This window comes from Muscardinus avellanarius (assembly GCF_963383645.1).
Source record: "Muscardinus avellanarius genome assembly, chromosome: 16".
NCBI classification, from domain to species: Eukaryota; Metazoa; Chordata; class Mammalia; order Rodentia; family Gliridae; genus Muscardinus; species Muscardinus avellanarius.
Genome location: NC_137802.1, coordinates 46,809,936 through 46,880,928, shown reverse-complemented (window position 1 = coordinate 46,880,928; position 70,993 = coordinate 46,809,936). Strand labels below are relative to the sequence as shown.

At 48.4% G+C, this 70,993-nt stretch overlaps 2 protein-coding genes across 3 annotated transcripts; both read right to left on the bottom strand.

Annotated features, from left to right (window-relative positions):
• Positions 1 to 49,624: 49,624 nt before the first annotated feature.
• On the bottom strand, positions 49,625 to 51,044 carry HOXB1 (homeobox B1; the record flags this gene model as incomplete). Its single annotated transcript, XM_080712219.1, has 2 exons — positions 50,360 to 51,044; positions 49,625 to 49,953 (listed from the first exon to the last, which is right to left on the bottom strand). Exons 1-2 carry the CDS (start codon positions 50,949 to 50,951, stop codon positions 49,625 to 49,627), a joined length of 921 nt encoding a protein of 306 aa, XP_080568345.1. The 5' UTR covers positions 50,952 to 51,044.
• Positions 51,045 to 68,551: 17,507 nt separating this feature from the next.
• HOXB2 (homeobox B2) lies at positions 68,552 to 70,240 on the bottom strand (the record flags this gene model as incomplete). 2 transcript variants are annotated; one of them, XM_080712834.1, is made up of 2 exons in its annotated part: positions 68,552 to 69,219; positions 69,847 to 70,240. In XM_080712834.1, the coding sequence occupies 2 exons, from the start codon at positions 70,238 to 70,240 to the stop codon at positions 68,552 to 68,554; spliced, it is 1,062 nt and encodes a 353-aa protein (XP_080568960.1). The 2 variants fall into 2 exon arrangements, with proteins under 2 accessions (XP_080568960.1, XP_080568961.1); XM_080712835.1 differs by having other exon boundaries at positions 68,552 to 69,204.
• Between the last annotated feature and the right edge of the window lie 753 nt (positions 70,241 to 70,993).

Here is a 70,993-nt window from a genome sequence, read left to right as displayed (position 1 = left end):
GGCACTACTTACCAGCTCCCTCTCCACAGAATAGAAGATAGTAAAGGCTATTAAAGAAGAAGATATTCAGAGTTGGCTGAGCAGTTAGCGGTTTACCAATATATCTCAGAGGGAAAGGGGAAATGGCGCATGATTTAAAATGTGTGTGTTGAGCCGGGCGTGGTGGCGCACACTTGTAATCCCAGTACTTGGGAGGCTGAGACAGGAGGATCGCAGGTTTGCGGCCAGCCTCAGCTACTTAGCTGAGGAAGAACCTGTTTTAAAATAAAGAATAAAAACTAGGGCTAGGGGTGTAGCTTGGAGGTAGAATGCCCCTGGGTTCCATCATGGGCTTGCAGCCAACCTCACCAACTTAGAGAGGCCCTCTGCAACTTAGTGAGACCCCGTTTCAAAATAAAAAAATAAAATGGGGCTGAGGATCTAGCTTGGAGATAGAATGCCCCAATGTCCAGTACCGAAAATAAATAAATAAATAAAATATGTGTGTGGCAAGGCATGGTGGTACACACCTTTCATCCAAATACTTGGGAGGCAAAACAGGAGAATCACAGGTTTGAGGACAGTCTCAGCAAGTAGTAAGACTCTCATTAACCTAGTGTGACCTGTTTTCAAAAAAAAAATGGCTGGGGGGTACTCAGAGATAGAATGCCCTTGGGTTCAATCACCAGTACCACACACACACAAAAAAAAGTGTGTGTGTGTGTGTGTGTGTGTGTGTGTGTGTGTGTGTGTAGCCAGACATGGTGGTATATGCCTATAATCCTATAATCCTAGTACCTTCCAGGAGGACTGACCCAGGAGAATTGTAGGTTCAAAGCTAGCCTCAGAGCCGGACGTGGTGGCACATGCTTGTAATCCCCGCGCCTGGGAGGCAGAGACAGGAGGATCACGCTGGTTCGAAGCCAGCCCCGCTGGCTTAAGAGACCCTGTTTCCAAAAATAAAAAAGTATAAAATAGGTCTGGGAGTGTAGCCCGGAGGTAGAAGGGCTTCCAGGAACCCCAGTACACACACACACACACACACACACACACACACACACACACACACACAAGCTAGCCTTAGCAACTTACTCTGTTCAAAACAATAAGAATAAAAACTGCGCCGGGCGTGGTGGCGCACGCTTGTAATCCCCGCGCTTGGGAGGCAGAGACAGGAGGATCGCGCAGGTTCGAAGCCAGCCATGCGCGCTGGCTTAGGAGACCCTGTTTCCAAATAAAAATGTAAAAATAGGTCTGGGAGTGTAACCTGGAGGTAGAAGGGCTTCCAGGAACCCCAGTACCACCAAAAAAAATAAATAAATAAAAATAAAATAAAAACTGCTAGAGGTGTAGCTCAGAGGTAGAATGCCCTTGAGTTCAATTCCTACTACCACTAAATAAATAATTAATTAATTAATTAATTAAAAAAATTAGGTCCAGGGTGTAGCTAAGAGGTGGACTGCTCCTGGGTTCAATCCCAGCACCAAAAAAAAAAAAAAAAAAAGTATGTATGTGTTGTTGTAATACTACTTTCCAATACTTTTTTATGTTATGAAAAGTTTAAACCGGGCATGGTTGCACATGCTTGTAATCCTAGTCCTTGGCAGGCTGAGACAGGAGGTCACCGGTTCACGGTCAGCCTCAGCAACTTAGTAAAACCGTGTTTCCAAATAACAAATACAATAGGTCTGGGAGAGTAACCCAGAGGTAGAAGGCCCCTGGGTTCTATCCCTAGTCACACACACACACACACACACACACACACACACACACACACACACACACACTAAACCGGCTCCCTTACTCAATCATGAATATGCCTTACAGGTGATGAGTCAGGCTGTATTATAAATAAGATGCTAAAGCATAGATTATTAAAGGCTTAGCCCCAGGCAGCAGGAGAGCCTATATCCAGGTGGCTTGACTCAAGTCTGTCTTTTAATCTTTCACCCGACCTGTGATCTCAGTTACTCCTGTCTCCCACCCCCACCCCACTGGCCCAGGTACCTGCGTGGAGGTCCAGAAGTCTTCAGCCTTTCCTTCTGAACCGAAATGGCACCAGGACTGAGGCTGGGGCACGAGAAGGGGAAACAACGCCAGCAACAAGTGTGGATGAGGGTTCATCCGCCCGCATCCCGAGTACGGCAAACGCTCTTTAAAGCCCCAGCCTTTCCAGGGTGGTGACAGTGGAGAGAGATAACCAGGTGGTAAGCCTGGTGAAAACTCTGCAGGATGGCAGGGCGTGGTGGCGCACGCTTGTCATCCCCGCGCTTGGGGGGGGGGGGCAGAGACAGGAGGATGGCACAGGTTCGAAGCCAGCCGCGCTGGCGTAAGAGACCCTGTTTCCAAAAATAAAAAATAGGTCTGGGAGTGTAGCCTGGAGGTAGAAGGGCTTCCAGGAACCCCAGTGCCACCCAAAAAATAAATAAATAGAAAATTCTGCAGGATGAAACTTGATTTCAGGTTGAAGAGCTGACTCTGGACCACAGAGGAATAACCCACACCAGGTACGAGGGCACACACCTATAATCCCAGTACTTGGGAGACTGAAACAGGAGGATCGTGCATGTTCAAAGCCAGTCTGGCTGACTTAAGAGACCCTGTTTCCAAATAAAAATATAAGCCGGGCGTGGTGGCGCACAATTGTAATCCCCGTGCTTGGGAGGATCGCATGGTTCAAAGCCAGCCTCAGCTACTTAGTGAGGCTCTCAGCAACTTGGTGAGACCCTGTTTCCAAATAAAATATAAAAAGGTCTGGGAGTATAGCCTGGAGGTAGAAAGCCTCTGGGTTCCATCTCTAGTACCACCAAAAAAATAAAAATAAAATAAAATAAAATAAAAATAAAAATATAAAATAGGTCTGGGAGTATAGCCCGGAGGTAGAAGGCCCCTGGGTTCCATCCCCAATACCACCAAAATAAATAAATTAATTAATTAAAATTAAAATAGGGCTGAGAGTGTAGCTTAAAGGTAGAATGGCCTGGGTTCAATCCCCAGAATAACAACAAAAACAACAACAAAAAGGAAGAACCCAGACATCAGAAAGAACTACACACAGATCTGATTTCCTCACATTTTTCCTCTTTGGGCAAAAACATTGTCAGGACATTTCTTACGTGCGTGGGACCTGGAGTCCTGCATTCACAGCCCGTGAGCATCCTGAGGCCAGTAACACTGCAGAGTTTGCTAGAGAGGCATTAGAAACAAAAATGGGGCTGGAGGTGTCACCTGCATGCCCCAGGCACTGAGTTCAACCCCCAGGTAGTCCCCCAAAGAAGAAAAGATAAAAGAAACCTGCGAACAGTGGACTGAGTGGGGACCGATATGAAAGGGGAGCACATGAGGTCCAGCTGTTTGAGCAATCCCAGAATTAGTGAATCTCAGCATCCTAGAAGGCCTAGCAAACCAGACCAGTTAGTGATCAAATGGAAGGTAGAGCTTGGAGCAGTGGCACACACCTTTAACCCCAGTACGTGAAGGATCGCAGGTTCAAGACCAGCCTCAGCATCTTAGCGAGCCTCTCAGCAACCTAGAGAGACTCTGTTTCAGAATAAAAAATAAAAAGGATTGAGTGTCGCTCGAGGGTAGAATGACCCTGAGTTCAATTCCCAGTGCCACTGAAAAAGATGAAAAAAGAAAGGAAAGGAAAAAAAATGTAGCGCGCTAGGCAAAGATCAGAGGACCTGTCTGTGGGTCTCGTCTTTGATGTGGTCTTTAGACAAGGCAGTTCCCATGACTTCTCCATCTGGAAATTAGAGGGTTGGGCCAAAACTCAAAGTCCCTTCCACAATGCCATTCTAGAATTCTTGACTTCCCCAATCAAAACCATGTCCTGCACAGCTTTTTCTAATTCTTTCCTCCCTCTGTGCATCTGAGCCAGCCTGGGCCTCCCCACGGGGAGTGACTTATATCCTGATACATTGGACGTGTTTCCTGGTGGGGGCAAGTCCCTGGCATCTCCCATCAGACATGCGAGCCTCTGCCACAGTGCTCTGCTGCCTAGCCAGGCTCCCGGAGGTGCCCAGGCAGGAATGTTGGCACTGCGGGGTGCCTCCCCTGTGTTCTGGAAGCTGTCGCTGCCCCGCTCTGCCCCTGTCCTGTCCCAGGCCCCAGGGCAGCCTGGCCAGGAGGAGAGGATGCCAGGAGGCTTCCTCAGCTGCACACGACCCCACTGGACGGGAGGCCGCTCCACGCCAAGGACCTGACGTCTTTGATGAGCCAGCTGCGGGGAGGCGTTGAAACCCTGCCCTCCAAGTGGCGTGGATTCCCTCAGGCCCAAAGCAGCGGCTTCTCAAAGTCTCCAGAACCTCATGAATAAAGAGTAGGGAAAAGACGAGATTTCCCAAGAACAAAAGCCGAGTGGAGGAAGTTATCTGAGAGAGGTTGAGATCTTTCATCTCATGAAATTATGTCACTTACGTGTCACCGCAGACTCTTTGCCGGCTCCCTTCCTGTTCCGCGGATTCGCAGCCACACGCTGCTTCTCCCTCACATGGAAACAGGCAGCTCCTGTGGGACCATCTGCTCGGGCTTTCCTTCCGAGGGAAAAACCACCAGCAGCTGCCCACAAGCTCGGCTGCCAGATTCCAGCCTCCAGGCTCCAGCCTCCAGCCCACACCAGGCACCTGGATAACTCACTGCGTCTGAGCCGGTGCACGCATCTCTGCACACAGTGGGGCTGCTAGCCTCCTCGCAGACTCCCAGGAAAAAGATGAGGCTGCATGGTGAGCTCACGGCTGCGCCACACATGGAGAGGTGTACAGAGACCTCGACTCACAGGCCAAGCTGGGGCCAGCCCTGTTTCCTACCAAGCAGCTGGGAGGCGGCCTCTCCCACACCTCCATCCTACCTATCCCTTCAACAAGCCCCCTGCTCCCCAAACCCAAAGACATTCCCAAGCCAGGCCTGGTAGCACACAGTCCTGTAATCCAAGTACTTGGGAGGCTGAGACAAGAGGATTGCTGGTTTGAGGCGAGCTTTGGCCACTTAGCGAGGCTCTCGGCAACTTAGTGAGACCCTGTTTTGAAATAAAGAAATGAAATAGGGCTAGAGGTGTAGCTCAGAAGTAGAAGGACCCTGGGTTCAAGCCCCAGTATAAATAAATAAATAAATAAATAAATAAATAAATGCCTCATTCTCTTTAATCTGGGTCTATGTGGGAATGCAAATGTCTTGGGAGACAGTGTGCCTTCGGTGGGCAAATATATCAGAATCTTCTACTAAAAGAAAAGGTGTGTGAGAGCCAGGGGACCCGAGCCAGCAATGGTTCTGTGGGGCCACAGGCTCCCAACCATCTGCAGGCTCGGTGCTGGAGGGAGAGCCTCAGAGACCACGAGGAAACCAACAGGCAGAGGAGGACGGTGTCTTCCCCGCGGCCCACAGCAAGTGAGCAGCGGAAACAAAGTCGGGTCCTGGCTCTTGGCCCTGGCCAGCCACAGACAAGCAAGCCCAAGGCCTGAAAGCCCAACCTGGCCGGTGGCTGGCCTCCTGCCTCAGGACATTTGCTTTTACCCAAAGTGAACCTCAGCTTTGGGCAGCAGGAATAGACAGAGGGGAATGGGAAAGAACAGCCGGGGGTGGGGGGAACCTCCCCAACCACTTAGGGAGGAGAAGGGTCACATCAGTCCTTCCCTCTTAGCTTAGACTTGTTTTTTGTAATGGGACCTTAGAATCAAACCTGGGAGATCTATGTATAACCTGGGAGATTATATACATATATATATATATGAATGATTGAACCCAGGGGCATTCTACTTCTGAGCTACACTCCCAGCACTATTTTGTTTTTTGTCTTGAAACTTTCTCCTAACTTTCTAAGGCTGCAATCCTCCTGCCACAGCCTCCCAAGCTCTGGGCTTACAAGCACCGTGCAGGACACCTGGCTCATCTTCAGTGTGTGTGTGTGTGTGTGTATGTGTGTGTGTGTGTGTGTGTGTGTGTGTGTGTGTGTGTGTTACTGGGGATGGACCCCAGGGGCATTCTCCCTCCAAACCCCAGCACTATTTTTTATTCTTTATTCTGAACCAGGGTCTCAATGAGTTGCAAAGGGCCTCGCTAAGTAGCTGAGGCTGCCTTCAAACCTGCACAGCCTCCCAAGTGCCGGGATTTCACGCGTGCGCCACCACGTCCGGCTCATCTTTATCATTTTTAAATGTACAGTTCAGTTGTGTTAAATGCACTCACTTTATTGTGTAACCAGTCTCCAGACTCTTTTCATCTTGGAAAATTGAAACTGTGTGCATGCAAACATGTAAGGACAAATCCCAGTATCATGAGTAGTTATAATGCACGAATAAAAAACAACCTCAAAAAGAAAAAAATCAAGACAAACTAAACCTCGCTGGGCGTGGTGGTCCCAGCTACTCAGCTACTTGGGAGCATCACAAGTTTGAGGCCAGCCTGGGCCATTTAGGGAGACCTTATCTCAAAAATAAAATATAAAAAACAGTGTATAGTAACTGAGCAAGACACTGTTTCAAAATAAAAAATAAGCCGGGCATGGTGGCGCACGCTTGTAATCCCCGCGCTTGGGAGGCGGAGACAGGAGGATCGCGCAGGTTCGAAGCCAGCCGCGCACGCTGGCTTAGGAGACCCTGTTTCCAAAATGAAAATGTAAAAATAGGTCTGGGAGTGTAGCCCCGAGGTAGAAGGGCTTCCAGGAACCCCAGTACCACCCAAAAATAATAATAATAATAATAAATAAAAATAAAAATAAAAAATAAATAGAGTTGGGGAAGAGCGGGCATGGTGGCGTACATTTGTAATCCCAGAACTTGGGAGGCTGAGACAGGAGGATTACAAGTTCAAGGACAGCCTCAGAAAGGAGTGAGACTCTTATCAACCTAGTGAGACACTGTTTCAAAATAAAAATTAAAAATAATAAGGCCGAAGGTGTAGCTTGGAGGTAGAATGCCTCTGAGTTCAGTACCCAGTAAATATATTTATTTAACTATAAATAAATATATAGTTGAGGGTATAGCTCAGAGATAATACCTCCTGGGTTCAATCCCCAGGATGGATGTGGGCTGGAAATGTAACTCAGCAGTAGAGCATTTGCCTAATTTTTTTTCAGTACTGGAGATTTAAATATGGGTATTCTACTTCTGAGCAACACGACACCTCCAACCCTATTTTTTGTTCTTAATTTTTTTGTGTGTGTCTGTGTGTGTGTGGTACTGGGGGTGGAACCCAGAGGCTTTCTACCTCCGGGCTATACTCCCAGACCTATTTTCTATTTTATTTGGAAACAGGGTCTCACTAAGTTGCTGAGAGCCTTGCTAAGTACCTGAGGCTGGCTTCAAACCTGTGCGATCTTCTTGTCTCAGCCTCCCAAGTACTGGGATTACAAGCGTGCGTCACCACGCCCAGCCCCTATGGACTCTTAAAAGTGAGGTTGTGTTTCATTTCTGTGTCCCAAGCATTTAGCAGACACAGAAGTAGGTGTGAAACACATGCCTGCTAAGAAACAAAGGAATAATGAATGAACGCATCCTTGTGACCCTGGAGAACCCAGAACAATTCCTGCACATTGTAGAGGCTGGGCAAGTGCTAAGTCCATGAATACGTGCTGTGGAGCCTGCACGAGGCCATCTCTTCTGTACCACACCTTCATGAGAAACGGAATTTGCTCATGTCTCTTGAAGTTCCTGCCAGAACAATTGAGAATCGAGTACATACTTGATTCAGTCGGCATAGTGCCACTCACGCCGATGCTGGTGAGGACTCCCTCTTTCTGGCCTTCGCCTGTGGCCAGCAGATTCCATTCTGTGAGCGTCCCAAAGGATCACAGGTTTGCAGCCAGCAGACCAGAGCACATTCAGGCTGCACGGGGCTTCCTAGGCTCTCTCCTCCGGCCCTGATCACAGAACACCTGCTGTGAGCTGCACGGCCCACTCCGAGCTGCTGTCCTGGTAGCTGATGAAATTCAGAGGACCTCAGTCACCAGGACCACGTCCAATGGCAGGTGTCAGGTCTCACCTCCCAGCATCATCTCCAGGTTGTGGCGCCTTGCTGACCCTGGGACCCTCTCCTGCTCTTCCAGGAGAAGCCAGGCTGTCTTTATTCCCCTCACTAATTTGGCTTCTATTCTTCTAAGCCCTGTACATAATATACCCAGTGTGGTAACCACTCAATTCTCAAAAACTTCTTTACGTTGCTTTTTGTTTCCTAGGATATCTTCCACATTCATAAGTATGTTGGTCCAAACTTGGTGACTGGAGCCGGGCATGGTGGAGCACGCTGATAATCCCAGTACCTGGGAAGCTGAGACAGGAGGATGGAAGGTTTGAGGACAGCCTCAGTAAGTAGTAAGACTCTCAGGAAAGACTGAGACACTCATCAACCTAGCAAGACCCTGTTTCCAAATAAAAATAAAATAGGGCAGGGGGTGTAGCTCAGAGGTAGAACGCCCCTGGGCTCAACATCCAGTGCCTAAAACAAAACAAAAATCTTTGTGACCTGAATCAGTCTGAAGCGAAGGAAGACCTCCCTCCCTCCCAGGAGCATGTGGATTGAGAACTCATTTGGATGTCCTTTGCATCTTCCATGGAATCTGAAGTTAAGTAGGAGCTCAATAAAAGCATGCTGAAAGATAAATAACTGTTTAACAAACTATATTCCTACGTGATATTCTCTCTCTCTCTCTCTCTCTCTCTCTCTCTCTCCTCTCTCTCTCCTCTCTTGCAGGTTTGGGGATGGGACCCAGGAGCATTTGACCTCTGAGCTACACCCCCTGCCTTATATTTTTATTCCTCATTTTGAAACAGGGTCTCACTCAGTTGCAGAGTGCCTCACTAAGTAGCTGAGGCTGTCTGCGAACCGCGATCCTCCGGTCTCAGCCCCCTGAATGCTGGGATTACAATCGTGCACCACCACGCCTTTATACTATAAATTCTTTGCATGGGATTGTGTCTCTCCAAACCAGGGATGGTGGCACAAACCTCTTATCCCAGTACATGGGAGCCTGAGACAGGAGGATCACAGGTTTGAGGACACTTCAGCAACTTAGTGAGACTCCCAAAAACTTAGTAAAACCCTGTCTTAAGATAAAATTAGCCGGGCGTGGTGGTGCACGCTTGTAATCCCAGCATTTGGGAGACTGAGACAGGAGGATCGCGGTTTATGGACAACCCTTAGCTACTTAGTGAGGCCCCCTGCAGCTCAGTGAGACCCTGTTTCAAAATAAAGAATAAAAATAGGGCTGGGGGTGTAGCTCTGAGGTAGAATGTTCCTGGGTTCCATCCGCAGTACTGAAAAAAAAGAAAAGATAAAAATTAAATAGGACCGGGAGTGGTGGCGCACCCTTGGAATCCCAGTACTTGGGAGGCTGAGACAGGAGGATCACAGGTTTCAGCCAGCCTCAGCTACTTAGTGAGGCCCTCTGCAACCTAGTGACACCCTGTTTCAAAATAAAGAATACAAAATAGGGCTGGGGATGTAATTCGGAGGTAAAATGCCCCTGGGTTTCATCCCTAGTACTACAAAAAAGAAAAATATTAAATAGGGTTAGGGTAGCTTATAGGTAGATGCCCCTGGGTTCAACTGCCAATAACACACACACACACACACACACACACACACACACACACACACACACTAACAAATTATATATCTTCTATCAGAAAAGATACCTCCTAGCCGGGCGTGGTGGCACACGCTTGTAATCTCCGCGCTTGGGAGGCAGAGACAGGAGGATCGCTCAGGTTCGAAGCCAGCCGCACGCGCTGGCTTAGGAGACCCTGTTTCCAAATTTAAAAAATGCAAAAATAGGTCTGGGAGTGTAGCCCGGAGGTAGAAGGGCTTCCAGGAACCCCAGTACCACCAAAAAAAAAAAAAAAGAAGAAGATACCTCCTAACCCAGAGGCCATTTTTTCCTATCATATGGGAGTTTTCTGAGGACAAGTCTACGCCCTCTCCATGGTCCGTGATCCCACAAAGCTTCATCAAGGGCCCAGCCTGCTGCTGATGTGGAGGGTCCCTCTCAACTCCAGTGCGTGGCATTCTGGGCCGGAGGGGTCTATGCTCTGGGGCTGACCGAGCAGCTCGGATGTTTGCACTTCCAATCCTGGGCTTTTCTCAGAATGGAAAGTCCATGTGCCAGAATTCCTGTCTGGGATAAAATGTCGATGTCAGAGCACTGGAGTGCAGAACAGAATGAGGAGGAAGTGGAGCGGAGTGTGGAGCGCGGCCCATCAGAAGGGGCTGGAAACGGCAATTATTCTCCACTCCAGGACCGGCCAGTACTCTGGACCCGATGTCAAATCCTTAAAGGTCCACTCTAGTCGACTCCTACCTGTGTGCAAAAATAGGAGTCCAAAGAGACCGGGTAGGTTTTCTGATGCTACCCAGCACATCAGAGAAAAACTGGAATTCCCTGGAGTGGAGCATCTGAAAGACAAGAGGACATTGCCCAGCCTGTCCACGGCCTTTTCTACTTCTTCCCCAGTCCTCCTCTCCGACGACAGGCTCAGACTAGAGCAGAGAGAGAGAAGTACCTATGGGTGACCTTTGCTTGGGGTGCAGTGGGGGACAGAACTGCTCGCAACTGCAGGCATTTCCCAAGATGCTCTGGGGTTGCTGGCTTCCAGCCCACTATCTCACTTTCTTCTTGCTGCCCGGAGATAAGCTATCGACTTCTGCACAGGATCAACCGAGGAAGTTGGGAGGGAGGGAGGCCCAGCGGCTGGCAGGAAGGGCCTGGAAGCAAAAAGGAGAAGCTGCAAAGCATCCTGGGAACAAAACTGCTGAGTGGGCTCAGAGAGAGCAGGGAAGAAAGGGCGAATAGAGGCAGGGAGGGAATTGGAGAGGGGAAAACAGGAAAGACAGAGGGAACCACAGGAGCAGCAAAACAACCGTGGGAGAGAGTTTTTCCTCCCCTTTTCATTAAAAAATGAACTGTAGGTATACCCCATTTGTTTTTTTTTTTTTTCTGGGCCTGGGAATTAACCCCAAGGCCTTACGCATACTAAGCACAGGCTCTATCCCTGAGCCACACTCCTCCACCCAGGTACACGCACTGTGTTTTTCTTCTGTCTTGGCCTCCAAAGAGTTAAAGCAAAACAACTTTTCTTTTCTTTTCTTTTTTTTTTTTTTTTCTCGGTAGTAGGGATGGAACCCTGGGGCATTCTGCCTCTGAGCTACACCCCCAGCCCTAGTTTTTATTCTTTATTTGGAAGCAGGGTCTCACTGAGTTGCAGAAGGCCTCACTAAGTAGTAGCTGAAGCTGTCCAAGAACCACAATCCTCTTGTCTCAGCCTCCCAAATGCTGTGATTACAAGTGTGCACCACCATGCCCAACTTCAAACCAAATTTTTTTTTATTACTGAGGATTGAACTCAGGGGCTTTCTACCCCAGGCCTTTTTTTTTTTTTTTTTTACTGTTTTGCTTAGAAACAGGGTCTCACTAAGTTGCCAAGAGTCTCACTACATTGTTGAAGCTGTCCTTGAACCTGTGATTCACCTGTCTCAGCCTCCCAAGTACTGGAATTACAGGCATGAGCCACCATATGGGGCCTCAAATATTCTTAAAACTTTTTTGCGACCCCATCATCAAAGAATCAACTCTTCATGAGTGAGTGATTTGCTGTGTGATTTCAGGAAAGTCACTCAGTGGTACTGAGGCTTGATGCCTCCCTCTTATTTAAAAGAAAAAAAATACAGAGACTACTCCAGCCGGCTCTAAAGAGAGGCCTCATTGTCTAACTCACTAGGAGTGCTAAAGAGCTGTTCTTTCATCTGGAACTACCTGGGGAGAGATTTTCTTACCCTGAGCTTTTACATCCTCATTCATTTGAATTGGTGCTCTGGGAACCAGGCAGGGAACAGGTATTTTTATCTTACTTTAATGGATAAGCAGTAGTGTAACTAGTAAAAAAAAATAAAATAAAATAAAAATGGACCTTTCCTTTGCAAGGCTCAGCCTTTCTCCTCTGAGTGAAATTTGGAGAGCAGGCTGAGCACATTCAATTTTGGGGTGGGGGTCCTGCTCTTTGGACAGGAGAGGGACCCACAGACTGGCCAGGAAGCTTCTGGTATCATTAAAAAAACCTTGAGTCAATAGCGCTTGCCTGAGGCCAAGCCCTGGTTTTGATGCTGGGGGAATTACACTCCCTAACCCACTGGTGGACCAAATCAGGGTCTTAATCCTGATTAAGAATGGAGGAGGGCGTGGTAGCAAACGCTTGTAATCCCAGCATTCTGGAGGCTGAGAACAGAGGATCAGGGTTCATGGACAGTCTCAGCTACTTAGTAAGGCCCTTCGCCTCACTCGGTAAGATCCTGTTTCAAAAAATAAAAAGGCTAGCCGGGCCGGCGTGGTGGTGCACGCTTGTAGTCCCTGCTCTTGGGAGGTGGAGACAGGAGGACCACGCTGGTTTGGAGCCAGCCTCACTGGCTTAGAGACCCTGTTTCCACATAAAAAAAGTTAAAAAAAAAAAGAAAATAGGTCTGGGAGTGTAGCCCGTGGGAGTGTATTCCGGAGGTAGAAGGGCTTCCAGGAACCCCAGTACCACCAAAAAATAAAAAAATAAAAAGGCTAAAAAATAGGGCTAGGGGTGTAGCTCAGAGGTAGAGTGCCCCTGGGTCCCATCCCCAGTCCCATCGCAAAAAAAAAAAAAAAGAAAAAAGAACCAGGTTGGGAGTGTGGCTCAGTGGTAGAGCACTTCCTTATGTTGTTGGAGGCCCTGGGTTCCCTTTCCAGAACTACAAAAGAAAAAAAAATTTTTTTCCAGCCTGGGTTCTCTCCATGAACAAGGAGACAGGCTTTCTCTCCTGGTCTGTTTTCCCTGTTCATCCCCAGTTTCTCTTTCCCAAAAGTCTCCTCCATATTCCCAGTCGACTTGTAGGTGGCAACAATTATTTACATCCCTTTTCACAGCCACATTCTCCAAGGAGTGGCTCAGATTACACCTGCCCTTGAGGAACCCTGCCTTCACTTTGTTATTAGATCCCCAAATTTGTCTACAAGAACAAGACTCTGCGCATGCAGAAAGACAGCAGTAAATTAGGAGTGAGTTATATCTCTCGTGCAATGTATATGACAGCGTGTAAGTCAATACCACGTGGGGGAAATCAAGAACTGCTGCCCCAGTGAGGCACTGCTTTCAGCTCTGAAATTCTCATTTTTAGGGAATGGTGTTTGCAGAGTTGAAGGGACCATGATTCCACCAGGCGTAAGGCTGATGATCTTGATTGTTAGAGCAACTGGGTCCTTTTGCTGGACCAAGCACAGCCCTGGCCCTAAGCTCGACCACTCCAGAACAGACTAAGCTGGAGAGGGAGTCCTAATGAAACAGCACATTCTCCAGACGCATCTGGGGCACTACTGTCCCTTGAGGCATCTGCCTCTCTGCTCTGAAGACCAGGAGAGAAGAATCTCCAAGGGCAGAAGGCCTCCCGTATGCCAAAGGGGAAGGAAGGTCAGAGTTCAAGCCCAAGAACAGGACTTGCACAGAGAAAGGATCATAAGGGAAGAGAGGTCTCTCTCTCTCTCTCTCTCTCTCTCTCTCTCTCTCTCTCTCTCTCTCTCTCTCCTTCTTGGGAGAACACAAAATCACCAATGAACAAAAGGAATGACCTTCATTCTCTACCCTAAATGATACCCGAGATTCCAGTTGCCTTTCCTGACCTGGTCAACCACAGGGAAAGAGTTCCTCCCCGCCCCCCCTTTTCTTTCTCTCTTTCTTTCTTTTTCTTGCGGTACTGGGGATGGAACCCAGGGGCATTCTACCTCAGAGCTACACCCCCAGCCCTATTTACATTCTTCATTTTGAAACAGGGTCTCATTGAGTTGTAGAAGGCCTCACTAAATGGCTGAGACTGGCTGTGAACCCGGATCCTCCTGTCTCAGCCTCCCAAATACTGGGATTACAAGTGTGTGCCGCCACAAGTGGATTTCTTTCTTTCTTTCTTCCTTTTTTTTTTTTTTTTTTTTTTTTGGTGTGTGTGTGTGTAGTATTGAAGATTGAACCCAGGGGCATTCTACCTCTGAGCTACACCCCCAGCCCTAATTTTATTTATTTTATTATTTTATTTTGAAATGGGGTCTTTCTAAGTCCCTGAGACCGAAGGCAAACCTGCAATCCTCCTGTCTCAGCCTCCCAAGTACTGGGATTACAAGTACGTGCCACCACACCGGGCTAGAATTCCCTCTTTCTTGCAGAAGAACCTGGGCCAGGATGGACCAGTGCCCACAACCTGAGCAAGCACCCAGGAAAGGGCAAGAGAGGGAACATCCAGGCCTCGGGTCCCCTCCAGCCCTGCTGCAGCTGGATGGCTCGCAGGTGCAGTGTGCGAGATGGAGAGGGCACCTTGGTCTGCTCTGGACTGAAATGAAGTTCAGGGGTGTTGCTGAGTGCAGCCAGGAGAGCAGAGGAGGGCGGGGGCCCGAGGCGGCCGCTAGGGTGCAGCGGAGGGCTGGAGCCGCGCCGCGAGGAGGCAGCGCCTGCGAGGAGGTTCGGGTGTTGTTTCCACTGTAACTATAATTAGGCGGATTCCGTGTTTATTTAGGCTGAGAGCCGTAAGATAAATGACAGCTTCGAAGATGCTTTTCAGCACTTCATAAATCAGCCACCGGCCCGGGCGGGTCGCTTCGCCCCGTCTCGCCGTCCCGCGCCCTCCGGCCCCCCACGCACCTCGGAAGCGGGCAGAGCCCGGCACGGCCGAGCTTGGGCCACCGAGGCCCCGGCCACCGGGAGATGGAGAGCGGCCTCCCCAGCTCGCCGGCCCCCGCTGAGCGCGCGCAGCTGTCAGGGCGCCTCCTCCCGCGGTGGCCCCGGCCCAGTGGGGCTCGGCTGACCGGCAGGGTCTTCCCCCTCCGGGAGAGACCGGTCTCTAATCGGCCCTAACTCAAGCTCCGCTCCCTGGGCCTCGCTGACACCGCTGGAGATTTACGGGAGGCGTTTGGGAAATATTTATAGTCCAGAGACCTTTCTTCCCCAGTCCTGGGCCGGCCCTGCTTCTTCTGGGACTGGGGGCGGACGGGTCCTGGTGCTTTCCCATGGGACACAAGCGCGATTTGAGAAAGGCGGGTGGGCAGGGGGCCATCTTCCAGGGGGAGCTGGGAAGACTCTGGACGTTTAGAAGGGCAAAGACCTGGAGGGCAGCCGACCCTTCCCAGCCAGGCCGGCCAGAGGGATGTGGGAGCGGAGCAGGGGCCTGTCCTGCTTACCCTCGAAGTGTGCAAACAGACGAAGGCAGAGGCCACAACTCAGCTGAGCACTGAGCGTGGCTCCGGTCGAGCACGTGCCTTCTGCCTTCGCAGAGATTTCCGGTTGGCTAGTGATTTGGGTCTCTTTAGACATCAGAGTCAGTGACATGGGGTCTTCTCCTCCTCTCCCTTGCTCCTCCTCTTCCTCCTCCTCGACTCTTCCTCCTTCTTTTGGTACAGGGTATTGAACCCAGGGATGGTCTACCTCGCAGTTCACCTTCAGCCCTATTGTTATTTTATTTTATTTTATTGAAATGGGATCTCACTGGGTGGCTGAGGACCTTGCTATGCTGGGGAGGCTGGCTTTAAACCTTCCACCCTAACCTGGCATGGTGGCGCACGCTTGTAATCACAGCGCTTGGGAGGCTGAGACAGGAAGGTCTATAGGTTGGAAGCCAGCCTCAGCTACTTAGTGAGGCTCCCAGCAACTTAGTGAGACCCTGTTTCCAAATAAAATAGAAATAGGTCTGGGAGTATAGCCCAGAGATAGAAACGCCCCTGGGTTTCACCCTCAGTACCACAAAAATAAATAAATAAACCTTTCATCCTCCTGTCTCAGCCTCCCAAATACCTACAAGGTGGGCACCACCAAGCCAAGCTAGTGCCATGGTTTCTAAGCATTTAACTCGAATTCTGAGACTTCGGCTCTAATCCCAGCTCTTCCACTAGCTGAGAATATATTCTTTCTCAGCTTTCGGGATTCCGTGTCTCATTTTAAAAAGAAGGGACAAACTTCCTTCTACCATAGTTTTGCTTCTGACAGCGTATGATTTTGTTCCAGAAGGCAGACAAACTTCTGGAGGCATGGTTAGATTTGTGGCATTGACTGTGGGGATTGTTTCATAGGTATGTATTTACCTCTGGACATTAAATATCTAAAGCTTTTTGTATGTCAAACATATTTTAGTAAAGAGGTGTGTGTGTGTGTGTGTGTGTGTGTGTGTGTGTGTGTGTGTGTTAGTTTAGTTACTGGGGATTGAAGCCAGGGGCATTCTACCTCTGAGCTACATCTCTAGCCCTATCTAATTTTTATTTATTTATTTTTATTATTATTTTTTTGTACTGAAGGTGGAGCCCAGGGGCTTTCTACCTCCGGGCTACACTCCCAGACCTATTTTTTATACTTTTTTAAATTTGGAAACAGGGTCTCCTAAACCAGCGCGGCTGGCTTCAAACCTGCGCAATCCTCCTGTCTCTGCCTCCCAAGAGCGGGGATTACAAGCGTGCACCACCACGCCCGGCTAAAGTGTTTTTTTTTAATGCACCTAAAAATATAAAGACTGGGAAGTAGAGTAGTAAGTTTGAAACCTGATTTAGAAAATGTAGCTTTGCAACAGTTTCTAAGTGATGCGCCACCACTGATAAATGAACTCTGGCACAGAGAAAGATGACAAGCGATCAGCTGTCCTCAGCCCTGACAAATGTCTTTGTGATGCTATTAGCAGCCCAGCTACCACACAGAGGCTGGAGCTAAGTCAAGGCTGAAGAGGCCGAGTCTCCAAACCCAGGATCATTTGGGAAGCGTACCCCACGCTACGCAGAAGAACTTACATCTCTGTTTCCCTTTCTGAGACCCATATCTCTTGGACGAATTCATCTTTATCTTCTCATCCCTCCTGCTCATTCCATTTAGTCAACATATACTGAATATTTTCCATGCGTCAAACACCCTGGCCAGATGCTGAGGATAAAACAAATACTTAGCCGGGCGTGGTGGCGCATGCTTGTAATCCCCGCGCTTGGGAGGCGGAGACAGGAGGATCGCGCAGGTTTGAAGCCAGCCGCGCTGGTTTAGGAGACCCTGTTTCCAAATAAAAAAAAGTATAAAAAATAGGTCTGGGAGTGTAGCCCGGAGGTAGAAGGGTTTCCAGGAACCCCAGTACCACCAAAAACAAACAAACAAACAAACAAAAAATACTTAATGGAAGAGTAGGAGAGGAAGAAGGCTGAGGTTGATGAATGGAGGAGCCACATTTGAATGTAAAAATATAAATGTAGCATGGTCAACCTGGATCTCATTGTTGGGAGGGGGAGAAGATAAGTGGGGGGCACCAAGTGCTGTATGAATGTATGCAATTTTCAATATGATCCACGTAAAATTAAAGAAAAGCAAATACTAGTATATCTCCTCCTCTCCAGATGTGGATTGTCTGTCTGTGTGTGTGTGTGCGTGTGTGTGCGTTTGCACACACAGTATTAGGGATTGAACCCAATGGCATTCTGCCTCTGAGCTACACCCCCCAGCCCTATTTTACTTTTACTTTTGAAACAGGGTCTGACTAAGTTGCAGAAGACCTCACTAAGTTGGTGAAGTTGGCCTTGAAACTGCAATCCTTCTGTCTCAGCCTCCCCAAGTACTGGGATCACAGGTGTGCACGACCACGTACGTGTATTGCCTTTTAAAGAGAGATGCATAAAAATATATCAAATGAATTCAAGAAAGTACTGAAAGTCGGGTGAAAGTTTTTATAGGATTCGCTGGGATGGCAAGGAGGGAATGGTGGGTCCTGGGCCGTGCTTACACGGTACTCTGCACCAATTGTGTTCCATGAAGGTGGGATTAGTGAGCGAACCAGCAAACAGTTTGAAGTAAGAGATCAGAGGAGGCAATCAGACAGAAAAGAAACCCACCTACTGCCCCCCAAATGTTATAAGATAAACCAACTTAATTAAAGGAAATAGAGCCGGGCGTGGTGGCGCAGGCTTGTAATCCCAGCATTTGGGAGGCTGAGATTGGAGGATGGAGGTTCTCGGACAGCCTCAGCTACTTAGTGAAGCCCTCTACAACTTAGTAAGACCATATTTCAAAAAAAAAAAAAAAAAGAATAAAAGATAGGGCAGGAGCCGGGCGTGGTGGTGCACGAGTGTAATCCCAGCACTTGGGAGGCTGAGACAGGAGGATCACACAGGTTCGAAGCCAGCCTCAGCTACTTAGTAAGACTCTCAGCAACTTAGTGAGACCCTGTTTCCAAATAAAATATAAAATAGGTCTTGAAGGATAGCCCAGAGGGAGAAAAGCCCCTGGGTTCCACCACCAAAAAAATAGAGAGCAGGGGGTGTAGCTCGGAGGTCGAATGCCCCTGGGTTCCATCCCCAGACCCATACACAAAATAAAGAAAGAAAGAAAATAGAATCAGGGTTATACATTCCATGTCAACAACCCCTTGACATTGGGAACATGTATCCTAAGGCTGGTACGGCCTTTGCTTCTGGTCTAGCTCAGAAAATCTCAAGGCTGCAGAGTCCCTGGCCAGAACAAGTTGAGCAGGATAGGGTCAAAGAGAGGGCTTTCTTCTACCCGCACCAGAGAAACTGAATCCCCGCCTCCCCGGGCTGTGATGTGGAAGGAAAATAGTCAGTGTGGTGGCATCTAAAAAAGTTGGACAAGGATGAACCAAGCCTCTCCACTCTTTGTATGATCAAAGGCCACGTCGCGTCTTACTGCATGTGGGGCTCTCTCTGTAGCTTGGGATCTGACGCACACGAAGAAGACAGAGTTGTACCATTCTGTCTGATGGCTCACAGATTTCACCAGAAACAAAGAGGGCTGGATGAGAACGTGGGGGTCAAGCTGCACAACCAGCCCTACCCCCAAAGAAAAAAATCCCCAAAGCCGCGGCTGCTCAGAGATGGTAAGGATTGACGGCCTCCTTGTAATAGATAGTGTATTCCTTTCATTTATATTTTGGTGTGAGACGCTAAAATGCAAGAAGGCATGGAATAGCTGTCAGATTTACTAATGGGCTCCATCTTCGTGGCCCAGATCTTCAGAAAACTTCTTGCAGCATAATAATTCAACCCTCTTCAGAGCTTTGCTTCATTTCTGCTCTCTTGGGGAAGTCAGCAAAGAAACTTAGGCATTTCCTGTTCAGCCTCATGTCCCCTCAGAGGCACTGAAATCTCTCGCCTGGTTAACTTCAGGTTTTCCCCACTGTCAACAATCTCAGCGAAAGCCCCAAACTCTGTCCAACATTGGCAGGCAGACCCTAGTTCCTATCACCCCGTAACCTCCTCCTGCTGACCCCTGGCTTCAAATTTGGCTCCATCAATGCTCTAGGCTTTTCCCACACTCTGTGATTCCAGCCAAAGAAAATGCAGCAGAGCCTGTTTTCCAGCATAAGCAAGTAAATCCCACGCTCACCCACCTTGGGCTCCTGCAGCTCCTGGCTTGAGTCCGACTCGGGGAAACAGATAGACACAGAAGGTAAGTTTTGGTTTGAAAATCTGCCCTTCAGGTTAAGAAGATAGTGTTGCCGTTCTCGTGTGGGGGACCTGTAATTTGAAGGCTTCTCTAGGACTGGAGAGAGAAGTCACAAAGACCCACTGCACCTCTTTACCAGAGAGCCTTGGTAATCGACAGCTAAGAGCTTGTGCTAATGCTAGCTAATTCTATTTGGCTCGACAGACATTTGTTGAGTGCCTACTAAAGGCCAGGCGCTGTGACAGGCGCTGGCATTTATTGCTAACAGCCTGCGCTTCTGAACTAGTTGGCCAGGGTTAGAGGTGCTGTTAGGTAGCTGGAAATGGGGAGAGGACTGAAGGATCTCATCACCGCAGCTCTCTCTGCAGAGAGCTTATAATGGCCTCCTGCAAGAAACACAATCAGAAGCACCAAAGGATACTGTCTCGAGATAACTCATCTGCATCAAGTTGGCTGCTTGACTCTCCTGAATTGTTATAAAGTGACAGCGCTTGGGATCTAGAGTCAAAAGACCGGGGTTCAAATTCTGCCTCCTGCCCCTAGTTATGGGCAAGTTACCAGACCTTTGAGTCTTCGCTTCCATTGACAGGAAATGGGGAATAGGTAGAAAAGAGAATCAGGTGAGCTAATACGGTAGGAACCCGTGCTTCTCAAATACGAGTATGTGTGAGCATCACCTGGGGATGTCGCTAAACCGCATGCTCTGAATCAGTGCCTCTGGTTGGGCCAGAGAGTCCGCCCCTCTAACAGGCTCCCCGGAGATGCCGCTGGGAATGGCCCGTGGATCAGGCTTCGAGTAGGAGGTTCCGGACTGTTTACCAGTCAAATGGGAAGGATGATGATACTGTAAACTCATTCGGAATTCAAGAGGGCCCTACCAAGTGATTAGAGCTGTGTTAAGGAGGCTTTAGGAGAAATGTATGGCATGGCCTTTGTCACTGCAGTGAAACCAGTAGCAAAATTATCCAAACACAGAAGCTAAAGTAAAAAAAATAAATAAATACAAATTTGGAGTTTTTCTCTCTCCTTCAATTAAAAACATTTATCCCAGATGTAAAACACAGAGATAAAAGTCAGAAAGGACTTGCTATCATAGCCTGCTCGTGATAACTCTGTGTGCACAACGCTCCACAGAATCCTGACACTGTCCACCAGATAGCAGGAGAGTGGGGATGCCGGAGCCTCCCCTGGCCTGAGCGGAGCGGAGCCTGAGCTGAGCTGAGCTGAGCTGAGCCTGAGCTGAGCCTGAGCCTGAGCTGAGCCTGAGCTGAGCCTGAGCCTGAGCCTGAGCTGAGCCTGAGCTGAGCCTGAGCCTGAGCCTGAGCCTGAGCTGAGCCTGAGCTGAGCCTGAGCCTGAGCTGAGCCTGAGCTGAGCCTGAGCCTGAGCCTGAGCTGAGCCTGAGCCTGAGCTGAGCCTGAGCCTGAGCCTGAGCTGAGCCTGAGCCTGAGCCTGAGCCCGAGTGAGCTGAGCCTGAGTGAGCTGAGCCTGAGTGAGCTGAGCCTGAGCTGAGCCTGAGTGAGCTGAGCTGAGTCTGAGCTGAGCCTGAGCTGAGCTGAGCTGAGCCTGAGCTGAGCCTGAGCTGAGCTGAGCTGAGCTGAGCCTGAGCCTGAGCCGGCGCGAGCTGAGCCTGCTGTTGGAAGGGGCCCGTGAGGTCATTTCTATCTGCTTCTGGGCACTGACGTTAGCAGATGGGAAACATCTCCCCCTGTCAAATGCCTTCAGAACATGTTTTCATTTCCTTAATAAAAGTGCCTTTGGGAGGCTGAGGCAGAAGAATCACAGGGTGGCGGCCAGCCTCGGGCACTGAGGAAGGTACTCGGCAGCTTACTGATAACTCTGTTTCAAAATAAAGAATAAAATAGGGTTGGGGGTATGGCTCAGGGTAGAATACCCCCGGGTTCAATCCCCAGAATCACAAAAAAATATATAAATAACTAAATAGACTTGCTTGCTCACCCCCTTAGGAACACTACTTAACATTTATATAACTCTTGCACTTCCCTAGTAGCGTGCAAAGATATGAATTTGCATCTGCCTGTCCTAGTTGACAAAGACATGACCCATCCTTAGCACCCACCTGGCCAGGCCGTCAAAGGCCAAAACAAAGCATAAAATGAAGATATTTTAGGTAAGTTATTGAGACAGATGGGAAGGGAAAATATTATAAACTTTCCTGGGTGAGACAAAGGGCTCCCAGATTTTAGTTTTATCTTTATTATCGGCCTGCTGATCAGGAATGGGGTTCCCTACACCCCTATACAAAATCTACCTCCTCGTAATATGTATACCTCTGATGTGGGTAAAATGAATATATGATTCAAAGTTGATAAGGAGGAAGAGGGGTAAAAAGGTGAGAAAGCACAACACGTTGTTTTGTGAGCATTCCCAATGGTGTTTACCTGTATTTTTCTGATACTTTCTGGCTTCTTGCCTCTTCTCTCAATCTAAAGGGTCGGGATCAGCTGGAGTTAAGAGGAACTGAACAAGGAAGTTCTGAGTGTGGCGTGGTGGCACACGCTTGTAATCTCAGCATTTGGGAGGCTGCAAGAGGAGGATGGAAGGTTTGAGGACAGCCTCCGCTTCTTAGTGAGGCCCTTTGCAACTCAGTGAGATCCTGTTTCAAAATAAAGAACAAAAATAGGGCTGGGGGTGTAGCTCAGAAGTAGAATGCCCCTGGGTTCCACCTCCAGTACCGCCAAAAAGAAAAAAAAATAAGAGAAGCAGCTGGTTTGGGGCCCCCCTCTGTCTGCTTCAGGACCCCATGATGCAGAACGGAGTCTTTCCTGGAGAAGGGCGGGCGGGGAGGAGTAAGTGGCGACAGTTTATCTGAAGCTGGCGCTGGGTTCATTAAGAGGCCCGCTGCAGTTTATCTGCTTCTTGTCCACAGAGTCAGCTGCTCCAAACGCTGACTCAGGGCCTGTCACCATGGCTTCAGGTTGGAAGAGTGTGAAACCCAGTGTCCCCTCCCTTCCCCACCCCCACCTCCCCTGGTCTCCAACTGTCTGTCCTCAAGGGGTCAGATGGGAGCTGCAGTTGCAGGGGAGAAGCTTGAAGCCCTCTGTCAATGTCTTCTGCCCCTGAGCTGGTCCGGTCCTGCAGGTTAATCTGACTGCTCCAATAAAATAAAGGAGCCCGGAGCCCAGTGGAGCACAGTAGAGGGAGAAGAGAACACGAAGTTACCTTTATCAAAGCCACCTTGCCTTGAGTGTAGGTGACACTTATTGTAAGTGGTCCCATTTGTCCTTGTCCATGTCCCATCCTCACGATGGGGAATGGGATGGATTTCTGTATTCCAGAAGGGAACGCACAGGGATGCTAACTAAACCTCTCTCCTAATATCCCAGGGCAAGTCAATGGAAAAGACATCCTGAGGCCTGGACCAGCTTCAAAAGTGAAGATGTTGGGCGGGGTGGTCATACAGCCCTTGCCTAGTATACAAGAGGCTGAGGCTCTGGGTTCAATTCCCAGCAGTGCCCAAAAGTATAAATGCCAGAGCCCTGGGCAGGATGGGCTGGTGGCCAGGATGTGCCACCCTGCACCACCACACTCTCTTGCCTGGTTTACCAAGATAACAGCACCACAGGTGCATCTGAAAGGGTTTAAAGACCCAGCCTGTGAAAAGGGAGACGGAGGGAGGTCTTTTCATTGGCCAGCTCCAGTGTTTCTCCTGGGCTGCAAATTGTCATAATGACTCAAAATACCTATCCCAGAAGAAAATAGACACCTTCATTCTCTGATGCCATCGTATTATTCAAGGGTGTGTGTGTGTGTGTGTGTGTGTGTGTGTGTATGTGTGTGTATGTGTGTGTGTTTACTGGGGATTGATTGAACCCACTGAGCCCCAAACTCAACAATTTGAAGCAGCCTCCAAAAACTGAGATTATTAACTTCCTGCACTATCCAAACAGTAGCACTGTTTTATCTGCTGTTAGAACTGGCTTCCAAAGCATTATTGGCTTTTCCTAGGAAGGTGGGAGGTAGTAAATGAAAAGAGTAAAGAGGAAGTGGTTGTTTCAATGGAAATTTGCCTCTTCAAAATCCCCAAAAGTAGCTGGATGTGGTGGTGCATACCTGTAATCCCAGTATTGGGGAGGCTGAGTCAGGAAGATTGCAAGTTTGAGGCCAGCCTCAGCAACTGAGCAAGACCCTCAGAAAATTATGGAGATGGGAGGCTGGGACAGGAGGATCGCGGGTTCTTAGCCAGCTCCGGTGCACTGTGAGGCCCTCTGCAACTGAAGCTGGTCATGGTGCTGCACGCTGTAATCCCAGCATTTGGGAGGCGGAGACAGGAGCCTTGCTGTTCATGGCCAGCTTCAGCTACTTACTGAGACCCTTTGCAATTCAGTGAGACCCTGTTTTAAAATAAAGAATAAAATATATGACTGGGGGTGTAGCTTGGAGGTAGAATGCCCTTGGGTTCCATCCTCAGTACTGCAAAAATTAAAAAGAAAAATACATTTAAAAAAACCAGGGTTCTTAGTATAGCTCAGAGGTAGAATGTCTCTAATTTCTTTTCTTTTTCTTTTTTTTTTTTTTTTGGTGGTGGTACGGGGGTTCCTGGAAACCCTTCTACCTCTGGGCTACACTCCCAGACCCATTTTATTTGGAAACAGGGTCTCTTAAGCCAGCCAGCTGGCTTCGAACCAGCGCGATCCTCCTGTCTCCGCCTCCCAAGCGCGGGGATTACAAGCGTGCGCCACCACGCCCGGCAAATGTCTCTAATTTCAATCCCCAGTAGCAGAGGAAGAAGAGAAGGAAGAAGGAGGAGGAGGACGAGGACGAGGACGAAGACGAGGAGGAGCCAGGACCCTGCAGCATCCGATGCTGAGGGTTTGTACAAGGGGAAACTTAGCACTAACCTGACCCTTGGTCTCCTGCGCACCACATCACACATCAATGTCCCTGTATTGCACCCTCAGACTTTCTGCCAGTGGTGGGGTGTGTCTGTGCTACAGCATGGCTGTTAAGGGCTTGGGGCCCTAGAGCCAAGCTATCCTCTGTTTAAATCTCAGCTCTTCTCCTTACTAGCTGTTTGCTTAATCTCCCTAAGCCTCTATTTCCTCAAATGTTAAATGGATGTAATAAGAGTATTTACTTCCCAGGATTAAATGAGATCAAGTGCTTAAGCTCAGGGCTCGGGTACATGGTAAGCACCCCATAAACGTTCGTTATCACTTCTCTTTATCTTTAGGGGCCTTTAAGGAGAGCGCTTCCTCACTCTTTACGCTCCCCTCCATCCTTCTGGCAGGCTATGTCTGTCCCACGGGCCTTTTCTCTTTCTGTCTGTCTGTCTGTCTTTCTGCCCCCCCCCAATAAAACAAGGTTTGTCCTCGATGCCCTCTATCTAGAAGCCTTTTCTCTCTTACAGATGGTTATTCAACCAGCTAGTTCCATAATTTGTAAGTAGAGAAAGAGCAAAAGGCCCTGCCCACCCAATAGCTGAGCTGCAACCCCACGGCCTCCACCGTCAGCAGGCCCTGCCCCACCCAGGTGGCTGCCCCAGCTCCAAGAGAAGGATGTCAGGCCTGTGAGTGGCTCCCCAGCTCCTCAGAAAGCCGCTTATCAGGGAATGAAACACTGGCCCAAGCTTGCCATGACAGCAGGAGCTGCCTGAGAAGAGAGGCTGAGATAAATGAAGTATCCTTCATCCCCATCAGCGTGGGCCAGACAGAAACCAGGTGCGAGGCAGCAAGCCTTCATCTTCTGTAAACAATCTTCCGCTGTCCACTGCAGCAGCTCGAGGCTGAGCTGGGGATTAGAGGAACCGCTCCTGCAGGCCCGGGGCCTCTCAGCTGGATGGAGAGTTAAAGGGCGCAGAAGATGGCTTGCTGCTGGGAAAGATGCTTGAGGAAACACAGCCATTTGTCAACAGGGGGTTTGCTTGACCTGGCAGGAGAGAATCCGATATCTAAACAGTTCCCCACGTCCCTGAAGCGCTCTGAAAGTTCTCCAGCTAAATATTTGATTCCACATTAGATAACAGCCCCAAGGCTCTTCCTGCTAGTTTGAGAAGGCTGCCCCTGGAGAGATCTAGCCAGAACTGGACTTGGCTGAAGTCAAACGGGACTGGCAGGGGGGCAAAGACCACGTCTACCAAAGGCTGGCCCTCTGGAACTACACAGGAGAAATGGAACCCGTCTTTTCCAAAGGCAATTCTCCCCTCTCCACGCACTCTACCTGCCTCCCCTCCCCTTTCTTTTACAGAAGTTTCTCGCCCAGGAACTGGGGAAAAAAAAAAAAAAAAAACATGACCCTCGTGCTCAGATGTTGGATGTGATGAATGCCAGTCTCATCAACCTGAGATTACAAAACAAAGTTAAGTGCTTGGATCCCCTCGGGGAGGCGGGGACAGGCAGGCCCGGCCGAGTGGGAGAGCTCTTCTGTTTACTAATTCTATTTTTCCAGTCATAGGGGTGAGGGTGTCTCCGATTCCATGTTTGGAGTTTCTTGTAAGATGGGAAGATGGGAAAGAAGGAAGACAGTAGAAATGATTAAAAATGGGGCTGCTGGGCCAGAGAGATCTGAGTCCAAGTCTTAGCGCTGATCAAATCTAAGGGGGTGACAGTAGGCAAGTTATGTGACCCTCTAAGTGTCCGTGTTCTTATCTGCAGAACGGGGATAGTGGTACCCAGACACAGAATGGCTGTGAGGATTAAAGGATAAAAGATGTAAAGAAAGCACTTATCAGAGGGTCCAATACAGTAAACACTCCGTGAATGGCAGCTAGCGTCAGCAATGAGACTTCAACTGTTAAAATAAAACTTGGCAAGTTTTATAATAAAATAAACTTGGAGACAGGCTAAGTCTCAAAGGTATGGGATTTCAGCACAAAATATAGGTTTTTATTTTTTTATCTTTTTTTTGTGTGTGGGTCTGGGGATTGAACACAGAGGCATTTGACCTCCGAGCTATACCCCCTGCCCTATTTTATTCTTTTTTTTTGAAACAGGGTTTGCCAGGCATGGTGGCGCACGTTTGTAATCCCCGCGCTTGGGAGGCTGAGACAGGAGGATCGCCAGGTTTGAAGCCAGTCTCAGCTGGCTTAATAGACTCTGTTTCCAAATAAAATATAAATAGGTCTGGGAGTGTAGCCCGGAGGTAGAAGGCCCCTGGGTTCCATCCCCAGTACCACCAAAAGAAAGAAAGCAAGAAAGCAAGGAAGCAAGGAAGGAGGAAAGAAAGAGTTTCACTAAGTTGGGGAGGGCCTCACTAAGTAGCCGAGGCTGTCTGTGAACCACGATCCTTTGGTCTCAGCCTCCCAAATGCCGGTATTACAAGCGTGCGCCACCACACCTGGCTGGTTTTTATTTTTTATTTTTTGGCAGTACTGGGGATGGAACCCAGGTGTATTCTACTTCCTAGCTATACTTCCAACCCTGTTTTTTATTCTTTATTTTATTTTATTTATTTATTTATTTATTTATTTTTTGGTGGTACTGGGGTTCCTGGAAGCCCTGCTACCTCTGGGCTACACTCCCAGACCTATTTTTACATTTTTATTTGGAAACAGGGTCTCTTAAGCCAGTGCGCGCAGCTGGCTTCGAACCTGCGCGATCCTCCTGTCTCCACCTCCCAAGCGCGGGGATTACAAGCGTGCGCCACCACGCCTGGCTAGATTTTTTTTTTTTAAGCTTTTTTATTATAGCCAGGCATGCCTGTAATTCTAGTAATTGGGAAGCTGAGACAGGAGGCTCACAGGTTTGAGGAAAGCCTCGGCAACCTAGCAAGGCCCTGTTTCAAAATAAAAAAATAAAAAGGATGTTCCTGAGTTAAATCCCCAAAACAAAAATATATAAACAGCTCTTCTATATGCCAAATACTCAACTTCAACAATTATCAATTTAAGGAAAATTTTATATAATTTATACCCCCTACATAGATACAGTATATATTTTAAGGTATAAATTTGGTCTAAGTATAGGTATTTTCTTATAGGAGAGAGACTATGAGATTTAGAGTCTGAAAATGTGTTCTAACCTTAACTAACTATATAACCCTTGGCAGGTCTCCTAATTCCTTTTCCCTTACCCCAGAGATCGAATCCAGGAGTATGCTGCCTCTGTGCAATAATCCTAGCCCTTTTTATTTTGAAACAAGATCTTGTTAAACAGCTGAGACTGACCTTGAACCTGCAATCCTCCTGTCTCAACCTCCTAAGTACAGGAATTATAGGAACGCAACACCAGGCCCGGCTTCTCACTTATTTTTTTCCCCCCTTGGAGATACTAGAGATCAAACGCAGGATCTTGAAGATGCTGAGCAAACACGCTACCACTAAGCTACATCCCCAACCCCACTTGCTTAATTCTTTCTCCCTTTCTTCCCTCCTACCTTCCTTCCTTCTTCTTCTTTTTTTTTTTTATTATGATACTAAGGACTGAACTGGAGGCATTCTACCTCTGATCTACACCCCCAGCCCTGTTTTACTTCTTACTTTGAAACAAGGTCTAAGTTGCTGACAGCCTGACTAAGTTGCTGAGGCTGGCTGCGAACCTGTGACCCTCCTGTCTCGGGCTCACAGGTACTGGGATTTGGAAGAACTAGATCAGCATCTCTTGTTGGGCCCCATCTCCCAAAGTGTACGGCACCAAGTATCTGCTCAATAAGCACTTACTGAGGTTGGTAAGTACCAGGACATACAAACAAAACAAAACTGCTTTCCAATCTTAGGCTGCACCACTAAGCCAAGTGGGTCACTTTGCAAATGTGATCACTAAGGTAGCTGGTCCAGAGAGAATGAATTAGGGAGTGAGTGAGTCACAGCCTTTCAATGCCCGCATCCGATTGGACCAAGAGAATCACATCTCACCCCACATGTCCTCGTTCCGTGTGAGGGCCTGGAGAACATCAAATCATGTCACACATTTCTAGGCCTACAGGGGATGGGGTGTGTGGCTCAGTGGTGAAGCATTTGCCTAGCACATGCGAGGTCCTGGGTTTGATCTCCAGCCCCCCAAAACACCACTAATAAACAAAAGTCCATATATATATATATATATATATATATATATATATATATATATCCATTACAGTTCAGAATGAGAATTACAGAGCCAGTAGGCAAGACCTCAAAATTGCATTTTTGAAAAAGCAGCTATTGTGAGCACGACACAAATCACTCTTTCAAAAACTATTTGGAGGCCCAGGGCAGTGGTTCACGCCACTTGTACTTGGAAGGCTGAGGCAGGAGGACTGCAAGTTTGAGGCCAGCCTTAGCAAATTAGTGAGACCCTGTTTCAAATTTTTTTTTTTTTAAGGCTGGAGGTGTAAATCCTGAATACCGATTAAAAAAAAAGAAAGTGCTTGGTGTTAGGTCTTAGATGCAAAATCGAAAGCTGCAGGAGACCCTCAGGGAGATGCCTGCCCCAAAGGTTGGCCCCGCTGCTATTTCAGCTGCAGCAGGAGAGATGCTATTTCTTTTTCATTTTTCTTCCTTTAGAGAGAAGAAAATTTCAGGTTTTCATCTTTGCCCCAACCTCTGCCTCCTGGTGGCCTGTGAAAACAACATTTTCCTACCCAGCCAGGCAAAACCTCCATATCCAGCGTCCCTTGCCCTTCTCCTGGCACCACATTGAGGTCCCCACTGTAGCTGGGTTTCTCCAGCCAGTGACTTTTCTCCCCACTGGTCCCTGGCCATTTCGCATCCCTGCCTGTCAGGGTGAGAGCAGAAATGAAAGGACCGAGCCCGTGTCAGCTGTGTGGGGGCCCGGGTCAGGTGATCCGATTTTTTAATGAACATGGAGGCCAGAGACTTGAAAGGAAGGTCAAGGTTCACAGAAGGGCTAGCACAATATGCGGCGGGATTATTAAATCCTGAATGTGCAGACATCAGTGTTACTCATCCCCCGTCCTCCGGGGCTCAGTGCCGCACCGAGCAGCCTGCCTCCCGCCTCCTGGAAGCCTTGGGCTCCGTGCCATTGGAGGGGCAGGAAGGACATTTGACATTTAGGTCTTGTGCTAAGGATTTGGCTCCCACGCTGACTCTCCAGGTTCCTGACTTGCTTTTCCTTTCCCTCTGGAAAGAATCTAAGGCCAATTTTTCCGAGTGGTTCCAGGAGAAGGAGTCGTCTGCAGGTGGGAAGTCTCGCTCAGTGATTCCTTGGGCCTCTCTAACGCACCTGTGCCCTGTGCTTCCTCCTTTTTGTTCTTAGCGTTGAGTTTTGGGTCCAGTTGGAATTGGGACTTTCTTAACAATATAATCTTAAGAATCAGTGGAAGAACATCTTCCCTGGTGGAAACCAGTCTTCCTTTCTTTTTTGTTTTTTTGTTTGGTTTGGTTTGGTTTGGTACTAGGGATTGAACACAAGTTCTACCTCTGAACTACACCCTCAGCTCTATTTTCTTTTTTTTCTTTCTTTCTTTCTTTCTTTCTTTCTTTCTTTCTTTCTTTTCTTTTCTTTTCTTTTCTTTTCTTTTCTTTTGGTGGTACTGGGGTTCCTGGAAACACTTCTACCTTTGAGCTACACTCCCAGACCTATTTTATATTTTAATTTGGAAACAGGGTCTCTTAAGCCAGTGCGGCTGGCTTTGAACCAGTGCAATCCTCCTGTCTCTGCCTCCCAAGCCCGGGGATTACAAGCGTGTGCCACCACGCACTGCCTTTTTTTTTTTTTTTTTTTTTTTTTCGGGTCTGGCGATGGAACCCAGGGGCATTTGACCTCCAAGATAAACCCCCTGCCCTATTTTTTATTCTTTATTTTGAAACAGGGTCTCACTAAGTTGTGGAGGGCCTAAGTAGCTGAGGCTGTCCACGAACTTTGATTCTCCGGGCTCAGCCTCCCAAATGCCGAGATTACAAGCATGCACCACCACACCTGGCTTTCTTTTTCTTTCTTTCTTTTTTTTTTTTTCTGGTCTGGGGATGGAACCCAGGGGCATTCAACCTCCGAGCTTACCCCCTGCTCTATTTTTTATTCTTTATTTTGAAACCGGGTCTCACTGAGTTGCAGAGGGCCTCACTAAGTAGCTGAGGCTGTCTGTGAACCGTCTATTTTGTTTTAAAACAGGGTCTCCATAAGTTCTGAAGGCCCCTCTAAGTGGCTGAGGCTGGCCTCAAACCTGCGATCCTTTTGTCTCAGCCTCCCAAATTACTGGGGTTACTGACTCGGCCTTTATTTTTTGTACTTCATAGTTGTTTCGTTTATTTGCTTCTAGGAGGAAAGACTATCTACTTCTCTACAAATAATGATTGACCATCTTTGATGGGTTTCTTGTTTGTGAATTTTTTTTGCGTAGTTAAACCCAATGTGCAAACATGGGTTCAGGGTTCACATGACAAGGTTCAGGGAACACACACAAAAAAAGGAATCTCGGGCTCAGTGAGAGGTCTCAGGGTGTTCTGGTCCTAGTTACCACCTGTATGGGTCAGCTTTCCATTGGTATAACAAAATACCTGAGATAATTAACTTACAAAGAGAAAAGGTTTATTGTAGTTCAGAGCTCTAGAAGTTTCAGTCCAAGATGAGGCAGCATTGATATCATGATGGGAGTATAAGACAGAACAAACTTCCCATCTCACAGCCAGGAAGCAAAGAAGAAAATGTTCATGATAAAAATGTTGGAACTGGGCCTTCGTGGTGTACACTTGTAATTCCACTTCTTGAGAGACCAAGACTGCAGGATTGCAGGTTGGAGGCCAGCTTCAGCGACTTAGCGAGACTCTGTTCCAGAATAAAAAATGAAAAGGGCAGGGGGTGTAGAAGGCCCCTGGGTTTAATCTCCAGTACTACAAAATACATAAATAATAAATAAATTAGGCTATATACATAAATGGCTTGCAACAAAAGCCGGCACTCAAAAGTAGCTGCTAGCACCAGAAGAACAAGGATAAGGTTACAGTGCTAACCAGCCCTGGAGCACGCTTCTTAGTCTACCCGGGTGTTCTCAGAGGATGTCGCTCTGGTTCCTGGGTGACACTCACAGCCATATCACTTACTGAGCAGCTGAAGGACGAGGATTCTACTTCATCTGAGTGGGAAAGACTGGGAGGGGACGGCATCACAACTGTCTTCCCATGGCTGAAGGATTAGCCTGGGGAGCGAAGGGTAAATGTTTCAGTAAATAAGTCTCATCTTAAGAAAAGAAAAGCAGTCGGAGTGGTTTGAAGAGAAAAATGGCTGTTTCAGGGAGTTGTGAGCTCTCTGACTTTGGTGATGGGTGGATTCCAAGCAGATATGGACGGCCACAGTCAGTCATGAAAAGATCAGGCCAGATGATCTTTACAGTCCCAACCAACACAGAGACCCTAAGGTGCTCTTAAGATACGGCACCCAGCGGAGCTGGGGGACACATGTCTGTAATCCCAACTACTCAGGAGGCTGAGGCAGGAGAATCACAAGTTCACAGCCAGCCTGGGCAACTTAGCATGACCCTGTCTCGAATTAAAAGAAAAGAAAAGAAAAGAAAAAAGGCTGAGGTTGTAGCTCAAATGGTTCAACCTCCAGTACTGCAAAAAATAAAAATTTAAAATAAAGCACCTGGAGACGGGTAGGGTGGCGCACGCTTGTAATCCCCGCGCTTGGGAGGCTGAGACAGGAGGAGCGCACAGGTTCGAAGCCAGCCTCAGCTACCTAGTGGGGCTCTCAGCAACTTAGTGAGACCCTGTTTCCAAATAAAATATAAAATAGGTCTGGGAGTGTAGCCCGGAGTTAGAAAAGCCCCTGGGTTCCACCCTCAGTACCACTAAAGTAAATGAATAAATAAATAAATAAATAAATAAAGCACCTGGATGTGAATGCAGTACTATATATTAGTAAGACAATTGCCCTCCTTCCTGCAGTTACCATTCTTATTTATGTTTTGGAAAATCTTTATTTTATAGAAAGAAGAGAGGAAAGCAGAACTTGGATAGATTCGCTGCATCTGTCCGCTGTTACTGTCATCGCACCGTTTATGCCGAGTGTTGGATCTGTCTCACCTTCCCTCCCATGGTCATTCATTTATCTCTTCAGGACTTTATAAATATTTACAGGATATATTTTTCCCAGGTACTAAAGATACGAGAATGAATAGACAGATAAATAAGTGATAACAACAATGTGGTAAGTGCCCAACAGTGGGCAGAGAAAATAAGAACGGAGCTCTGCTCCGTCTGGGGATGGCAAGGAAGGCTCCTTAAGGGAGCGGCTTTTGATAATTTCACAATTTTTCAGTCCTGAGATCCCAGGGTTTGGTGCAGGCTCAGCAATCACTTTACCACTGAGCTACATCCCCAGGTCCCTGGGAGTGACACCGAATTGCATCTTGGATGATAAATATTTCCTAGATATAGAATGGGTAGAAAATCATTCAGGCAAAAGGAAGAATTATTAAAAGTCAATCCAGGCATGGTGGTTTATGCCTATAATCCCAGCAACTCTGGAGGTCTAGGCAGGAGAACCGCAGGTCCAAGGCCAGCCTCGGCCACTTTGTGAGACCCTCGGCAACGTCAAGACACTGTCTCAAAATGAAAAATAGAGAGGGCTAGGGGGCATATCTCTGTGGTCTAGTGCCCCTGGGTTCAGTTCCCAGTATCTAGGGGAAAATAACTCTGAATCCCACCCCAACCCCTTAGCCTTTCACTTTCACTGCTTAACAATTTGTATTGATTCTTAGTTTAAAAAAAAAAAAAAAAAAACATGTTCACTTTGGCCAGGGACCCATCTGCAAAGTAAAATCTAGTGTACTTGAAACCCCTAAGCTTGTGAAGATTACCAGGAACCATGATTTCAGCATAGTTGTATCCAGAACAGCGCCAACAAATGAAAAAGAAAAGAAAAAAACTGGTAAGATACCTGGCTCCTTCCTTCCTTCCCGTAAACTACTTAATCTGTTTGACACCTCTTACCAAAGCTGGTAAAAGCTCAGGTAAAGGGATACTGAAGCTGGATCTCTAACTATGCTGAAAATGTTATCTGTTCTTTCTCAAATATGTCTCTCTCGTTCGGGTATTTGCTCTGTGATAGCCTTTTACCTTGGCAGCTGCTGAATCTCTGTGCTTTGTATTTCAGAACTGATAAGGAAAGCCAATATCCTCCCACTCCGCTTTGGAGTTTTGGAGCCTTGGAGCCCTGGGTGAAGGGAGGCCCTCTGTGGCCGTGGACCAGGGCCTCGGGCCCCTGGCTCGCCTCCTCCCTCTTTCTGTGCATGTCTCGCTCATCCAGAGAGCAGAAGGTAACAGGAAGGAGAAAATATATGGGCTTTCTCAGAGGGACTCTCACACGCGCTCTCTCCGGTGATCTCCTTATCTGCAGAGTTGGCAAATTCTTCACAACATCTGATCAAGGCAAGGCTTTTTTTGATGTTTCTGCATGTTCTCGATTTACTGCCCTGCTGCCGGGATCTGACTAGATGCCCTTATCAGGAGCCCCTTCAGAGCTTTCCAGACGGGTTGAGTCTGCGTATTTTTAAATAAACAGCAAGCTGGTCCCAGAATGGGGTTTCTTTGGGGGCTAAAGCAACATTTGCATAAAGCAGGAAAGCAGATGTCAGACCCAAGTGATCTACTGCCCCTAATCTGGCTCTGCCTCCCTCTTCTCTCTCTTCATGTCTCCCCTCAGACCGCCCAGCATCTTGGTTCTGCTGGAAGGACACTGTACAGGGCCCTGTGCCCTGTGATGAGGCGCTGCTGTGGCCCCCAGGTCTCTGCCTTTCGTCTACCTCCAGCCTGGCTTTGCAGCCAAATGACAGGAGAGTCACAGGTGGACTTTTGACCTACTCATTCCCCAAAGTCTTCAAAGCTCTGACCTATGTCTACCATGACAAGAGTCTCCAGCAAGGTGAGGGAGGAGGGAAGGGATGTGGGGGAAGGAAGGCTGATTCAGGTGAGCGCAGGTAACTGGGCAGCGCTGTGGCTTCTAACCCTGGAGCTGAAAACCCCCTCTTCTCTTTTTGTGTGTGTGTGATACTGGGGATAGAACTCAGGGGCATTCTGCCTCTGAGCTACACCCCCAGCCCTATTTTTAGTCTTTTTTTTTTTTTTTTTGAAAAAGGGTCTCACTGGGTTGCAAAGGGCCTTGCTAAGTAGCTGAGACTGTCCGCAAACTGCGATCCTTCGGTCTCAGCCTCCCGAATGCTGGGATTACAAGCGTGCGCCACCACACCGGGCTGCCCTCACTCATCCATGCCTATATCAGGACTTCCACTAGCTGAGAAGTCATTGCATAACTATATCCATCAGAAGAATTTGGAAAGAGGTATATTTAAGAAGAATGCTACCCAGATTCAGTGTGTGTGTGTGTGTGTGTGTGTGTGTGTGTGTGTGGGCGTGTGTGTTTATGTGCTGGGATTGAGCACAGGACCTCACACATGCTAGGCAAGGGCTATACTCCAAGGTTGGGTTGGAGACTCAACCTCTCCAATTCACTTCAATAACCTTCCAATTTTCCTTGGCTCACTGTAATAGACAAACCTGAGATCTCAACTTCAAGATTAGTCCTATTCAAAGTGCCTACATCTTTTCAAACGTTTAGGCGATCAACACAAGTACAAGAATCCTTAAAGCAAAGCCTCTCGTCATAGCCAAACTCTAGGCCATTAGAGAGTTTCACAGAATCTATGAATCAACTCATATGTAACTTGGATCCCATCAAGAGGCAGGAATTCTCCACCTCTGAGGGTCATACACTAAGAGATACTTCCTTGTTGAACCTGGTAATGTTGGCTATTTGGGTAATCTGCTTAATCAATCTCTCTCTCTCTCTCTCTCTCTCTCTCTCTCTCTCTCTCTCTCTCCTACCCACCTCTCTTTCTCTTTTCTACTGGGGTTGAACCCAGAGGCATTCTACTTCCAAGCTACACTTCTAGCCCTATTTATTTATTCATTCATTATGGGAGGGACTGGAAATTTAACCCAAGGGAGTTCTACCTCTAAACTACACTCCCAGGCCTATCCTATTTTCTTTCTTTCTTTCTTTTTTTCTTTCTTTCTTTCTTTCTTTTCCTTTCTTTCTTCCTTGAAACAAGGTCTGGCTAAGTTGCTAAGGCTGGTCACAAAACTGCAATCATACTGTCTCCCAAGCCCTGGGATTGCAGTCATGTGCCACCAAGCCAGGCTTGCTCGACCACTCCTTTTTCAAAAGGAAAAACAAGGAGCAGGCAGTGAGTGACCCAAGACCCCGAATAATACCTAATGTTCTGAGAGCTTGAGATGGCGGTGAGGGTAGAGGGGCCCTCATCTTAAATGTATATTCCACACATGTGGATTTATATAAATACTCGAAGACCAGAGGCAGAAAAGGAAAGTGATAGGTTGCTTTTCAGATATGTGATCTTGGATACATTACTTATTTTCTCTGAGCCTCGGGCTCCTCATGTGTAGAGTGAGAATAATGATCACACTAACCTCCCAGAGATATGGTGAGAAATAAGGGCCAAGAGCGAAGTACTATATAAATGTCAATAACAGCAAAGATGATAACAAAAATAATAACAGCTGCCAACGAGGAGGGAAGTCAGGGTAAACCACCATGAAAGAAGTAGAATTACCTGGCAGCAGCGATACAGATGATTGGGCCGGAAGTCGCTGCCCCGGCCAGCTCACCTGCACTTCCTTCCCCTGAGATAACCCAGCCTCTCCCCTCGCCCATCTGCACTGTCTCCCTATACCAAGACGCCTTTCTCTCTCACAAATGACACAGACTCTGCTCAGCAAATGTTGGCTCCCGCAGGTGGCTGCTGAAGCGGCAGCTCTCCTCCTGAGCTTGGGGATTTGTCTGGATTAAGGTATGTGGTGACTGACTGATGCAGCCCTCGGGGTCAAGTAGATGGTCACAATTTGCCAGAATTAGCCAGGGTGACCCAGGCCTCTAATCCCAGTACTTGAGACAGGAGGATCATCACAGTTTCGAGGACAGCCTCCTCGATTTAGTGAGACCCTCATCTACTGAGTGAGACCTTGGTTCAAAATTTTAAAAATAAGAAGGTCTGGGGTTGTAGCTTGGAAGTAGAATGCCCTTGGGTTCGATCTCCGGCACCAAAACACAAACAAATAGGGGGAGAAAGATAACTGCAAAGCAATGTTGAGCTGAAAGATGGGTCAGCATCTCCTTTTTGGGCAAAAATTTCTCTCCGCACCTGCCAAAGGCCAGAAGGAAAAACACCTTTCCCTGTTGCTGGAAGCAGATTTACAAGTAATTTTATCCCACTTCTGACTCCATTTCTTTCTTTCTTTTTTCTTTCTTTCTTTTTTTCTTTTTCTTTTTTTTTTTTTTTTTTTTTTTTTTTTTTTTTTTTTTTTTTGCGGTACTGGGGATGAACCCAGGGGCATTCTACCTGGGTGAGCTACACCCCCAGACCTATTTTTTTAGCCTTTATATTTTGTGTGTGTGTGTGGTACTGGGGATGGAACCCTTCTATCTCTGGGCTATACTCCCAGACCTATTTCATATTTTTATTTGGAAACAGGGTCTCTTAAGCCAGAGAGGCTGGCTTCAAACCTGTGCGACCCTCCTATCTCCGCCTCCCAAGCACAGGGATTACAAGCGTACAACACCATGCCCAGCTGCCTTTATATTTTTTGAAACAGGATCTTACCGAGTTGCAAAGGGCCTCGCCTCTGGAATGCTAGGATTACAAGCATGTGCCACTATGCCAGGGCCCTCGGCCATGCCCTCAACTCCATTTCTTTAAACAACAAAACACACTTGTAATCCCATAACTTGGGAGGCTGAGACAGGAAGATTGCGCAGGTTCGAAGCCAGCCTCAGCTACTTAGTGAGGCCCTTTGCTACTCAGTGAAACCCTGTTTCAAAAAATAAAGAGACTTCCGGGAAGATGGCGACCGAGAAAAGCGGGGCTTAAGAGTCCCGCTAACAACCAATCTCCATTACCACAAAAAGAGTGCCTTTCATAGCCAGAAAACACCATCACCAGAAAAACAAAAAAACCACCAGGCTCCAGAGAGAAAGCGGACTGAGAACAGAGCTCAGGGCCACAGAGGAGACACACGCGCCCGAGGACGCGGCAGCAGCGCCATACTGCTGGCGGCAGCGGCGAACTCAGCGGACGGCTACAGCAAGCCAGGTGAGCCGCTGCGGAACAGCCAGGCGGGATCTTTCGGCGCAGACAGCATTTAAAGCTCCCAGTGGCTGAGCTCAGCACACGCTGCAGGGATTCAGAGTGGAAATCAAAACCAGAGAAGAAAAAATATGCCAGCCTCATGGCCGAGGGCATGGCAGAGGCGCCATATTGCCACCGGCGGCGGCAGCAGCAGTGAATTCACCGAGTCCAGTACAGCTACATCTACGTACTCAAGAACAGTGAGTCAAATTGCGGGCCACAGAGGAGAAATCCCAGTATTGTGCCTCCTGGGACTTGACCCAGTGAGGGAGTGGTGGTGGCAGAGATATCACACCATAGGAGAGCGTGCAACCTGGCACCCCCCATAGTTTAAAGCAGCCTCTATCGACTTCCTGGGTCGGAGACTCTGTGATACAACCCAGTAAAGGAGTAGTAGGGTCTGAGATAATACAGACTCGAGATCCAGAGCACCTTAAGTGAAGCCATAGTGACCCAAGGGAAGAACCCAGAGAAGGCACAAACCTCCGAAATCATGGGAAAGAGGAATAACACTGAAGTAATGAATGTGCACAACCCCACAACATCAGAACCTGATAAAACAGAAAATCAGAGATTTCTAGAAGATCAAATCAGGAAAATAACTGTAGAAATAATAGAGGTGCTTCGAAAAGAACTCAGAGAGAGCCAAAAAGAGATAAAGGATGCAATTAATGAAGTAAAGGCCTCAATTCAAAGCACAAACAACCGATTAGACCACATGGAGAACAGAATCTCGCTCTTAGAAGATGAGCAATCCAAAAATGAATGCATAGTTTCTAATCTAGAAAAAGATATCCAACAGCAGGAATCTGACATTGAAGAAATATGGGCCCATCTTAAGAGAGCTAACCTAAGAATAATTGGAATAGAGGAGGGAAAAGAAAGTGATACCAAAGGGATCAACAATCTCTTCAAGGAAGTAATAGCAGAAAATTTTCCAAATATAGAGCAAGAGGTTGATACACAGATCCAGGAAACTTATAGAACTCCCTTTAGACAGGATCCGAGAAGAGGATCCCCACGCCATATAATTGTCAAAATGACCAATGTGGAAGCCAAGCAGAGAATCTTAAAGGCAACAAAAACAAAGGGCCAAGTGATATTCAGAGGCAAACCAATTAGAATCACTCCAGACTTCCCAAACCAAGTCATGAGAGCCAGAAGGGCTTGGAGTAACATATTCCAAACTCTGAAAGAAAACAACTTCCAGCCAAAAATTTCCTATCCAGCAAAACTTTCTATCAAATTAGATGGAGAAATAAGAAGCTTCCATGACAAACAGAAACTGAAGGAATTTATGTCTTCAAAACCAGCGCTAGAGAAAATACTCAAAGAGATTAACTACAAAGAAGAAATAGGTAACACTCACCAGAACCAGAGAAACAAGAGTTTCCATCCAACAGACAACTAAGATTGGTTATCTGTGGAGATTCATTATTTATGTTAGTCTTTTACCTATCTCTAAATTGTATTGTTTGCCTTTATTGTTGTTAATTTTTAGGATTTCTAGTTGGAATATTAATATACCTTCAGATATAGCATTTGGAAATATTTTATCCAATTCTATTAGTAACTTTTAACTCTGTTTACATTGTCTTTGGATATACAATATTTTCTTTTATTTTTTAGGGAGTTTGTATATTCTTCTGTTGCCTGTGCCATTGAAATCATATCCAAGAAATCACTGCCAATTTCAATGTTGTGAGGTTTTATGACCCAGATTTTCTCCTAAAAGTTTATAGTCTTAAGATTTATATTTAGGTCTTTTATCTAGTTTGAGTTAATACTTGTATGTGGGATTAGGTAAGGGTCCAATTCTATTCTTTTCCATGTAATTATTATTTTTCAGCAATATTTAGTTAAAAGATTATTATTCCCACCACCAAATGTTCGTGGAAACCTTGTCAAAAATAACTTGACAATATAGGGAAGAAGTTAGCTCTAGGCTTGTATTTAACTCCAATGGTCTATATATCTGCCTTTAGAACAGTACTACACTGTTTCAATTATTGTAGCTTTATATGGTTTGAAATCAGAAAATATACATCTTCTAGCTTTGTTTTTGCTTCGAGATTGTTTTGGGTATCTAGAGTCCATATTCCATATCAGGATAGATTTTTTTTCTGAAAAAATAAACATATGATAGTTTCACCTAAAAAAAAGAAAAAAATATTCTCTGGTAAGAAAGAAAGCAAAAAGAAATATTGAAATGTTATCTTTAAGTCATCAAAAGCTTGGTATCAGACAAATGAAACTGTTATGTGAGATTATCATTTTTAATTTTGGATAAATTGCTATAATACTAGATGTCAACCACTAAGCCAAGCATGGGAGGGAGGGATGGGGAGAGAATGGGGTGGGGATCGGGTGGGGGCTGACTGGGCGATGTGTGCATGTATGTCTACAAAAGTTTGTATCCCACTATGATGTATGAATACAGTGCACCAATAAAATAAATAATATAAAAAAGAAATTAAAAAATAACAAAAAGAAAAAAAAGAAAAAAAATAAAGAATAAAGCCGGGCGTGGTGGCGCACGCTTCTAATCCCCACGCTTGGGAGGCTGAGACAGGGAGATCGCCCGGGTTCGAAGCCAGCCTCAGGCTCCACAATTCTGGATCTTCTCGGGGGGCCCCTAATGTAAAACTAACCCTGTGGCTCAGAGGCTGGCCAGGTGAACCTTGTCTCCCCCTGTCCTTTTCTGGAACAGTTTCCCCTTCCCTCTGCCTGTCTGCGTTGTCGGTTTCCAGGTCCTGTTCTATGGTGTCCGGAGAAGGCGGCGTCATCAGGTCCCCACAACCTCCACGCACACAGACTGGGCCATCTTCCCAAAGGCTCTTTGAAACTGCCAAAAGGTGGCCTCGAGTTCTCTTAGGCATTGAAAATGAGGCTTCCCTTGCTGTCTATTTTTGTGTGTGTCTGGTGCTGAGGACTGAACCAGGGGCCATTCTACCCCTGAGCTACACTCCCAGCTCTTTTTTATTTTTTTTATTTTTTGAAACAGGATCACACTAGGTTGCTGGAGTCTCACTATGACATTCCTGAGACTGGCCTCAAACCTGTCATCCTCCTGTCTCAGCCTCCCAAGTACTGGGATTATAGGCTTGTGCCACCACACCTGGTTGCTATCCTCGTTTTGATCCCAAACAGACTGCAGACATGGCCCTGTAAGGGGTGGGGGAGCCCAGATATTTTTAGAAAAAAGGAAATAAAGCCTTTGGTATCTTGGTGTTTAAAGGAGGCTGTCATGACAGTGGGGGAAGTGGGAGGATGGAGAGGAAGATTTGCCAGGGACAGGTGCATCTTGCTTGGATCTCCCTGCAGGACAGCTTCTCTACCCATTTTCTAATAACATAAACATCCAGTAGGGATATCCAATTCTTTACATTTCCAAAGTCGGGTCTTTTCTTGGGTTTACACTTGCTTAAGTAAAGAAAGCCCTAACTAAACAAATAAACAAAAACTCAATGGGAGAACCCTTGATCAAACTCGTCCTGAAGCCATACAATGAACCCTCTGTCATTTGCTTGAGACAGTACCTTTAACCGAAGGTAAAGCAGAAAAGCCTCCCAAGTCCCCTTCCATCTCTAACTCTACTTCTGTGATCTCCATGTTAATACCTTGATTGTGATCGTTCTAACTGGGCCAGCCAAACATCATTTCAGAACACCATTTTGGGGGGGAATGTCTGCCTCCTAGACATAGGGATTTTCTCCAACATTCATTTATTTGATAAATATTTCCTAAGCACCTGCTTTGTACGGGGTGTTGTTCTGCATACTAGAAATGGTGTGATGAACAAATCAGATAAAAAATCTCTGCCTTCCTGGACATTGTATCCTAGAACGGTAGGAGGTAAAAGATGGTTTTTTCTATATGACTGTTGGGCACATAAATGTCCCTTCTTTATTGTATTAGCTCATTTACTGTCTTGGGAAAGAGTCCAGACTGTTAGAAGGTTACCAAGTTTCTCTACCAGAACGCATGGTTTATAACACTAATGGGGCACGCAGGACATGCAGATATGAGGCACCTTTGCAGCCCTGGATCATCTCCCCCCAGCAACTCCATTTATGTCCACCTCCACGCACTCCTTCCCCCAAAGACAATCACTCACCAAGTCGTCTGTCCTCTGGGAGGCCCAGGCTGCTGGTCCGGCAAGGGTGGAGAGACCAGGGCATGACCCCAGGACCAGGGGCCCTTCCCCCACCCTTTTGGCCTCAGCAACCCCCCCGACAGGCAGCTCCAACAGGGCCTGGGGGGGGGGCTGCCAGCCATTGCAGGGCTGAACTCTCCATGAACCAGGAAGGGGAGGGTGTGGGGGCCACAGAGTGGGACCGGCAGGGGCTGGCTGCGGAGGCCAGGCTTCTGGGCGAAGCTCCTGGCTAAGTAAGTATTGAGCTGCCTCATCTCCAAGGCGGGGGTTGCAATGGAGCTGTCAGGCCAGAGTAAACTGAAGGGGAGTCTCAGGCCTCTAAGGAGCAGAGGGCACGTGCTTTGTGGGGCTCCCCCCCCACCCACTCTACATTTCCCTTCCAGGCAGAAAGGGCTCAGGGGCTCAGAAAGTATCTGGACCCAGGCCAGTGATCTTGAGAGCCTGGAGGAAATGCAGAGAGTGATTTTAATGAGCTCTCACTAGGCCAGGAGAGCATATTTGATAGGATACGTCTCCTCCCCATCTTCCCATCTCCCCCTGCACCGCCAGGTTTCTCAGCCTTCTTACCTACCTATGTCTTCTATCTTCAGGAGAAAGGATGGGTGGGATAATTCTGCTTCTACTAAATCCTGGAAGCTGGGTATGGTGGCACACTTCTGTAACCCCAGTAGTTGGGAGGCCAAGACAGGAGGATCGCGATGTCAAGGACAGCCCCAGCAACTTAATGAGGCCCTCTGCAACTTAGTGAGAACCTGTTTCAAACTAAAAAATATAATCAGGTTGTTGTTGGGGGGGGGGGGTAGCTCAGGGTAGGGTTTCCCTGGGTTCAGTCTTCAGTCACACACACACACACACACACACACACACACACACACACACACACACGATCATACGCCTAGAGAGGTAGGCTGGAAGAAGTGACACCAGTTACCCAAGGGCACAAAGCAAGCCCTTGGTAAACTCAAGCTTCCTCCCTTCCTATAAAATCCTTCTCCAAATATCTCATCTATTTGTTTCCTGATGAAGAGAATAACCGTGGACAAGGACCAGGAGGTCAACCTTTGAGCTAATGTTTGCAGCTGCTGGAGCCTCCCTGTTCTCCCAGGAATTGGACATTAAATATTTTGCATCTCCAATTCCTGTCCCACCCAAGACACACTTTAATGATTTAAAACATTTGAGAGCCATTGAAATAGCAAACGCTGAAGCATCCTGGGTAGTGCGGGTGAGTCATGCAAGGGAGGTCATGCAAAGAAATCCTTGGAGCCAGACTTGACTCACCAGAAAATAAAATATCTGGCACATCTGCAGGGAGCACCGATCTCATGGGCCACAATGATCGAATCCAGAGTTGCACAGTGAGGCTGTCCTGTCCTGTCCCTCGTGGTACTGTATTTACTGTAAGCCAGTGTTCTTTGGGACTCCCCTTAACGCTTTCATTTATAATTATCTTATTCCCTGGCAGTAAGTCCTATGGTGATGGTGCCAGGTGGGTCTGCTGGTACAGTACAGGAGGGGGGCAAAGGCTGGAAGACGCCTGCTTCTATCATGCCAAGACCAAAGATAATTCAATGTAAGAAGGTAATCGAAAAATGTCTTTTGTGAATATATAAAATAGAAAACGTTCTAGGTGGCCATGGTGGTGCACGCTTGTAAGCCCAGTGCTTGGGAGGCTGAGACAGGAGGATCACACAGGTTCGAAGCCAGCCTCAGCTACTTAGTGAGGCTCTCAGCAACTTAATGAGAACCTGTTTTCAAATAAAATATAAAATATAAAATAGCTCTGGGAGTATAGCCCAGAGGTAGAAAGCCCACTGGTTCCATTCCTAGTAACACACACACACACACACACACACACACACACACACTATAATTTCTACTAAAGATTTAACTATCTTTCTTTTTTTTATGGTACTAGTGATATTCTGACCAGGGACATTCTGCCTCTGAGCTATATCACCAGCACTATTTTTTTTTTTTTTTTTTTTTTTTTTTTTGCGGGTTTAGGGATGGAACCCAGGGGCATTCAACCCCCGAGCTACACCCTCTGCCCTATTTTTTTATTCTTTATGTTTGAAACCGGGTCTCACTAAGTTGCAGAGGGCCTCACTAAGTAGCTGAGGCTGTCCACGAACTGCTATCCTCCGGTCTCAGCCTCCTGAATGCTGGAATTACAAGCCCGGCTAATTTTTTTTTTTTTTTGAAACAGCATCTCATTAGGTTTCTGAGAGCCTCACTCTGAGACTGTCCTGTGATCCTCTTGTCCTGGGATTCTCCTGTCTCAGCCTCCCAAGTACTGGGATTACAGACGTGCACCCATGCCTGGCTGCTAGGCAGCATTCTAAACATTTCTAATAACATATTATTTAATAACATATTCAACATCTTCCATTTTACATCTGAAGAAATGGAAGCACAGGAAATATACTAACATGAGCTTACCCGGTTACTACAGGAGACCACACTGAAAACTACGGTTCAGAGCCCTCGCCCTCTGCCACTCTAAATCAGGAACTTAAGACCGGTGTCTGCCTTCAAGACCCCTTGTCCATCTTCCCATAACTCAAAGGAGAAGGAAAGACTATACAAGGCCGGTATCACTCTCCTCTGCTACAGCTGGCCTGGCAAGATGCCTAAGTTATGCTCAGCTGCAGAGAAGAGCATCCCTCTGCCTGTCTCTAGCCCCAAGTATTTGACACATATTAACACATTTATTTATTTGTTTATTTGTTTATTTATCTATTTATTTTTGGTACTAGGGATTGGACCTAGGAGCTATCTACCTCCAAGCTACACCACCAGCCTTATTTTATTTTTATTTTGAAAAGGTGCCATGCTAGGTTGATGAGAGTCTCACGACTTGTTGAGGCTGTCCTCAAACCTGCAGTCTTCCTGTCTCGGCCACCCAAACACTGGGATTACAGGCATGAGCCAACACGCAGTGCTATGTTAACTCATGCAATCCTAACATTAGCTCTGTGAGACAGGGCCCAACAGTATTCTCATTTTATAGATAATGAAACTGAGCCAGGCATAATGTTACCCCGGTACTTGGGAGGCTGAGGTGGATAACAACTGTTATACCAGTACTTGGGAGGCTGAGATGGGAAAATCACAGGTTTGAGGACAGCCTCCGCAACTTTACTAGACCCTGTTTTGAAATAAAAATAGAATAATAAATAAATAATAAAAATAAAATAAATCAGAAGGGCTGGGGGTTTAGCTCAGAGGTAGAATGCCCCTAGATTCAATCCCTAACTCTACTACCACTGCTACTACTAATAGTAATAATAATAATAATAATAATAATAATAATAATAATAATAATAAAAAGAAACGGCACAGGTTATTGGGCAGCTTGGCCAAGATCACATGGCTGGTGAGAGTCAGGGCTTAGATCAAGCATAGGTGCCCTGGACACTTCCCCCAACTCCGTGGTCCTCTTTCTCCTTCCTCTGACCTCCTTCTAGAGATTCTCTGAGCCTCCCCCATTCTCCCCCTTCCCACCCTCTCTTCCTCCCCATCCCATGGACTCCTGACCAGGACCCAAAGGTCTTGGCACAGGAATGTTCATAACAAAGAAATCCTCAAAATTAAAAAAAAGAGGAACATCCCTGGGCTTAAAAAGTCTCTTTCTTTTTATCTTGTCCAGGAGATCAAAAGGCCTCACGTTGAGAGAACAAACTGCTGAGGAAAAAGGCCAAAAAAAGAGGAGAAGTTCACACTTGGGGCTGAGAAACAGATGGTGCAGAGAGTGGGGGGAAGGCTTGGCTGACCCCCCAAGCCTGGTGTCCAGGAGTAGGGGGCAGTGCTCCTCAGAAACCTTAGCAAACTTTTAGCCAGCCCTAAGAATTCTCCCTCTCGTGAAGACCAAAAACAAAAGGAAAAATCTCTCTTAAGATTTTCATTTTCAAAACTGGAGATAGAGCCAGGCATGTAATCCCAGTACTTGGGAGGCTGAGACAGGAAGATCCCAGGTTTGAGGGCAGCCTCGGCAAAGTAGTGAGACTTTCATCAACCTAGAAATAACTTGCTTCCAAATAAAAATAAAACAGAGCTGAGGATGTAGCTCAGAGATAGAATGAATGCCCCTGGGTTCAATCTCCAGCACCACACACACACACACACACACACACACACACACACACACACAAATTGGAGGTATATTTTCAGACCTGGCAAAGGAAGTATGGGAGTGGAGGCTTTCAAATTCTGTAAAAAGGAAAAAAGGTATGTATTTGTAAAGAATGGCGGAGTCTATGAGTGAAACATTTCAACCTCTATTCTAGAGAGTGTCAATGAAGACTAAGTATTTGGGTCACATGGAGCACAGTTTGCTTTGTTTATTTGCATTCTTTCCTTTGTCATCTATAATGGGAGGATACACACTGACTTATTTTTTTCCAAAATAAATGTCTTCCCATAGACCTCTCTGGGGCCTCAGAATGGAGGGGGGATTCAAACGGGAAAGTGCTAAGTCTGGAAGGGGCCTGGATCTTTCCATCTCGGGAGACCAGAGGCTGGATTCTTTGTGGATTCTCTTGAGCCTGCCTCTGTGTTAACAAATAAGTGACCTGGCCCTCAACCTTCCCTGGAGGAAGCTGGTGGCTCCTTCTGCTATGACCAGGTCTCAGTGGCACCAGCCTTCCCCCTTTCTCCTGGCACCTCCTTCACCCCTCCCCCAGGCCCACCATCCTAAGGCCCAGCTGTGCTCTGGCCACTGCCCCACCCCACCCAGAAGGCGCTGCTGGCTCAGATTAGGTGGCTCCAAGTGAGGGGAGTTTTGTTTCCACAGATACTTGCTCTGTCCCTTTTCAAGGTGACCCCTTTGGGGAAGCCAAGCTTGCTGGTTATTTCAATTAAATGCAGAAAAGCAGGTCATGATTTTTTTTTTAAGACAGGGCAAGAAAGCAGCAGCCTCTGGGGAAGATAAACTTCTTGCATTTTTGCAACACTCAGATGTGATGTGGTGTGTGTGTGTGTGTGTTACTGAGGATTGAGGATTGAACCCAGGTGCCTTCTGGGCATTCTATCTCCAAGCTTCACCCTCAGATCCACAACTACCACCCCCCTTTCTTTTCTTTTCCTTTCTTTCTTTTTTTTTCTTTCTTTTTTTTTTCTTTCTTTTTTTTTTGGGGGGGGGTGGTACTGGGGTTCCTGGAAGCCCTTCTACTTCCGGGCTACACTCCCAGGCCTATTTTTACTTTTTTTTTTTTTTTTTTTTTTTTTTGGTGGTACTGGAGTTCCTGGAAGCCCTTCTACCTCCAGGCTACACTCCCAGACCTATTTTATACATTTTTTAAAATTTGGAAACAGAATCTCTTAAGCCAGCGAGGCTGGCTCCGAACCTGCGCGATTCTCCTGTCTCCACCTCCCAAGCGCGGGGATTACAAGCGTGCGCCACCACGCCCGGCTTATTTTTACATTTTTATTTGGAAACAGGGTCTCCTAAGCCAGCACTAGCGGCTGGCTTGAACCAGCAAGATCCTCCTGTCTCCGCCTCCCAAGCGTGGGGATTACAAGCCTGGGCCACCACACCACGCCCGGCTCCACCCCCCTTTTTTGAAACAGGATCTCACTAGGTTGCTAAGAGTCTAGTAAGCTACTGAGGCTGGTCTGGAACTTGGGATCCTCCAGTCTCAGCCTCCCGAACAAGCACTAGGATTACAGGAGTGTGCCACCACACCTGGAAACATATTTCTTTGGTACTGGAGATTGAACCCAGGGGCATTCTACCTCTGAGCTACATCCCCAGCTGTTTTTATTTTTATTTTGAAAGAGGTCCTCAATAGGTTGCTGGAGCTGGCCTTGAGCCTTCGACCCTCCTGTCTCAGCCTCCCAAGTCCTGGGGTTATGTAAAGGTGGTGTGCGCCACACTGGCTGGAAGACACGTCTCTTCCTCTCCAGCTAACAAACTAAGCAATTATTGAGAGCATTGGCACCAGTTTCATGAGGAAGCATGTGCTCCCGTTGCTTCTGCATACTACTCCGTATACATACATTTTGCTGCCTTTCATGGGTTATAAATTAAACAGATAGGGGGGCCAAATAGGACACCCCACCTTGGTCATCACTGCACCCCAGGGGTGCAGCCCCAGCTTAGTTGGTGAAGGTGTAACTGGAATCAAACGTGGACCTGGAATCCTGAGGCCCACAGCTTCTCCACCACATCCTTCTCAGGATGAATGAATGCTGATGGTGGTTTCACCACCAAAGATTTGCCAGTGGGACCCTCAGGAGACAATAACCACCCGTGCGGCTTGTTTGGACAGCCAAGAGTCTCTTGGAGGTTAAAAAAAAAAAAAGCGTGGTCAGTCAACCATCTGGTGATACCCCAGCCCTTCCCCACCCCTCCTCCAGCCACCCCTGGGTGGCTCGAACCCCAACCCATGCAGCAATCGAGCACCCAGAGACCCAGGAAGAGGCAGCTCGCCTAAGCCCTGGCCTGCAGGGACCCAACTCTCCAGCCACTGAGACTCCTAGCGCCCCCTTGAGTTGCCAGAGTACCCAGTGGAAGCAAGAGAACTGGCTTGTGGTGGGTGTGGAAGAGCACGTGTGTGCACACACATGTGAATGTGTGTGTGTACGCACACGTGTTAACCCTGATGCCAGTTGAGAATTTGCCAGCTACCAACCCTCTTCTTATAAGAGCAAGAATGAAGGGGAGGGCCTTGACTTCTTCATTAAAGCACTCACCGTGATCTGCCGGAGGGAGTTGGGGGGAAAGGAAGGGTTAGAGTTCTCTCTCTTCCGTCTTCCTCCCACTTTTCCCTCTCTTACACCTGCTTTTTGGTCTTTCTGGACAGATCTGGGCTTTTCCTTCCCTTTCCCTCTAGAAAGGTCTTTCCCATCAAAAAGGTCTTAGCCCACCACCTTCTTCTTCCATGTCCTTCTGGATTCTCCCAGTGACCAGGAGACTGATGGCTGTCAGGCCTGGGTTCCTGGAGCCCAGTTCCGCTTAGGCCCACACCCAGTAAGTAGGCCTTCCCTTGTGCCGCTGAGCTAAACCAACCTGGGCTTTGCCACCCCAGCCAGCCCGCCCGCTCTCCCCTCTCCTCTCCTCTTCTCCCCAGATGCAGAAGCAGAAGCAGGACCGATGCGGAGGAAAAACACACTTTATTGAAATGAGGTAGTTGGAGGTACACAGAGAACCTGGCCTGCTTGGGGCTGAGTTTTCCAGAAACTTGAAAGGCATCTGTGGTCTCTCCAAGATTCAAAGAAATGCTGGCCCCCCGCCAGGAGCTCTAGCTGTACCAGGGCTGCCCCCCAGGTGGAGGTAGGGAAAAGGTTCCTGGGTTCTCCAGGAGGCAATAAATAGGGGGGTGTGGTGGGGGCGTGCCTGTGCCTTCCTGGTTGAGGCTGGCTGGCGCAGAGTTCCAGAAATCTCTGGAGTACTAAGTTCCAAAACACTTTGGTGATCTAGTGATGAGGTCGCTGGTGGGAGGAGGCAGGTCTCAGAAAACAGCCTCTGGAGACTGCGTTAGTGCAATACAAACGTGCCTGGAGAGGGGTAGGAGGGTGAAATGGGCGCTTTTTGGTCTATCATTAGGGAGCTGGTGCTACTGTGTAACATCTGTGGTGATTGGATTAGGGATTAAGGCTCGATGAGGACGCTCTGCCGGGAATAAAAACAGCACCCGTTCAAGGGCGGCTCCCTCCCAGGAATAAAAAGGGGAGTTGGGGTAAGGGAGTGCTTGCGGAGACTCCTCAAGCTCAAAGGCACTGAACTGAAAGAACCCAAATTGGAAGGGCTGGTGGCTTCCACCCCACCCCACCCCACGCAGTGACGTAAGCGGATCCTCAGATCCAAGGTTCCACTTAGGGCCGGCTGGGTTCCGCCCAGGCCTCTGGCCCTGTAGGGCCCCCAACCGTTATCCACCCCACATCTGAGAAAAATGTCTTCCCTTCCTGGCCCACCTCCCCAGGCAGCTCTGAACAGGGCCCCAGCCGCGAAGAGGATCCCCAGGGCAGTGGAGTTGGGGACACAAGGAGAGGGCTGGACTGGGGCGCTCCAGCGCTGGAAGCCCCTTGGGTCGGAGGTTCGGTTCAGGAGGTGATGGAGCCGGGCGAGGCTTCCGGGGAGGTGCACACGGACTGGTCAGAGGCGTCTCCAGCCGCCTCCTTGGGGCAACCTGGTGGGGCTGGGGCCACTCGGCCTCCCTCTCGGTCACGTTTCTTCTGCTTCATGCGCCGGTTCTGGAACCAAATCTTGACCTGCGTTTCATTGAGCTCGAGGGTGGCGGCGATCTCCACTCTCCGGGCCCGGCTCAGGTACTTGTTGAAGTGGAACTCCTTCTCCAGCTCGGTCAGCTGCCGCGTGGTGAAGTTCGTGCGCAGCCCGCCGGGCGCGCCCAGCCCCAGCTCCGACACCTTGGCTGGGGGCGGGGCGCGAAGAAAGGCCGCGTCAGCTCGCACCTCTCGCCCTCCCCTCCGCCGCTCCCGGCCCGCCTCCGCACGCGGGTTCGCCATTCTGTCCAACCTCGGTGTTCAGAGTCCCCCCGGATCACCGGGTCCCCCCCCCGGGGGCGATCTCTGAACCCGAAGCCACCTCCCCCATACTCCCACCCCGCCACGCCCTGGGCTTCCACGGTGCGCGCACGCATCAGCCGGGGGTCCTACTGAATCGGTGACCCAGACACTGAGTGGGTGGGGAGGTCCTATCTGACCTGGTGGAGTACACTTACCTGCCCCTACCAGAGAGAACCCAGCCCGCACCGGGACACCTCCGGGCAGGGCCAGCTGAGTTCTTAGGCCGTGGAGAGGGGGTGGCCTCAGCCCTACCTGTCTTGGGCGGGTTCCTCTTAACCTTCATCCAGTCGAAGGTCCGGGCCGTGGGGGTGCCGGGTTCTGACGGGCAGGTTGGTTCCTTGTCTTCCGAGAGGAGATCAGCGTAGGCCGGTGCAAAGCTCGCCGTCTGCTCGTTCCCATAAGGGGGCTGCGGCGGCGGAGGGTAGGGGCCCGGGCCGGGGCCGGGGCCGGCTCCACCCGCTCCGTAGCCGTCGGGCAAGCCCCCTAGCTGGGCCCCGTAGCTGGACGGATGGAAATAGCCTCCGTCGCCTTCTGTTTGACCCAGAGGGTAATACTGAGAAGGCCCATAGCTGGGGCTGCAGGCAGCCGGGGCGTACCCCGAGGGCGCGGAGCTAGGGAAGGATGCCCCCAGCGCTGAAGACGGCTGCTGGGCCGGGTAGCCCGAGTTCTGCTGCAGCGCCGGGCTGGGCAGCCCCCCACCATAGCGGCCCTCGCCTGCATAGCTGTCAATGGCTGGAGCCGAGCTGGGGGGGAAGGAGGATGGGGCGCTGTGGGCGCTGTAGGCGCTGGGTCCCCGGTTACAGAGTGGATACTCTAAGAAGGAGTTCATCCCGTTATAGTCCATGCGTCGGTCGAGGCAGGAGGGTCGGCCCGTTTGGGGGAGACACCCTCTTGCCCTACAACCTTTCGGCAGTATGTGACAGCGCTGAGCCTTGCGTCCATGGCCCGGGCCAGCTCGCCGGGGCCAGCGCTCCCCTAGGAAGGGGGTCGGGAGTGGGGGTGGGGGGGCACATGTGATCTCTCCCAGGCCAATGGGCTAATCGGGCCAGAGTTTGGCAGCCCCAGCGCCCATCCATCACCCCCCAAGCATTAGCATGACAAAGACACTTCAATCACCCGCAGCCCATCCATCTGAGGGCGACGTGGAAGCGTCAAAAACATCTTTCTTCAAAGACTTTTGGAAAGAAGGGACCAGAGGGAGGGGGGGAAAGTTTGAAGAATATTCAAGACTTTCCTCCCCACCCAACCCCCAAGGCCTTCAATAGGCTCCGGGGTTATTAGATTTGGGCAAATTCAACCCAGCTGCCCCTCACTCTTCCTATCCCTCAAAGGAGCCTTCCCCCCAAGGCTGGAGACGGGAGGTGGGGAGCCTAGCTTCCATACTTGGCCCACTCTGTGTTTCTTGCTCCATGTTTGTCTTGGGGTGATGGGCTAGGACTGCCCAGCGAGGTATGTTATCTCGGGCCAAATGGATGACTGTGAATAGAGGGTGGGGTGCTAAAACACCTAAGGGTGTGAGGCAGGATCTAGAATCCAGAGGAAGAGGGATGGGGGACGCACTTCAAGGAAGCCAGCCAGGACTCTAGATATGCTGAGAGCAGGATGAGAAATGCCGGCTCCCCTCCCGTCTCTCTGCATAAAAGCTCTCTCCCCATTCACACACCCATCCCTCTCCCTCGGCTTCTCTTTATATTCTCTCTGTCTCAATCTATCTCTCGGTTCGTCCATCTCTCTCCATATTTATATTCCTTCCCTACCTATCCATCAACTCATCTCTCCAGATGTATTTATCCTCTCTCTAGCCAACCATAGCTGTAGCAGGCTCACTCGCTCAGACTTAAATAACTCCCTATATCTCTCCAGAGAGCCACCGTGAGCGAGCGAGGTGATGTTTATAGAGGGGTAAATAGGAAGGGGAGTTTTGTTCCCTTTCCGAAGTGTTTAAAACTAGAAGAGGCCCATATTTCCCCTGATTTCCTCCTACCCCATCTCTCCTTCAACACCTTCCACCTCCTTCCAAAATAAATTTTTTATTTCAAACCCAAAATCCATAAACTTAATACAATGATTACTCAAAATTTCCATGGATGTTCTAGAGTAGGGAGCTTCCTGGAAGAACAGGAGACTGAATTCGGAGGCTCTGCAGTGGAGCCTCACCCCTTTCTGTTGGGTTCGTCTCTGGGGTTAGGGTTAGAGGAGGGGAAATAGGAAGAGCCTTCCCCCCCTTCTCAGCCCCTGGATGGGACTGGAAGAGAAGCTCTTAGGTAGAGCCCATTGATTCTCCTCCTCCGGACTCCTGAGGACAAGAGCCTGGCGCAATCCAACACCCACACTCATTTGTAACCTGTCAGGGTGTCTGCGTGGCCGGAGGCCTGGGGCCAGAGCTAGGGCAAGTCCAGGAGGGCAAGAGTTCAGGGAGGGATCTCAGTAAACAACTGAGCTCGGGAGCGGAAGGGCCAGCAGGTGAGACCGGTCCAGGGAGGACCCTCAACACTTCTTAGGTTTCCTACCCCAAAAGGGCAGGGCAGGCACTTGTCGGCTCCGCAAGGGAGCCCAGAGCGCTCTCCACTTCCCCTGTCTGCATCTTTCTGGCTCCCGTTCCCCCATCGCCCTTGTCTGACGCTGCACTTACCCCTCCTGCTTTCTATCTGTTCTCTACCACCAAGAGCACACTGCCTTCTCCCTAATAACTGTGAGCTTGCCTAGCCTCCAACTGGGAAAGAGTGCAAAGCGCTTAGCAGAACCACTGTCCCTTCCCCCTCTTTTTTTCTTTCTTATTTATTTACTGACTTACTTATTGTGATGCTGGGGGTTGAACCCAGGGGCATGCTACCTCTGAGCTACACCCCCAGTTCTATTTTTCATTTTTATTTATTTATTGTGGTACCGGGGATTGAACTCAGGGGCATTCTACCTCCTAGCTACACCCTCGCAGCCCTATTTTATTTTAGTCTTTATTTTGGAACAGGGTCTCACTAAGTTGCAGAGGGCCTCGCTAAGTAGCCGAGGCTAGCCAATGCTCTCGTCTCAGCCTCCCAAGCTTGGGGACAGGGGGAACAGATAGTGACTTCTTAAAAGGACCTGCAATGGGGGAGGGTAAGAGGCTGTTCCTGCGGATGAGGGAGACAAAGGAGAGGAGGACAGAGACGGGGAGGGTGGCCTGCAGCAGGATTGAAGAGAACAGGATGACTGCCTGGAAGCAAGCCGATTTCTTTCTATGTTACATTTTGGAAGGGAGATTGAAGTTGCTTCCAGAGTTTTCTTCTCATCTGAAGCTGCCTTCACAGAGGCTGAGATCTTTGGGTGTAGGGAGCTAGGGTTTGTCTTTTAACTCCAGTTGGAGCTGGGCCGCTATCTGACCCAGCTGTCCTGCTTCTGAGAGACTGAAGACCTTGCACTCCACCCTTTTCCTCATGCCAGGGAGGCTGCTCCTCACCCCAGCCCTTGCCCTCCCAATAAAGGGACCAGTTTGAGGTTTAAAGGAAGAAGTAAAGTCCAAAGCTGTTTAATAAAACTGCATGAATCTGTCTGGGAGCTGGGAAGATGCATTCCTCCTATAACAGCTGAAGTCACCACCTGTCTGTCCATTCATTAATAACGGGAAGCGAAGACTGGGCAAAAGTACCGCAAGTGAGTAGAGAATGAGTGGAGTGCCTGTAGTCCCAGTACTTAAGAGGCTGAGATAGGAGGACCAGAGGTTCGAGGCCAGCCTCAGCAACTTAGTGAGACCCTGTTTCAAAATAAAAAGTAAAGGGGATAGGGATGTAACTCAGAGGTGGAATCCTCCTGGGTTTAGTCTCAGCACTTCTCCACAACCCCCACCCTGCCAAAAGTGCCACAAGTGGGGGGTTCAGTGATAAAGAATTTATCTAACATGCAGGAGGCTCTGGTCTGATCCCCATCACTGCAAAAAAGAAAGAAAGAAAGAAAGAAAGAAAGAAAGAAAGAAAGAAAGAAAGAAAGAGAAAAAAGTGCCTCAAGATATACTATCACAGCAGTGATTGTCTTGGCCTCCGTTCTACATATCCATTATTCCCTTCAATTCACCCCTGAGACTGGCCATCTTCCTTCTTGTGGCAGGTACATTCAAACTTTCATGCTGAGACAGGAGGATCTCAGGTGCCTGGCCAGCCTTGGCTACATCGTGAGGCCCTCCACAACTTAGTGGGACGCTATTTCAAAATAAAGAATAAGCTGGGCATGGTGGCACACGCTTGTAACCCCTGCGCTTGGGAGGCTGAGTCAGGAGGATCACACAGGTTCAAAGCCAGCCTCAGTTACTTAGTGAGGCTCTCAGCAACTTAGTGAGACCCTGTTTCTTTTCTTTCTTTCTTTCTTTCTTTTTTTTTTTTTTTGTGGATCTGGGGATGGAAACCAGGGGCATTTAACCTCTGAGCTACACCCCCTACCCTATTTTTTATTCTTTATTTTGAAACGGGGTCTCACTGAGTTGCAGAGGGCCTCGGTAAGTAGCTGAGGCTATCTGCAAACCGTAATCCTCCAGGTCTCAGCCTCCTGAATGCTGGGATTACAAGCGTGCACCACCACGCCCAGCTGAGACCCTGTTTTAAAATAAAATATAAAATAGGTCTGGGAGTATAGCCCAGAGGTAGAAAAGCCTCTGGGTTCCATACCCAGTATCACAAACACACACACACACACACACACACACACACACACACACACACACAGAGAGAGAGAATAAAAAAATTGGGCTGAGGATATAGCTCAGGGGTAGAATGTCCCTGAGTTCAATCCCCAGTACTGAAAAACAAACAAACAAACAAACAACCTTTCCAGCCAGCGCCCAGTCCTGTGGTCCCCATCGATAATCTCAGTATTTGGGAGGCTGAGACAGGGGGATTGCAAGTTCAAGGCCAGCCTCAGCAATTTATTTTTTTATTTGTGTTTGTGGCTAAGATTTACTACAGTCAGAGGATGAAAAGCAATGCTAGCAAATAGAACAAGCGTACAGGTATTCAGTAGAGTTATATTACAAAAACGACAGTAACAGATTGTGGTAATGTGCAAGGCAAGTGTTTGCCAGGAAGGCTCATTAGAAACTTGGTTGAGCCGGGCGTGGTGGCGCACGCTTGTAATCCCTGCGCTTGGGAGGCAGAGAGAGGAGGATCCCGCAGGTTCGAAGCCAGCCGCGCGTGCTGGCTTAGGAGACCCTGTTTCCAAATAAAAATGTAAAAATAGATCTGGGAGTGTAGCCCGGAGGTAGAAGGGCTTCCAGGAACCCCAGTACCATCAAAAAAAAAGAAAGAAAGAAAGAAAGAAACTTGGTTGATAAGATTGTTATTTATTTGGTACTGGTCATGGAGGCACGATCTATTTGGCAACTACCAAAACTCTGAACCCTCAGAAGATAATAATTTTCAGTGTATTAGAATTTGTTTCTTTTGTGTGTGTATGGTACTAGGGATGGAACCCAGGCATTGTACCTCCGAGCTACACCCCAGCCCTATTTTTTTATTTTATTGTTTAATGTACAATTTATTTTTTATTTTTTTATTTTTATTGGTGCATGGTAGCCATGCATCTTAATGGGATAAAAGATGGTGGAGACATACATGTACACATCACCCAATTAGCCCTTACCCAATCCCCGCCCCGTTCCCTCTCCATCCCTCCTCCCCTGCTTGGCTCAGTTATTGATGTTTAAGTACATCACGTGCTATAGAGAATTTCCCTCTTCAGCCTTAGCAACTTAGTGAGACCCTGTTTCAAAATAAAAAATAAAGCCGGGCGTGGTGGCACACGCTTGTAATCCCAGCATTTGGGAGGTTGAGACCGGAGGATCACAGTTCGCAGACAGACTCAGCTACTTAGTGAGGCCCTCCTCAACTTAGTGAGACCTGGTTTCAAAATAAAGAATAAAAATCAGGGCAGGGGGTGTAGCTCGGAGGTCAAATGCCCCTGGGTTCCATCCCCAGACCCGCAAAAAAAATTAAAAAATAAAAAATAAAATAGGACCAGATGTGGTGGCAAACTCCTGTAATCCCAGTACTGGGAGGGAGACTGAGGCAGGAGGATCACAGGTTCAAGGACAACCTCAACAAAATAAAGACACTCTCAACAACCTACCCTGTTTTAAACTTTTAAAAAGGGGGGAAGGGTTGGGGTATAGCTCAAGTGTAGAATACCCCAGGGTTCAACCCCCAGTACCTCCCAACAAAAACAAACAAATAAATACACTTGTAATCCCAGCATTTGGGAGGCTGGGACAGGAGGATCACAGTTTGTGGACAGCCTCAGCTACTTAGTGAGGCCCTCTGTAACTTAGACTCTGTTTCAAAATAAGGAATAAAAAATAGAAAAAAAAAGAATAAAAAATAGGGCCGGGGGTGTAGCTCGGAGATCAAATGCCCCTGGGTTCCATCCCCAGACCCGCAAAGATAAAATAAAATAAAATAAAATAAAATAAATAGAAAACAGGGCTGAGGGTATAGCTCAGAGGTAGAATGTCCCTGGGTTCAATCCCTAGTACCAACAAAAATAGCTTTCTAAAATTCCTGCTGGCTTTCCCAGCCTCAGCAGAACAAACTGGAGGGACCAGTAAGTTCTGCTCCTGAGCTTCTCGGATTTCCTAAAGTGGGTTTGCTAGTTGTATGACCTGCTTTCGCATATGCAGGAGAGCAGAGGCATGTTTAGAATTGAAATGATCTTTGAAGTCATTGGTCCTCGTCATGCAGAGGACGCAGACAGGGGAATCATTCTAACCAGAATAGGGCTATGTTAGTTTACACCTTGGACAGTTGAGGCAGAAGATCTTGAGCTTGAGGCCAACCTCAGGCATCTTAATCCATATTCTACTCTGTAAAAATGAAATTTATTTTTAAATAAGAGCCAAGGATGTAGCTCTGTGGTAAAGCGCCCCTGGGTTCAATTCCTTGTGCTGGTTGGAAGTTGTGAGTATACACTAATTTACACCGAAGATTCTGGTCCTTCCTCTCAAGAAAGCTGCTTAGACTAGGTTGGCAGAAGCAATCTTAAAGTTGTTTCATTAGGCCTCAAGGGCCTCTATCTGCTCTCCCCAGCATGAATTTTGAGAGGCCAAAACCAAGATCAAAGGTTGAGACTTAGCTGAGCTTGGTAACACTTGTAAGACACTTGTAAGTATTTGGGAGGCTGATACAGGAGGATCACAGATTCTCAGTCAGCCTCCGCTACTTAGTAAGGCCCCCTGCAACTTAGTGAGACCCTGTTTCAAAATAAGGAATAAAAAAAATAGGGCTGGGGGGGGGGTGAATTCAGAGGCTATGTCCCTGAATTCAATGACCAGTACCTTAAAAAAAAAAAAAAAAAGTTTGAGATTTCTGGGGCTGTGTGTGTGTGGCTCAGTAGAAGATTGTTTGCCTAGCAAACTCAGGGCCCTGGGTTTGATCCTGAGTGCCACAAAAAAAAAATTTTTTTTGGAACTTCAGAATTAGAAGGATATTCAGGGTTATAGTGTGTGGTTGTGTATATCTGTAACCCCAGTACTTGGGAGGCTGAGATAAGAGGATTACAGATTCAAGGCCAGTCTCAGTAACTTAGCAAAATCCTCAGCAGTTTTTTTTTTTTTTTTTTTTTTTTTTTTTTTTTGTGGTACTAGGGATGGAACCCAGAGGCTTTCTACCTCCGGGCTATACTCCCAGACCTTTTTTATATTTTATTTGGAAACAGGGTCTCGCTAAGTTGCTGAGAGCCTCGCTAAGTAGCTGAGGCTGGCTTCGAACCCGTGCGATCCTCCTGTCTCAGCCTCCCAAGTGTGGGGATTACAAGCATGGGCCACCATGCCCGGCAATCCTCAGCAATTTAGCAAGACCCTATTTCAAAATAAAATAGGGCTAGGATGTAGCTCAGAGGTAGGGTACTCCTGGGTTCAATCCCCAGTACGAGACAGAGACAGAGAGAGAGAGAGAGAGAGAGAGAGAGAGAGAGAGAGAGAGAGAGAGAGAGAGCGCATAGCTTCTTGTTCTTGGGTTCAGCACTGTTGTTTTCTTTTTTGGGGGGGTACTGGGAATAGAACTCAGGGGCATTCTACCTCCGAGCTACACCCTCAGGCCTATTTTTTATTCTTTATTTTGAAACCGGGTCTCACTGAGTTGCAGAGGGCCTCACTAAGTAGCTGAGGCTGTCTGTGAACCGCAATCCTCTGGTCTCAGCTTCCCAAATGCTAGGATTACAAAAATGCCAGCTAATTAAATTGTTATGAATCTGGTTGAGAACCTTAGATTATGGGCAGCATACTGTATTGGAATGACCACTAGTAGGTTTAGTTTCAGAATATTTATGACCATGGACAAGGTTTTTTCCCCTTTATTTTTATTATAGATATACAAAAATTAATTGTATGCATTTTTTTCTTGAAATACTGAGGATTGGCCGGGCATGGTGGTGCACGCTTGTAATCCCCACGCTTGGGAGGCAGAGACAGGAGGATCCCGCAGGTTCGAAGCCAGCCGCGCTGGCTTAAGAGACCCTGTTTCCAAATAAAAATATAAAATAGGTCTGGGAGTATAGCCCGGAGGTAGAAGGGTTTCCAGGAACCCCAGTACCACTAAAAAAAAAAAAAAAAAAAAAAGAAATACTGAGGATTGAACCCAGGGCCTTCTGCATGCAAGGCCAGTACTCCAACACTGAGCTATGTCCCCAGGCCTGAAGGAGGTTTTTGTTCCATCTCAGCCTCAGGAAAGAAGAATGAGTTTAATACAATTCACTGTGCTACACGTGGTTAGCAGGATTAAAGCAAACCAGAAAGATATAAGCCATAGAGGATGCTATAGATGTATGATATTAACGTTACATGCACATTCTGAAATAGTATGAGTCAGTCTTCTGCTTTTTAATATAAGTAGCATATTAAAATATGGAAATATCCAATAGGAGAATAGCACCTGTGCTATTTTTTTTTTTTTTTTTTTTTGCGGGTCTGGGAATAGAACCCAGACATTCAACCTCTGAGCTACACCCCCTGGCCCAATTTTTTTTATTCTTATTTTGAAACCGGGTCTCAACTGAGTTGCGGAGGGCCTCACTTAGTAGCTGAGGCTGTCCGCGAACCGCGATCCTCCGGTCTCAGCCTCCCGAATGCTGGGATTACAAGCGTGCGCCACCACGCCCGGCTATATGTGCTATTCTTTTACCTAATATATTGCCATATATTATACAATATGAACTTCATCATTTGCAAATTTCATTGAGAATGGGGAAGGTTGACTCTATTTAGGCAAAAGATTTTCTTCTAAACTGAAGGATTTACTTTTTGAAAACGAAAGCCTAATATTCATTAATTCATTCATTGATTGTATAGTAATGGCGATTGAACCCAAGGGCATTCTACCTTCAAGCTACACCTCCAACCTTATTTTATTATTTATTTATTTATTTATTTTTACGGGTCTGGGGATGGAACCCAGGGGCATTCGACCTCTGAGCTACACTCCCTGTCCTATTTTTTAATCCTGTGTGTGTGTGTGTGTGTGTGTGTGTGTGTGTGTGTGTGTGTGTGGTACTGGGGTTCCTGGAAACCCTTCTCTGGGTTACACTCCCAGACCTATTTTATATTTTTATTTGGAAACAGGGTCTCTGGCTTCGAACCTGCGCGATCCTCCTGTCTCCGCCTCCCAAGTGGGGATTACAAGCGTGCGCCGCCATGCCCGGCTTATCCTTTATTTTGAAACAGGGTCTCACTAAGTTGCGGAGGGCCTCACTAAGTAGCTGAGGTTGTCCGCGAACCACGATCCTCTGGTCTTAGCCTCCCAATGCTTACAAGCGTGCGCCACCACGCCCGGCTCTATTTCACTTTTTGCGTGTGTGTATGTGGTACTAGAGATTGAACCCAGGTATATTCTATCTGTAAGTTATACTCCCAGCTTGATTTTTTATTAATTTTTATTGGGAAACAAGGTCTCACTAGGTCGGTGAGATTCTCACTACTTGTTGAATTTGTCCTCGAATCTGCAGTCCTCTTATCTCAGCCTCCCAAGTACTGAGATTGCAATAAATTAAAACCGTAGAATAGATGTTAGAGGTTGGATATTAGGAAGAACTTCCTGGTTTTTCCTAGTATTTGAGGAAGTATTCTAGGAAAAATGTTGTCTTTTCTTCCTTCAGATACTATCTTTCAGAGAGAGAAGGGCTGAAACTGATCTGGAATCTGAATGGATCAAAGGGACGCAAGATTCCATCTGAAATGAATGATTTGGGGCATGATTAAATGTTGATTGGGCGAGCCAGGCGTGGTGGCGCACGCTTGTAATCCCAGCATTTGGAAGGCTGAGACGGGAGGATTGAAGATGGAGGCCAGCCTCAGCTACTACCTAGGGAGGCCCTTTGCAACTCAGTGAGACCCTGTTTCAAATTAAAGAATGAAATATCAGGCTGGGGGTGTAGGTCGGAGGTGGAATGCCCCTGGGTTTTATTTATAGTACCATAAAAATAATAATGATGATGAAGTTGATGATGATTGGAATATTTCTTTCTTTTTATGCAGTGCTGGGGAATCAAACCCAGGGCCTCGTGCATGACAGAAAAGTGCCTCACCACTGCGTTTCATCCCCGGCCCTGACTGGGATTTTTCTAAATGAAAAAATTAAAGTGACATGAAAAATGGAAATATTATTCTACTTAACTAGGTTTATCCAAATGTGATAGTTCTGGCCAAAATGTCCATGTTGGAAACCTTATCAGACACTGGTCAAGCTCAGCTTGGATCTGAATGGCCCCCAGACTGCCACTTCCCTATGGTGGTTGAGGGCTAGAGGAGGTGTTGTGGTGATGGTGGTGATTTTACCCAGGACCTCTGACTTGCCAGGCAAGGACTCATCGGTGAGCTACACCCCAACATCCTAAGAAAAGGTTTTTGGTTTTTTTTTTTTTTCCTTAATGGTACTGGGGATGGAACCCAGGGGCCTTCTACCTCCAGGCTACACTCCCAGACCTATTTTATATTTTTATTTGGAAACAGGGTCTCTTAAGCCAGCTGAGGCTGACTTCAAACCTGTGCGATCCTCCTGTCTCAGCCTCCCAAGTGCGAGGATTACAAGCGTGCGCCACCACGCCCGGCAAGAGAAGGTTTTAAGAGGGTTCCTTTGCTGTTCTCGGTCTCCACTCCTTCTGAGAGGTTTGTTAGACCTGCCTTAGCACTGCGAGTAAAGAGGGGCACCGAGGGAGTGGAGAAGCCCACCAAGGGTCTGGGCTATGGAGCCAGAGCAGACGCGCAGGTGAAGTGAGGCCATGCCTTCCACTAAGAACATTTCAGAGAGCTATGCACTAGGGCCCAGGGAATATCTGAGACCTGGGGAAAGGTGGGTAGGGAAATTCAGCAAAGCCTTTAGGGAAACTCAAAATGTGTGCCTGAGCCCTCATGCCCAGTAACCAGATAGAACCAACTTACTATACCATGTGAAGTTCAGTGGCTCTTTATATGAAATGGCCTATTTGTGTGTGAGTGTGTGTGTGTGTGTGTGTGTGTGTGTGTGTGTGTGTGTGAGAGAGAGAGAGAGAGAGAGAGAGAGAGAGAGAGAGAGAGAGAGAGAGAGAGAGACTGGGGGTTAACTCAGGGACATTCTACTTCTGAGCTACACCACCAGCTCTATTTTATTTTTTATTTGGAAACAGGGTCTCACTAAGTTGCTGAGAGCCTCACTCAGTAGCTGAGGCTGGCTTTGAACCTGTGTGATCCTCTTGTCTCAGCCTCTCAAGAGCTGGGATTATAAGCTTGTGCCATCAAGCCCGGCCATGCCTATTTTTGTGTGTTTGTTTTTTGCGAATCTGGGGATGGAACCCAGGGGCATTCGACCTCTGGGCTACACCCCCTGCCCTATTTTTTATTCTTTATTTTGAAACCGGGTCTCGCTGAGTTGCAGAGGGCTTCACTAAGTAGCTGAGGCTGTCCGCGAACCACGATGCTCTGGTCTCAGCCTCCCAAATGTTGGGATTACAAGCGTGCGCCACCATGACCGGCTCCTATTCTTTTTAAACGAGAGTAAACATAGCCAAATATGGGGGTAGATGGCAGAGGATAAGAAGCAGTAAGAAACTTGACTAGGACATTTTTGAGTGTATGTGGTACTGAGGATTGAGTTCAGGGCCATTCTACCTCCAAGTTACCTTTTTTTTTTTTTTTTTTCCGCAGTACTGGGAATGGAACCCAGAAGCATTCTACCTCCAATCCTATTTTTTAGTCTTTTTTATTTTTTGAAACAGGGTCTCACTGAGTTAGTTGCGAAGGGCCTTGCTCAATAGCTGAGGCTGCCTGTGAACTGCGATCCTCCAGTCTCAGCCTCCCAACTGCTGGGATTACAAGCATGTGCGTCCACACCTGGCTTCCAGCCCTATTTTAATTAATTACTTTTTGTGTGTGTGCTACTGGATATTGAACGCAGGGGCATTCTACCTCCGACATACCCCCCCAGCCATATTTTTTATTCTTTATTTGAAACAAGGTCTCACTAGTTATGGAGGGCCTCACTAAATAGTTGAGGCTGGCTGAGAACCTGAGATCCTCCTGTCTCAGCCTCCCAAGTACTGGATTACAAGCGTGCACCATCATACTTGGTTTAAGTTTATTTTGAAGCAGGGTCTCGCCAGGTTGCTGAGACTCTCACTACTTGCTGAGACTGTCCCCAAGCCTGTGATCCTCCTGTCTCAGCCTCCCAATTACTAGCATTACAGGTGTGGGCCACCACACCTGGCTCAGGTAGGACACTTCTAAATATTCATATTTATTGAATACCTGGCTGGTACCTAGCACACAACACTGCACCCAGTGGGATATTGTTGAAAAGATTTCTCTTCCTGCTCCTTAATAATTGGGAGCTTGATTATTAATGTAAAGATGCAAACTGAAGCAGGGCGTGGTGGCGCACGCTTGTAATCCTAGCACTTGGGAGGCTGAGACCAGAGGTTCGCAGTTCACAGACAGCCTCAGCTATTTAGTGAGGCCCTCTGCAACTCAGTGAGACCCTGTTTCAAAATAAAGAATAAAAAAACAGGGCAGGGGGTATAGCTCGGAGGTCAAATGCCCCTGGGTTCCATCCCCAGACCCACAAAAAAAAAAAAAAAAAAAAGTTGCAAACTGAAATTTGTTAAAGTGGTCCCGGCAGAAGCGTGGGAAGTAGGTTATTGTCAGACACCAAGAGTCACTTAAGAGCATATGGCTCCAGCCGTAATAAATATTTAATGCATTGATTGTGAAGATGAATGAATATACTTTGGGCATATATTAATGCAGAGTACATTAGAAACCTTTAATTCTTCCATTTATTTCACAGATAGAGAAACTGAGGTCCAGAAAGGGGAACAGGCATAAGTTAACTTTTTTTAAAAAATGACTCCAGGTTATCATGATTGCAAGTAATTCCTCAATCTAATGGTCCTTCGCTTTCACCATAATTATTAATGAACCATTCTTCTTAAAGGAATGATTCACCAAGAGCAGGGCAGCCTGACCAGCAGCTTTCTGGGCCGCACTGAAACCTTCTGACTCCAACCACAGCCAATTTATAACCTGTCGATGCTATAGACCACTCACAATTGGTCCTGACCCAAGCAGGATGTGATGAGTGAGGGCAGCTGCCTGGCCCTGCCCTCTAGCCTCCCACCACTGGAAGGTCTGCTGCCCTACCTGGAACTACTCAGACTCCCCTTCCTTCTCCATGGCCACCTGGAAAATCAACAGCTAAAGAGGATGAGCCCAGAGATGAGCTACAAAACAGGGCAAGGAGCTAATTTGGAACACTGGCACCCGGAATCCCATTACAGTCCCTTGAATTTGAAGTGGGTGGGGAGATTGGAAACAGGAGTCATTGGGGGGGAACATGCCTGTAATTGCAGTACTTGGGAGGCTGAGACAAGAGGATTGTAGGTTCGAGGCCATCATGCAGTACCATAGCAAGACCTGTTTCAAAATAAAAAGGGCTGCCGGGCGTGGTGGCACATGCTTGTAATCCTAGCATGTGGGAGGCTGAGACAGGAAGATTGCAGGTTTGCAACCAGCCTCAGCTACTTAGTGAGGCCCTTTGCAACTCAGAGACCCTGTTTCAAAATAAAGAATAAAAAAATAGGCCTGGGGGTGTGGCTTGGAGGTAGAATGCCCCTGGGTTCCATCCCCCATACTGCAAAATAAATAAATAAATAAATAAATAAATAAATAAATAGCTTGGGATGTGGCTCAGTGATATAATGCCCCTGGGTTCAATCCCCAGTTGAACTCACTGAAGGCGATGGGAGGAGAGGGGAAGGAGGAAAGAGAGGAAGTTATTTCCTTCTGGAAACGCATTGGTTCTTTATTTGGCTAAGTTATCACCAGAGAGTATGAATTTGTCAATTTGGTAAAAGAGAAAGCCAAAAAGCCTTGCTTGTTTTCTGTAAAAAGAATTCCAAGAGCCGGACACGGTGGTACACACTTGTAATCCCAGCATTTGGGAGGCTGAGACTGGAGTGGTTCGTGGTTCGTGAACACCCTCAGCTACTTAGTGAGGCCCTCTGCAACTCAGTGAGACCTGGTTTCAAAATAAAGAATAAAAGCCGGGCGTGATGGTGCACGCTTGTAATCCCCACGCTTGGGAGGCGGAGACAGGAGGATCCCGCAGGTTCGAAGCCAGCCTCACGCTGGTTTAGGAGACCCTGTTTCCAAATAAAAATGTAAAAATTTGGTCTGGGAGTGTAGCCCGGAGGTAGAAGGGCTTCCAGGAACCCCAGTACCACCACACACAAAAAAAATTAAAGAATAAAAAATTGGGCAGGGGGTGTAGCTCAGAGGTCAAATGCCTCTGGGTTCCATCCTCAGACCTAAAAAAAAAAAAAAAAAAAAGAATTCCAAGTCAGGTGTGGTGGCCCATGCCTATGATCCCAGTACGTGGAAGGCTGAGACAGGAAGAACGCAGGTTCAAGGACACTCTCAGCAATTTAGTGAGACTCTCAGCAACCTAGTGAGACTGCTTCAAAACAATTTTTTATTTTTGGTGGTACTGGGGTTCCTGGAAGCCCTTCTGCCTCCAGGCTACACTTCCACGGGCTACACTCCCAGACCTATTTTATACTTTTTTTTGTGGAAACAGGGGCTACACTCCCAGACCTATTTTGTACTTTTTAATTTGGAAACAGGGTCTCTTAAGCCAGTGCAGCTGGCTTTGAACCTGCGCGATCCTCCTGTCTCCGCCTCCCAAGAGCAGGGATTACAAGCCTGCACCACCAACGCCCGGCCTAAAACAAAAATTTTAAAAAAGCTTGGGGGTATGACTCGGAGGCAGAAAGCCCCTGAATTCAAATAAATACAGTACAATAAGTATTGTACTGTACAATAAATACATAAATAATCCCCAGTACAAATAAATAAATAAATCCAATGCCTCTCCAACGGTCAGCCAAGAAAAATTCCAGGTCGCCCCAAGGATTTCCTAGACTGGAAACTCCTTGCCCCCAGGATACCAGAAATATATTAAACAGGTAGATTAAGCTTTTGGCTGGCCCCTCCTGCTCCCCCTCCCCACGCTGGCAAGAGGACTGAGGTCTGTTGCTGCCTCATTGAGCAGCTGCAACTCCCTGCTCAAGGGGGTTTGGGTTGGGAGGATTAGAAGGCAGTGAGCAAGGAGAATGGATCGAAACTTGCTCAACATGGAGGATGGCGGGAAGTGAGGCGGCCCTGCCATTACTTCTCAAACCTCAGTGTGCCTACAAATCACTTAGGGACCTCCTAAATTATAGGTTCTGGTTAAGTAGGTCTGGAGTGGGGCCCTAGATTCTGCATTTCCACCTAGCTCACAAGTAATGCTGCTGCTCCTGGCCCATGGAGCACCCAGGCTCTAAGAGAAATTGAGGTCCAGAGGCCCCTGAGCATTGCAGCCTCTGATCCCAGAGTGGAGTTTCTCTCCAGCACTTTTTGGCATTGATGAAGGGTGCTCTCCTTTTGACCAAAGGAAAATGGAAGGTGTGCAGTTAAGCGAGATCCTCCTGGTAGTCTTGATCTTTGCGACAACCTGCAAGAGCATTTTTAATTAGACCAAATTATCTAGTTTGACTGTCCATAGAAATCAAAGCCCCAGCCGAAATGTCCTTTTCATTTTGCAAGTGTGGAGATGGCTTATGTGCTGTGATTTTTAAGATGTTAAACACTGCCTGTGGGCATATTTTATGGAGAAATAAACACACAGCCCAATGAGATGTATAGTGTGGTTTTAATATATTGTATATTCACTTATTTATGAGGGAAATAAACACACAGGCCAATAAGCTGTGTATTATTACTTTAATATATTGAATTTATTTCACACCTATATATTTTATGAGGGAAAATAAACTAATAAGATACACGATATTATTACAATAACACATCTAATTGTTCTATATTAATTTATTTATGAGCGAGATAAGTGCAATTTAACATGACATAAGATTATTTAATGCACGAGATGAATTCTGTATTAAGACAGTTTAAGGGATTAAATTCCAACGGAATAAAATGTGTGTGCTTCCCACGCTGAGGGACCCATTAAAAAAAAAAAAAAAAAAGCAAGGGGCCTGCCTTATCCTATATGCCACGACCTGTGTTGGCTCCCGGCTTTATCCTGACATTAGCTGTCTCTCAGTGCCCGGTACTCTAAGTCCCCGTCCTGCTGGTCCAGGGGAAAGTCTGGGAGGCCCAGGATATAAACTGCTTTTAGAGAACGGCAGCATCTGCCAGGGAGGTGGCCCCGCGGTGTCGGTTTCTGAGACGGAGAAATATTAAATAAACCGAAGGAGAATGAATGGCTTTCCAGGGCCCTTTAAATCTCCACGTTCCCAAGAACAAACCAGGAGGCAGATGGGGAAGATCGATCCTCGCTTCCGGCTCCCGAGCTTTCTTTCCAGCGGGTCGGGAAGGGTGCGGGGCAGGGCGGAGGAGGGGGCGGGATGCGGTGTGGAGAGGGGAATGAAGTTGTTGGCCAAGACAGGTGGGTCTGCATTTGGAGAAAGCTCTGGCCGGGCTTCAAATCCCAGAGCGAAGGATCAAAATATCCCACAGGAGAGGCAGACCCAGGCCCTAGAGTCGCCGCTCGCCCCCTCCCCTCCCCACACCCACGCAGGCTGTCCATCTCCAGTCCTCGGCGTACGCTGGGTCCATGGGGAAGAAAAAAAATTTCAAATGGGAGTCGCCCGGGCTCAGGCCGCCTTTCTTCCCGTGGGTCTGGGGGCTCCGGCAGGGAGAGGGTGGGGGCGGGGCGGACCCGGGCTGGACCTCGCAAGGCGCATCCCGCCGCGCTGTCATGGCCGCCAGGATCTTCCCTCGCCCTCCCTGCTGCCTGGCCCCAGCGCCATTTTGAGCATCTCCCTGGCTTCCCTGTCTCCTTCCCGCTCACCTCCCTACTCCTTTCTTTCCTGCAGGCCGAACACCAGCCGACGCGGCGCGGGCCTCCCCGGGCTTGAGGTGCCGCTGTTCCTCCAGCCCCGGGGGACCACCGACCCCACCGCGTGGGTGCCTGGCCGCACCAGTCCTTGCTTATTGGGAGGCCCTGCTTCCCCAGAAAATCCCCCATCCTTACTCCACTCCTAAGCCACCTAGAGCCCCTAGAAGACCCAGGCGCCAAGGCCCCAGGTCTAGGGACCCCACACTTGCAGACCTGAGGGGGAAGGGCCCCCCACGGGCAGCGGGCATTGGGGAGAGGTCTGGGGAGCCCTCCCAATTAATTCAGCGGTGCACTCCCAACACTACTCCTAGGCCTTCCTTTCACCACTTCTTTTCCCTGCACAGCCACTTTCAAACACCCGTCTTTATTTCTAAGCAGAGGCCCGGGGTACATCAGCGCAGGGCCAAAAGCAATTTATTTGGGGACAGGAAGGTGACCCGGCTTCCAGAAAAACCCCAGCTTGTCCTGCACGGCGGGCGGCGAGGTGGCCACGGAGCGAGCGAGCGGGGCCGCCTTTGTACCACCCGGACTTTGCCAGACATACTGGGGGCTTCGCCCGGGCCCGGGCCGCCGAGCCCGACCACTCACCCGAGTCCAGGAGGAGGAGGGACCTGGAGGACGTTCGATGGGGGAGGAGGCTGGGTCCCCAAACAAACACTCGGTTTTTGTTTTTTTGTATTATAAAGACATTTATTTAATCTATGAAAATAATGTACAATAAATACTTTCCCCTTTTCCTATTATTAAAGAATTTTAATAAATAATCTACAGTCTAAAACTTAAAAAAGGGAGGAAAATAGGTCCCTCTAGTTCTTTTTAAGAAAGCCCCCCCCACACACACACCTAGAGTTTAATTATTCCTGAGATTTCGTTGGAAGGAGTTTACGAAACAGAATTTTTGTGTGGTTTTAAAATGAGAGTATGTTTAAACGCTAATTCGATAATACCTGAATTTTAGCAAAAAGATATAATAAGTAAGTGAGGCAGGGGTGAATGAAGGAGGCTCGGTTTTTCCAGCACTCTGCCCCGGAGGGCCGGGATGGGAAGGGTCGGGGAGAGGAACGGGCTAGGGAAACTGCAGGTCGATGGCGCAGAGGGTGCTGGTGAAGAGCTCTAGCTCTTCTTCGGAAAAGGGGACCGGGCTGTCGAGCGAGCCCTGTAGGCTGGGAGAAAGGCCTCCCGACAGCTGGAGGCAGGAGTCGGCGGCGAAGAAGTTGAGGTCGGGCAAGAAAGGCGAATCCTGCCGCTCGGGAAAGACGTCTTCGGGCTCGGGCTCGGGCTCCAGCCCGCCGGCTCCGCGCGGCGCCAGGCCGGGGCTCGGCGCGCCCGCGGCGGCCAAGGGCGCGGGGTGCGGGGGCCCGGGCGCGCCCCCGGCCGGGGGTAGGCAGGCCCCCCGCACCGCGCGAGAGGCGGAGGGGCCGCCCGGGCTGGCCGCCGGCTCCTCGGCCGGGTCGCCCGCGTCCTCCGGGGCGCCGGGGCAGGCTGGCTCCCCGTCCGGCGGCTCTCGGTGCTGCGTCTGCCTTTTGTACTTCATGCGCCGGTTCTGGAACCAGACTTTGACTTGCCTTTCGGTGAGGTCCAGCAAGGCGGCGATCTCGACGCGCCGCGGCCGGCACAGGTACTTGTTGAAGTGGAATTCCTTCTCCAGCTCCAGCAGCTGCGTGTTGGTGTAGGCGGTGCGCAGCCTGCGCGCCCCGCCGCCCGCGTCCGCCAGGCCCTCTGCGGGGAGAGCAGCTGCGCGTCACCGCGGCCCCAGCCGAGATCCAGACCCGACCCCCCGGGAACAGTACAGGCCCCGCTTCCCGCTCCCACCCCCGCCCCGGCGGCTGGCGCTCACGGCCCTTTTTCTCTGCGCTCCACCCTCGCGGGCAGCCCAGGTCGGAGCAAAAGCATTGAGCCGCCCACGAGCCACGCAGGGGGCTCAGAGCGGCGCCCCCATTCTCCCAGTGAACCCTCCAGTTAGGAACTTTCCCCGGGGAGAGGGCTCACCCCCTCTCAAATACCCTCCCCTTTTATTCTAAGGTTGGAAAAGGGAGGAGGAAGGCGTCTTTCCCAGCTTGCTCCTAGGTTCGATCCCAGCAACAACACTCGTTCCCCTACACAGACACGGGCAACAAGCTCAGTCGAACCCATTTCTTCTTGCAGAGAAAGAGCTCTAACCCAATCAAAAATTTAAAAAAAATTAAAAAAAAAATGCAGGCAGCAGCCAGGCCTGAGCCCCTGCGGGACATTCTGTTTCCCCACCCCCATTCTCGTGCAAGGGAACCCCAACCGGCTTGCCACCTTTTCTCTCCCTCCCCCACATCTGGCTCCCCCTCGATTCTCGACACCCCTCACCCCACCCCCACCGCGCTTACCCACCTGCAGGCGATCCGACCCCGGAGGCCGGGACCGAGGAGGCGGCCGGGGAAGGAGACGAGGCGGATTGGCTGGGTTTCCGGGCGGATTTCTTCTCTTTCATCCAGGGGAACTCGGGGGCTGGGGGGGCGGCGGGGAGCGGCGGCGGCGGCGGCGGCGGCGGCAGAGCAGGCCCATCTTCGGCTCGCTTATGGCTCCCGGGTCTCTGAAGGGTGGAGGCGCCGGGCTGGAGGCTGGGGAAGGTTTGCTCGAAAGGAGGAGGAGGAGGAATTAATGTCGACTCCTTGATTGATGAAGTTTGAAATGTCTCCAAGACAGCGGGGAAGGAAGTCAGACACTCAGCGAGCGATGGCTGGCTGTTTATAAACCCAATCTCCCTCTCAAATTCAAAATTCATGGCTTTCAATGGTGGGGGAGGGGGCCAGCTGGGGGGGGCGTCAGGAGGGAGGATCGGAAGGGACCCCCCCTCCTGCCCCCCCCAGGTTTATGCAATGGAGCGATTTTGGGAGGGGAGATTTCGGTCTCTCTTTTTTTTTAAAAAAAAATGGGGGCCTTTATAATTGTATATTGCTGATAAATACAAGCGTATGGGGACTCTCTCTATTAAACCCAGGACTCCGGTGAAATTGCAAGGAATTCGTGGTCACGGGACTGGCCTCGGCCAATCGCTTGTCTGGGCCTGGTGGAAAACACAGAGCATTATTTGCTTTAATTGATTCAAAAACTCCAGAGGACCACGACCTGGACACAGTGAGCCCCCATTCCTACGCCAGCGCCTCACTCTTCCTCCCCAGTGACTCCCTTTCTCCAGAAAAGCTCTAGCGGTACCTCTTCCTCCTCCCCTTCCGAGAACCGGAGGTTGTGGGAGCCCGGGAAACATCGGGAACCATCGGGGTCCAAGAGAGAAATATTCCTCTATTCAGAGATTTTAATAGAGTAAATTAATGCTCTCTTTGTGGGACCAGCAGCGTCTTCTTCCCCTCCCCCCACCAAAAGAAAGATGAGTCCCTGTGGAAGGAAGAGGAAGTAAAACAGAGCCTCCCCCCTTGGGGAAGGGCAGTGGCAGGGTGCCATTGAGAACGAGAAGAGATTTACAAGCAGCAGCACTACCATGCCCCTCTCGACCCCCTAACAGCAACAGTTCACTTCT